General features: G+C 33.1%; 3 protein-coding genes, 1 long non-coding RNA gene and 1 pseudogene across 5 annotated transcripts; 2 read left to right on the forward strand and 3 right to left on the reverse strand.

Moving 5' to 3' along the window:
- Positions 1–7,052: 7,052 nt before the first annotated feature.
- VND1 (vascular related NAC-domain protein 1) lies at positions 7,053–10,704 on the reverse strand. Of its 2 annotated transcripts, none has more exons than XM_039025468.2 (4): positions 10,599–10,704; positions 9,202–9,407; positions 8,826–9,097; positions 7,053–7,868 (listed from the first exon to the last, which is right to left on the reverse strand). In XM_039025468.2, exons 2-4 carry the CDS (start codon positions 9,368–9,370, stop codon positions 7,206–7,208), a joined length of 1,104 nt encoding a protein of 367 aa, XP_038881396.1. In that variant the 5' UTR covers positions 9,371–9,407; positions 10,599–10,704; the 3' UTR covers positions 7,053–7,205. The 2 variants fall into 2 exon arrangements, with proteins under 2 accessions (XP_038881396.1, XP_090168228.1); XM_090312102.1 differs by having other exon boundaries at positions 9,202–9,472; positions 10,599–10,692.
- A 24,228-nt stretch (positions 10,705–34,932) lies between these two features.
- Positions 34,933–39,336, reverse strand: LOC120073467 (beta-1,2-xylosyltransferase-like; annotated as a pseudogene).
- An 11,151-nt stretch (positions 39,337–50,487) lies between these two features.
- On the forward strand, positions 50,488–50,931 carry LOC150037084 (uncharacterized). The gene has a single exon (XM_090311872.1). It carries the CDS (start codon positions 50,488–50,490, stop codon positions 50,929–50,931), a length of 444 nt encoding a protein of 147 aa, XP_090167998.1.
- A 387-nt stretch (positions 50,932–51,318) lies between these two features.
- On the forward strand, positions 51,319–52,942 carry LOC120074426 (uncharacterized). The gene is made up of 2 exons (XR_016528652.1): positions 51,319–51,990; positions 52,687–52,942. It is a non-coding gene; the product is annotated as an uncharacterized LOC120074426 (long non-coding RNA).
- Positions 52,943–63,974: 11,032 nt separating this feature from the next.
- On the reverse strand, positions 63,975–68,466 carry LOC120074276 (Leucine-rich receptor-like protein kinase family protein). The gene has a single exon (XM_039027349.2). The coding sequence runs from the start codon at positions 67,563–67,565 to the stop codon at positions 64,170–64,172; it is 3,396 nt and encodes a 1,131-aa protein (XP_038883277.1). The 5' UTR covers positions 67,566–68,466; the 3' UTR covers positions 63,975–64,169.
- Between the last annotated feature and the right edge of the window lie 3,623 nt (positions 68,467–72,089).

A 72,089-nucleotide genomic window follows, 5' to 3' on the forward strand; every position in this document is an offset into this window, starting at 1 on the left:
CAACCCGTGCACGCATCTCCAGCGCCCAACGCCTATGTCCGCACAACTTGAGACTATCGCATGCTTTGCTACATCTCAAGACAGCTGCCGCATGCTCATCTCCGCATAGCCTTTCCCCTCGACCATACCTCAGCCTCTTTCAACGCCCAAATAACCTCTCAAATGTTCATGGCCAGCGCATGACACCACACCAACGCTTAGCACAAGGCCAACACATTGTTTAATACTTAGCTATTTTTTCTTGGCTTCCAATGCATGGTTATACTTAACCAAATTTTCATCAATTAAAGATTATTTCAAAGTTACTTAACAAATCTAGTTAAACACTTAGAATTTTCCTTCTCTTTAACATAAGATTTAACTTTCACTTGTTTAACTCCCTTAATCACCTTCTTAAGTAGAGAAAATAGAAATCTAGGTTTCACAAGAAAAGTCCAGGTTGCGGCAAGTGGTCAAGGTCTGCCACAATTTAGATCGTTACGAGAATAAATTTTGTAGTCGGGATGGGACTATTGTTGTAAAAATTATTTGAAATGTGTAAATTGGTTTCCTAAATAAGTTGCATTTCCAGTTGTTTTCTTTAAGTTTTTCGCTGCAAAATCTATTGTTTTAAAGAAAACTAGCAAGAGTGGACAATAGATGTCATGAAAGAGTGATATTTGTTGTCTTCACGCCTCCTTTTGTGTAAGAGGTAAATCTGAGAAGGGGGTGTAACACTAGGAGAGTACAATCCTATTCTCTAAGAATTCTTGAGGTAGATTTTGTTTGTGCAAACTAATTCTGATTAGGATTGGAGTAGGAGAATTTGAGAGGGATTTTTTTTTTTTTACAATACTATTCTATATGCAATCTCTTTCCTGTGATAAAAAAACACAGTGCTTTTTTATCAACAGACAGAGGAACGTGGGATCACCCACATTTTAGATAATTTCTCTACGTGGGAGTTATTTTTTAATTAATTAAAATAATTAAATTGATAATTAATTAAATCTTAATTAATTAAGTATTTCATTTGAATCATATTTAAACGAAACATCTCTCACATAACCTATAATTTTAATTCAATTAATTTAATTAAATCAAATAAAATAATTATTTAATTATCCAATTAAATAATTACCAAATTAAATATCAAATATTTAATTTAGCCTACATTTGAATCATATTCAATTGCATTTCTCTCATAACTTATAGTTATAAAGTACGTCAAATACACATTAATTTTTAACCTATAATTTTAATATGAATCTAATTCATATTAAATTAATATTTGAACTCTTTCAAATATCTAATTCACCCAAAAATTAATTTTGAATTTTCAAAATTTATATTATAAAGTTTAATTAAAACATAAAATTTATATTAAATATATCATTATATATTATATTATTTCCCTGAGTGAATTTGAACATTTAAAATTCAAGACATTGTTACTTTAATTCCCTTTATGAGCTAGGAAGGGGACCTCATGGACCTATAGGTCAGAAACTCCAATGATATGAGATTAATTGACTAAACTCATTGACCAAATTAATTAATATTCATTAATAGTGGGTACACTTCACTAAAAACTCACAATTGCACTCTTCTCACTATAGATATATTTCTATGTCCACGATATAGACCAATAATAAAAGGTTAGTCCTTCACGAGTGTTCGTAACACTAGTTGTATCAAATTATCGTTTTATCTTTGGGTTACCTCTATATCCTTAAGTACTAGTGTTCCTCTAATGAATAACTTATTTATGGTCCAACCATTAAACAGAAACTCCTTTTGGGCCAGTGAGAGGGTAAAGGCCTTTATTTAGGTTTTGGATACACCAATTAAGGGAACACTCATCTATTACCCTAAATTCGAGAAAAAGTGAAATCCATCTTTATAACTGTGTTCCCAACTTCCCAATCAGAAGAATCCCTAAAATAGTAGGCATATTGAGTCAATGAATCTAGTCACTCTCACTCATGGAGATCAAAGGTACAACCTCATAGACATGAGTTCACAACTTACTTAGGATTAAGATCAAGTCACCTATGTCATCCTGGTGAAATGTAAGTCTCTTCTAGCAATGGTGTTATAAAGAGAGACTATTCATTTCGTGGTCCGGTCTTATACAAACTCTTTGTATAGGATACTCTCACTCATATGTCTCCACATGAATGATCAGGATCAGATCAGTTGTACCACTTTACAATAATTGTAATAACTACAAAGCGGGTTGAACCCATAATGCTATCAGGATAAGGTACCCAACCTTACCCTCTATTACAGACCGTTCAGGTTATTTCTTAATCATGATCCACTTGTATGTCTCAACATACATGTTTAAGTTATATCCAATAACCTTGGATCTTAGTTTATTGGTTTTGGCTAAATGTCAAATAAAGTAACACTTATTTTATTAAATATATAATGTGTTCGTACAAATACAATTTTACAAACTACAAGACCACAAGATTTAAGGCGTCAACCCCAACAAACTTTATATTTGGTTTCACTTAAAAGCTCCTATGCTAAGACGATTAATCATCCCTTATATATATACTCATTATGTCCCTACATCTAGTTAACATGAGACTTTGGTCGTACTCTCTACAAAACCCTTACATTGTGTGGTATGGTTTGTTTTGATTGATTTGTTTATTGTTAGAATTCCGCGTTCCTAAACCTAAGTTGTATTCTCAATTATGTTATTTACATTACTTACGATTTTGGCTCTAAGGTTTAGAGAAGTCCCTACAATAGCACATAGTCACACTCTCTCTTAATCTATAATATGATATTTTCTCTCTAATAATAAACTTCTCTCTCATTTTACTCGTAGACATAGCTAACACATTGTTGATGAACAACATAAATTTATACGTGGAATCTCTATTGTTTATGTTTAATGGTCCATTCCATAACATTCATGTATAATAAATATGAGAAATAATAAAAATAGAAAGGTGATAAAAGTGAGGTGACATGTACTATTTGTGGGTATGAAATGTTGGTCAAAATGAAAAATATTTTATGGTAAGTTGTAGTAAGAAAGAAAGGCTGAAACTGCAAGCATAAGTGATTTTGCATGAAAAGGGTTACAAAGTTAAAAAAGAGAAGTGTGGCGTTGCGTGCCATCAACCGAATTATTGTTCTTCACAAACATTCTCCTAAAGCTCTCGTTTTTGTCAACTTTCATACTCATTGCTTCGTTTCCTTTCTTGTTTTCTTTCCATTTTTAATTTTCAGTCACCAAAAGCCAGACCTTCACCACTTTCTACACCACACACACACCGATTCTACCTTTTTTTGTAATTTTCTATCTCACAATCATCTCTCCTAACCCCCAAAAGCCTACTCATCGGAATATATTACCTATAACCTCATACAAATAATAGTGCTGTAGAACATACCATGTTTTCTTTCTCGCACTCCGTCGTTATGTTTGGAACGAAACTCGTCTCATTCTAACTATTGCACGTTGTGAATATGTATATTTGCTGGTTGTGCATACTCATCTCTTTGCGTTGAACGAAATGACCACACTTTCAAGAAGATTACTAGCAACGAATTGGAGAATCTTAGAAGAAGTTAGTAATCTTACTTGTGGTCTTTGGTCATCCAAATCAAAGCTATTTAAATTATAACTTTTACTCTTAGTATTTATGCTTTCTTGTAACTCGTTTTTGCCGTATGTTTCTACATACTAGTTTTGTTAATGAATTATCTTTTTTTTCTTAGAAAAAGAGTTTAGAATGAGGTTACATCTCAAAACTAAATTGACAATAGGAAAAATAGTCTGTATATCTTTTAAAGATTATGAGGTTTCCATATCTTCTAATCAAATTTGCATCGTGTATTCGAATTATGATTTGGATTTTATCTCAAACAAATAGAATGAAACTCTAGAGGTATTGGTTAAACCGAAGCATAATAATAGTAAATTGATATTAATAATAGGACTCTTGTTGATTGTTTAAGAAGAAAGTTTAATGTAGTAGGGTGAATGAAAGACATGCAAACAAAAATGAAGATATATTGAAATGAAATATGCTTAAAGCAAAAGAAATAATGTTAAAAGAAAAGGATAAAAGAAAGAATGTAAACGTTTGTCTTTTTTTTTTTTTTTTTTTTTTTTTTTTTTTTTTGTAGATAATTGTGTTTTGGAAGAGGGAAAAAGGGTAAGAAGAAGAAATAGCCAATGGGGAGGGACGGACCATTCTGAGAGCCCACTAAAAAGAATGGAAAAAGACAACGTAAGACATGCGTTTTTGTCCATTCAGGAACCGGGCTCCGACACAAACTGCACACAACCTCAAATTTAACTGCTCGTACCCAAAGAAAAAAAGAAAAGAGAAAAAAGTTGTCTTTGTTTCTTTTTCAGACACACAAAACCATGCAGTCAGCCACCAACTAGCCTCTCTCTCTCTCTCATAATATAACTTATCAATATATATTGTTATGATATACCAAACGTAACTAGTAGAGATCAAGTACAGAGATCTACGTGGCTTACTAATAGTGTGTTAGCTACCTTCACAATCAGAAGTATTGAACAGTTTTATTATTAAAGAAAAATATCAAATAATATAACTTCAAAAGTGCCAATAAAATTAGAATGCTTATAAATCGAATATCTCTAAAATCGTAAATAACATATAATGTGTATTCAATTTAGGTTTTGGAGTTATTGTCGTTGAGCCTCCACCAGTGAGATCAATGTGTTTGGTCATTTGAAGCACCGACTAACAAAGTCACGGTATTCTAGCTAACATATATATAAACAACGATGAAATTCCTATGTATCGTATAAAGATTGTGAGGTCTCTTCGTTATCACTTGACATGAAATCGATTGCGAAGTTGAATTTAGGGTGTTTTAGATGAGTTGGTTGTTTGAAAATTGGTTATGGGTATGATTTGATAAAGTTGGATTTTGAAGGGGAAAAGGGGAGAGAGGAGGAAGCATGGTTGTGAAAGGGATACGGTATATTAAGCAAAGAGCACGCTAGACAAGCAATTGGCCCACCAAAAACACATACACACACCGCCAAATCCATATATCCATTTCAATCATCTACGCCTCTTCCTCTCTTTAAAGTCATAGCCTTTTTACACATTATTCTCCTTTTCCCTCCTCCTTCCAACAGAAAAATGCATGGTCTTTGACTTCCACAATTAAAAAAAAGAACCAACAAGACAAGATAGGGTTTTGCGTCCATGGCAAATGTGTTTGTAAACTTAAAGAAATGGTAGCTATTGGAGAGAATATGAACAAAGATTTTTGTGTGAAGGGAGGATGAATGTAGCTTTCATTATCACCCAAATATATTTAACTAGGGTGGGAAGATAGAAAACATACTAGTAAAACTTTTTTTTTTCCAAGTGTAACGTAACTCGAGGGTTTTTTAATACAACAAATGTGGGTTGGGGTGGTATTCTAAACCCTCTCCAGTTTAAGATAAGAGTAGATGTCTTAAACACATCACTAACTATATTTTAAAACAATTAGTATGTTTAATATTAATAGTAAACATAATATTTTGATGAGGGTAGTAAGTGTAAACCTAATTGAGATATCTTGGTACACCTCTTAATTCCACTATCTTTAGTATCTTGTTAAAAAAAACATCAATAGTAACATAACAATGTAAAACAAATACTATTCTAAGTGTTTTAATCTTGGTCTTCCTTTCTTCCTAAGAAAGTAAAATTTTTCATGTGACGGTTCTTCATCAAGACTTCAATACTGCTGAGAAAGTTTGACTACATAATTTCACTGTTTATTTGAAATCCAATTGGTGTGTACTTTGCTAGAATTCGAATGTAATATTGACTCATTTTCTTCCGCAATGCTCATCTACTAAAGCTATTTGGGCTAATTATTTGATATCTCTCATCAATAATGCAACCTTTGTTTTCTTTCTTCTTTTTTTTAACAAGACACTAGAGATCGCTGCATCCCAAATATATTAAATAGGTTGATACATTCATAGTCATCTCATCATATCTTGGAATAAAAAAGATTGCAACCTTTTGTGTTTTTCATCCTCTACTTGGATGAGCTTTTGAGCTTCTTGTCCTTGTTGCGCAAGAAATCTAAACATGTTCTATGCGGTAATATCATATATTGGTGTGACTGTTTGGTTCATTTGGTTGGAATGCAACAATCAGACTTCTAAATAATTTTATAAAGATCACCAACTTTAATGGGAGGATCTAATCACCACAACAACTAATTTTTGGAGTACCAAATTTAAGGTTTTTTTGTAATTATTACACTTCTACTATATATCTCCCTCAATTAGAAGATTTTCTTCTAGTCTCTCTTTAGATCTTACTAGCTCATTGTAATTACTCTCTTTGTTTACTCATCAATCAATTAAGCTTTTATAGAGTATCATTTTAAAAAAAAAAAATAAGAAGAATAAAGTACATATCTTTAATTAGCCATTTGAGTTATGTTGTTGACTGGATTAATATTGCGTTACTCTCTTAAATTCAAAATGTATTATGCATTTTGATTTGGGTATCTCGAAGACGCTAAGGATGTGTCAATCAAGTTGAGATGTCCTGGTGTGTCTCTTGATCCTATTTACCTCGAGCACTTTATTTTCAAAAAAAAAAAAAAAAAAGTTATAGGACATGCACTAACTAAATAAACTTTGAGCGGTTAAGTATTAGTTAATATTAAATGCTTACGAACTTTTAATCTAACTGTTCAACAAAAGTACACCAACTCAAAACATAAATAGAATTCACTCCTAACTATTTTAGATTCGAAGTAAAAAGTTACTGTTTTGCGTTTCTATGTTTATGTAGGATTATAATTTCATGTCTTTTATGTTTTTTTTTCTTTGGTAAAAAATTATTAATTTGCTAAGAAGAGTATAGCTCAATTGGATAGTGTTCGTACTATCAAACTTGAGGTCAGAGGTTTGATTCTCCCACCCCACACGTTAATTATTGTATTTTTACAAAAAAAAAAAAAAAAAAAAAAAATCTCAGAAATATATGAAGCATCAATATTTGTATATCCTTATTTGGTTTTTGAGTAGAGAGATAAGGAAAGAGAGAGAAAAGAGAGTTTTTATCTTCACTCATTCACAACCATATCTTACAAAAGTACATTATAGAGATATGATCCCAAGATCCATATAATAACTCTCGTAATAACACATATTAAAAATATTATCCAAATAATCATCCCTCAATATGATCTCTTCATTTCTCAAATATGCAAATTCCAAATTCAGACTCTGAGTTTGAACTTAAGAACCCTTTATACAGGTTCTCTTCATCTTCCCCTCTATTCTGCATCAATAAAATCGCCATGTCTGCTGAATTTATATGATTACTATTATTATTATTGTTATTAATAATAATATTATTGTTATTATTATTATTACTATTTTGTGCTCCAAATCTTGAATCTCCTTCTCCTTCAAATGCATCTCCTTGACTCAATTGAGAAGCCACAAACTTGTCAAGTGCCCTCCAATCCGTCACCTTTGAGTTGATATTATTATTATTATAGTACCTTCTTTTTGTTGGCGGATCTTCTTCTTCATTGCATTCGGACACCAAAGAAATGGAGCTTGATCTCTTCACTAATGGGAGAGATGGGCTCTCAAGCTGTGGAAGTTGTACAAATGGATCGTTATATTGTATGAACTTCACATTCTCAGCTTGTTCCATCTCTTGCTTACACATGATATTATTATGCTCTAACAACCCTTGTGGCGGTGGTGCTTGCCTTGAGATGAACTCGAGCGGACCACTCGGTTCGTCGTAGAAATAGCTCGAATCCCACCGATCGACAACTGACATCTTTGATTGTCCCGTGGTTCGCTTCTTGAATGCCCTACAGACCACCCATCCTTCTTCCTGAAAAAATTCAACCAAATAAGCAAAATCCCTAATAAGATTTTATTTCTTTTTTTTTTTTTTTTTTTTTGACAAGTTTATGATATAGGGAAAAGAAGAGATTTTGTGGGAATAAAAGAAAGAAGAAAGATGGGAAGTAAACAGTGGTAAGAAGATGAGCGGTTCCAGAAGGGTAAAATAAAGTAAAGGTTTAGACTTTTTTATATTAACTTTTGGTGAGGCTCTTTTATGGGTGTTTGGTAAAGTGATGAAAGTATGGGGGGGGGGGGGATGGGGGGAAGTCAAAAGATGATAAAACTAGGAAAAGGGATTGGGAGAAATTGTCTTTTATTGACAAACAGGAAGGATTAAAATGGCATTGAAAAGAATATAAGTTCAAACACAAAACAATTATATGTATTTGTAAGTATTAGCTTTTGACTTGGAGTTTTGGTGGGGGATTATCTTTATGGAAAATAGTCTTCTTGTTAAAACTGTACATTTAGCTAGTGGACTAATTATGAAAAGCAAAAGTTGTCCCAATTCCTTATTCTTTTTTTTGTCATCTTTCAACATAAATTAAAGCAGTGAAAGTCATAAGTTCTTCATGTTCATGAAGATCAACTGATCATGAGGTTAATTAATTTGACATATTGATCATATTGTCCACATAAAGTTAAAATGATGTGCAAAAGATAATTTTTACTACTGATCAAAATTGCATTTCCAATCCCTTTTTTCCATCTTACAAAAAGAAAAAGAGAGAGAGGGGCAAAGACTCATTGAAGTCTACTTAGCATGAATGATTGGAAAATATAGACGGAAAAAAAAAAAAAAAAAGCTTTCTTTTTGTTTTCAATACTGTACTTATATAAACATCATGATTGTAATTGTATGTAAGAAAAATTTGTCATCTTATTACTCTATATTGATCTTTGGGTAATAAACTTCTTAATTAGGTTTAGTAGAAGAGCTTGCCTGGGGAGGGTTATTCTCATCAGATTCTAATCGGTACTCATGCATGATCCAATCTGTCTTTTGACCGTTCGGGGCTCGTCCTCGATAGAAGACGAGGGTTTTTCTCATTCCGATGAGCTTATTCTTGTCGTAAACCGCTTTATCTCTTCCAGTTGCCTTCCAGAATCCGGCCAACGTAGCTCGATTCGTCCTCGTCCCAGTCGGATATTTCTTGTCCTTATGACTAAAGAAGTACCACTCATTTTGCTCTTCATAACCGATCCAACATTTCTCTGCCCCATCACAAACGTAATTCTTAGATAAAGAGAGATCTAGGGTTTCTTAAAAAGGAAACCCTAATAACAAAAAGGTGGAAACTTTGATTAGTAAATGTTACCTTGAAGATCCCATGGCTCAATCCTGTAAAGATCTATATCTTTGATGACATCAAGATCAATCTTTTGTGAAGCTACCTTCTTCCTTAGATAATATCCGACGAGCTCTTCGTCGGTCGGATGAAACCGAAACCCCGGCGGAACACACGACGACTCCATAGACTCCATCATCTCTACTACTATAACTGTTTCTTTGTGTGGGTAATTACTGCATCAAATTCATCCCCATAAACAAACATTAATGCTCTCCGCATGCTGTAACCTCAATCATCTCTACACTATTACCAAAACCACCTTATGATTATAAATTAATCAAAGGACCAAAAAAAACATAAAAAATGGATCGAAGAAAACAAGTAGAGAGACAAAGGTTCAAACGACTTATGTGTGTATATATATGTGTGTAGGGGTTGATATGGAAATTTTGAAAAACAAGGAAGTTGACGAATGAGGTGAGGACACGTGGAATGAAGGATAATGATAAGTTCATTTGGTGGTGAGCAGCGAGACACCCCACCATTTTAATCTCTTAGAGGAAAATAAACCGCGTGTTATAAACAAAACCCATTATATCAGAGACAATGATTTTTTTTTCTTGGGGGGGAAAAAGGAAAAAAAGAAAATTGTGGGGAAGATGGTGAAAAAAAAAAGTGGATGAAGAAATGATGAGGGATGGGGTATTTTTGGGAAATTTTCAACTATTACATCCTTCCATTCACTAAATATTAAATAAATTTGTAAAATTATAGAAATAAAATAATATATCATAGATTAAAAGAAGTACGAATGAAAAAACATAAAACGGAGAATGAAAAGGGTTTTCTTTGATGTTAATGATGTTGTCTTGTGTTGGGGAATGGTGGGAATGATAACTCGAGAACGGGGTCTCATCCATTGCTATACCCATAAACAAAATCAAAATTCAAATTAATTTTTTTTTTTTAATTTATTTCCACTCTCTCTCATGAAAAGTAGAGTCATTGGAGTCTGGAATTAATTAATAATGTAATGAAAGGCATTAATTGTATTTTAGAACTTAAAAAAGGAAAAAGAAAAAAAAACAAACTAGGTGTAAGGATGACGTGATCAGTAATCACATATTAGCACGCGGTTCTCGAAAGTGAAAAGGCAAAAAAAGGGGGGAAAAAAAAAAAAAAGAACAAGGGTTTGTGTCTGACTCGAAAATGGGTAATGTCTAGTTGTCGAGAATTTTGAAGGCACAACCTGTGATCAGAAACCTCGAAAAAACCAAACCCTAATTTAAACCTAATTGTCTCAAATTCCTCTCCATGTCTTTGTTTCTGCCACTTCTATCATTAACTATAACATGCTCTCAAATCAAGAAAGGGTAAAAACATTTAAAAATTCATATATATATATGTATAAATTTGTTATATACCTGTGAGGAGAAAAAAATACAGCCGGAGATGGTGGTGGTGGTGACGGTGGCGGTGGCGGTGGCGGCAGGAGGAGGAATTGAGGAAAGTGAAGAGAAGAAGGGGAGGGATTGTAATTAGGAAATGGGGAAAGAAAGAGAATATAAAAGGAGAGGTATAGGGTAGTGTGTAGGGTCAGTGTCTTGCGCATGGCTTGATGGCTGTCCCCAGTTCGATGACGTCTTCTTTTTTTTTTTTTTTTGGCTTTTTTTACAGTTTTATTATTTAACTTTACTTTATTATTATTATTATTATTATTATTTTATGTTATGTTGTTTTGTTTTTTGGTGGTAAAAATGTGAAAGGAAGCCCAACCGTTTTGAAGTTTCTTTTTGTTGTTAAGTACGTTTTTTTTTATTATTATTATTTTTGTTACTATTGTCGTTTACGATATGACTATAAGGTTTCGTTTTCCCCCAACTCTCTTTTCTCAACAAATTTATGGTCTTCAAAGTTGTTTCATGACGTTTACATTTCATCTCCGTTTTATGATTACGAATTTTGTCTAATTCTTTACTTCAAATTATTCATTCTTCCATCAATGATCACTACTTCATGTATTAATTGTGTCTACGATGACCAAAACGAACATAACTCAATTAACATATGAATGTGTTAGTAACTAAAAAGTGTATGGTTCAAAATTTTCTATACCCCGTTATACTCAAAACAAGTACTCTCCATTATGCTAGAAAAGAAAAATTAAAAAATAAAGGTAACATGTGTATCAAAAGAAAAAATGGTACAATAAATCTATTATCAATTTTCTTTACTATATGTATATTACCCTTTTATCTTTTACAGCCATTTCAAAATTTAAAATTATCTTTGGAGTAGAGATCCCACTAAAATATTAGATAAAAAATTAGGACTTGGAACAAAAATTAGAACTTAGAAGGATGTCCTAATGACCTAACATGAAAATTAAGACTTAGACAATGTCTTACTCATTCTAGGTCCTAATTTTGTTCCAACATTCTAATAAATATCTAGTCCAAGGTAATTATTTTGAAATTTCTAAGACCAGTCAAATGTGATATTCCAGCTTTGGAGAAATAGAGATCTTTTATAAAAAAAAAAAAATTAAGGGTATTTTCTTTATAAATATAATTAGGAGAATTTTGTTTTTGGAAATGTATATAGTTGTATAAGTTGCATGAGTTTAAAGTATGTCATTTTGATGTTGGATAATTGTTGGTTCGTTGATGTGCTCCTTTACTAAAAAGTATGCCTAGAGAAACTAACATTCTTCGGTTCTTGTTTTTCTCTTTGTATTGATGATTACTTTCCGTCCTCATTATTTTGGTTGTCACACAAATCTTCTTGGTTTTTCAACTATTTTTCAAAGAATTTTTTTTTTTTTTTTAAAAAAAGGTGGTGCCAATTTAAATGCTACTTTTTATCCATCACAATTATTCCTTTATAATTACAAATAAATAAATGGAAATTACTCTTTAGTTTTCGATAATGTGTTGTATTCCACTTGATATTGTTTTCCAAATAGGTTATTTGGTATATTTTAAAAATTATTTAATTACATATCATTGTTTTGATTATTTAAGCTATTTTTAGCCGTAGAAATTATCAATTTAATTAATAGTTGGTATTCTTTAATTTTTTTGAGAATGTACTCTTTAAATACAAAAAATAAAAAATAAAAAATACTATCATATCATATTTTATTCTATTCCTATGGTTTAGTGATCTGTCGAATATTTCTATAATTCTTCTATAATTATCAATTGTTGTTTTTATAAGGAAAATGTTAAATTATTTTCACATATATAAAAATTCTGAAAAAAAATCAATTTAAACCTTGAATTAATAATTGTAAATGTATTAATGTTTACTCCATCCTTCAGATTGCATAAATAAAACATCATGTGAGACTTATTATTTCAATTAAAATATTAAATTTTCATAAGTGAATCAATTTATACTATTTAATTTGATTACTTTTAAAAATCGTACATGCATCATTTTTAACATGTATATAGATTTCTTCAAACGTTAGATTAGTTAACAAACTACACTATTAGATTTAATGCATGGGAGATTTTTGAAAGAAATCCAAAATTAAGTCTAGATTGACTTGTTTTAATTGATTCACTTATAAATCTTATCCAAATAAAATTTAATGAAGAATATAGATTGAAATCTATAAAAGTTTAAGGTTAAAATTGATACAAACAAAAAACTAAAGATATTAATGCATGCTCACTTGATCAACTAAGCTTAGGTTTGCTAAGAAAAATCAGAATAATTTATTTAGAATCGTTATATTTAAGAATAGATTTGGACAAAAATTATAGAAAATTAAACAAAAAACAAATATTTTGTTTGTTTTGACTACTGAGAAATATTTGGACCCAAACAGTCACTAATGTTAATTATATCTTTTTCATATAAAAAATTGTTTAAATTAATATAAAAATAAAATATCTTTCGAAACAACCTTTAAGACTAAGAAAAACAAGAAGCTTTTTTTGAGGAAAAAAGTTCAAATAAATTTCAGAACACATGTGAACCCCCTATATATAAATATATTTATATATAATCCCCTTGTGGTGATATACCACTGTGATGATTAGAATTTAAAAAGTACACATCAATTTTCTATAAAAAAAAAATCTATTCCAATTTTATTTCCCCAGAATTTAAATAAAATACCATTTGTTTGAGTCAATAAATTTAGATAATCGCGATAAATCAATATACAAAAATAATTAATATCCATACATCAAAATTTTGAAGAAAAAAGAAAGAAAAAAAACCAACAACGTTGGCATAAAACGAATGCCACGTAATACCGCCAATAGCCGACCGTCCACGCTGGACGCTGACTGGCGGTGACTAACGGCTGACATGGCTTTTTGGAGTTTGATGTAGACAGACATCGTCACTCGAACGGTTGTGGATGTAACGTACAAAGCAGTAGTCAATGGAATCGCGCCGAGGGTATTTTGGTAAATTGAAGGGTGGTAGAATTCCGGCCAGCAAATGATTTCTCGACAAGTATTTTGGAGAAGAAAGAAACATTTGTCTAATAAGGAAAAGAAATAAATGGGAAAAAAAAAAAGTTAAACGAGTACGTTGAGGAGTGTAGTGAGGGCAACGTGTCAGTCAATGGTTGGTGGAACGGGTTTTTACTTTACGTAGCACATAAACAAAGCAAACGAAAAGGAAAAAATCGAAAAAATAAAAAAAAAATTGGGTCAATATATATTTATTTCATTTGGCCAATCGGAACCCCACGGACGGGAATCAGTCCTGTCTGTCCGCTCTATTTTTGTTGTGTAATTATTCCTTTATTTTAGGCTAATCTAATCCTTTTTTTTTAATTTAATTTCTTGTTTCTATTTTGTAGGAAAGAGATTCAATTAAAATTTTAAGAAATATAAAAATTCCGATTATATTTTTTTTCCTCTTCTGTTTCTAATATTTGGCAGATAAAATTTTTAAATTTTTGGTTCATAAATTATATATAAAAATAACAAATTAAAAGTGACATGGAATTTATGACTTTTTACTTTTTGTAACTTTTGTTCGAAAATTATAAATCCTTCTTTTCTATTAAAAAAAAAAATTAAAGGACAAAAGTTCATAATCATCATTTAAATTTTCATGTCTCTTCAATAAAAGAAGAGAATTTATGAATGATAAATTGTTATGAGATACCTTATTTTATAGTTATCTTCATGAAAAATAAAAATATTAATATAAAAGAATTATAAATGATTAAACTTCTTAGAAATATCAATGTCAAAAGTAAAAAATAAAAATAAAAATTTAGTTAAAATATTTATTCATTTTATCTTTATAAGTTATATGGATCTTTACTTTTTGAAACAATGTTCTCAAAGAAATGGTATCTTTTTCAATATCTCCATCACTATTAGTTGGTCTATATGGATCAAAAGAAATAACCAAACCTTTAATGATCGCTCATGCAATATCATTCAAATATGGAAGAACACACGTCTACTAATTGGTCTCTAGACTTACAAATCAAAGTTCTTCAAAAACTACACTCCAAATACTATTGCTCTCAATGTCTATGCTTTCTTGTAATATTTCATTATTGTTCTTCCTTTTGTTTTGGGCTTCTCTCCTAACCCTCTATCTTATGAGCTTTATTCGGGCACCTCTTATTTATACTTTTGATTTTGATAAGTATTATTGATTCAGAACATGATGAGGATGTTAAGAATGTGTCAATTAGTTAAGACATTCTGATGTATCTACTAATCTCTTGGTTTTTTTAGTATTTTTCTAAGAAAACAAAGAATTTCTTATTGACCATTTGAACATAGTCCAATTAGTTAAGACACGTGTCACTTAGAGATCGAACATTCAAATCTTCTAAACTCTAAAAGAAAAAAATATCCACGTTTCTTTAATACATGACTTCATTACTTTTTTGAACAAGATACTAAGATAGTGAGATTAATAGAGGCACCCAGGCATCTTAATTAGGTTGATACACCTATAGCGTCCTCATCATACCCCTCATCTAAAAGTGCTTCATTGATCAAAAGTGGAAAATACAAAGAACATCAAAGCTGGATTAAGGTTGATATCAAAGAAACAAATAGGGAAAGGCTATAAGAAAACCTTCCAATTGAGCGCGATAATAGATAAATCATAATCTTTATAAAGAGAGGATTTAGTGCTCCATAAAACAACCAAATATATAATATCCTCCCACAAATATATAGGGACTTTGTAAGCATCTTGGAATGTCCTTATTTCTTTCAAGCTAGAAACTCGAAAGGCCTATGTCAATAAGATATACTTTTAAAATTAATTAAACTATTGGCTATTCAACTCAAAATGGATGTAAAAACCATAAATAATACAAAATTTTGGCTTCCCAAGAGTGAACACACACCAAAATCTCTCTTCCTAATGGGTAAATCAAAATCCCTAAACAAAGTAAATACATTTTGAATATTAAAACGATGATATTATAAAATTCATCTAGTTGGAGAGATTTGTTAGGAGATTTTGTTGTGTGTAGGAACAGTGTAGAGCAATTGTCCCGTAAGTAATACCCTTGAATTAAGGGCAGTGGTCCTTTGCGTGGGTTAAAGAAATAAAAAACATTTTTATTCTAATTTTTATGAGCAAAGAGATTAAAAGAAAAGGGCAGTGGGGAATATCCGACATGTCGTTTTATGATCTGATTATAAATAATGCTAAGTTATCAACGTCAGTTGCTATCAGGACAAGGATTTATCAAGGGGTCGGCATGGTCATGCTCTCTCTCTCTCTCTCTCTCTCTCTCTCTCTCTCTCTATATATATATATATATATATATATATATATTATATTTATTGGATTTATATCTAATTGAAGAAATATAACTTTATTAAAAAAAAAAAAAAAACTTAATTTGTTCACTATATGCCTTTCCGCCAAAGAATTGACTCTTTCTCCCACCATTAAAATCATCATTTTTCATCACTTTGTTAATTAACCAACTATGCCTTTTCAAGTGTGACAACCGTCTTACCAATCAATTTCTTCTATTTCTCTCTACACAATAATTTTTTCAAATGGAAGAGGATTATTATTATAATTAATCCGATTTCTTCATCAATTATCTTTTATATTTTGTCTTTCTTTGCCAATTGAGTAGTTTCATTTTCAAACTTTTGGGTTTGTTTAAATATATATTACCCTTCCTAGGTATGTTTATGGATTGAAATAATGGATTACAAGAATGTATATTATTTCCACATTAAGAAATACTTACTGGCACCTACATTTTAATTTAATACGAGTGTGACAAATTCATAATAAAGAAATCTAATGCTAAGATTTATGGAAGTTTAACTTAAATCCTTAATAAGATTACCATGTCCAATCATAATTTTAACAAATTTAAAATTAGTTCATATATATGCCCACTTCGTAATTGAATGTCAACTTTTCATTGGGTGTCCAATGAGATCAAAGTCGAACCTAACCATTGAATCCGAGGGTTGTATATATACCCCACTCGGTATATAAGTTTATGGTTAATTTTTTTTTTAAGAAAAATTATATCTATTAGTTTTCTCTCCATAAACTAAAATGTTTATATTATTAAATTTGATAAAGTTTAACTTCAAACTAACAATAAAGACTATGTTTAAAATTTATTGTCAAAACGAACGTAGTTTAGTTAACATACAATATGTGTTAGCAATCAAGATGTTTATATTTCGTATCACTCACTCTATTGTACGCTTAAAAAAATGTAAAATTTATTAAGATAAATACTAACTTTAGATATGAGTCTCAAATTATATAAATTAAAATAGTATTTTTCACCTTAAAAAGCAAAAATTTGGGTCAATTAATCACATTTTAAAATGCTTTTGTACAAATATGAACTTCTATGGATTGAGCTTCCATTGAAATGTTTTTTTTTAAGAATGTTACCTTTTTGGTTCTTAGGTTTTGGCTCTAGTTTCTATTGGTCCCTATGTTTTAAAATATTACACATTTAGTGTTTGAATTTTGAGTTTTGTTTCAATTTAGTCCCTAAGTTTCAAAATATTACAATTTTACCTTTTACATTTGAGTTTTGTTTTGATTTGATCTATGGATTTCAAGATTTTACATTTTTAACCTCCATTTTTTATTAAATACTTACTTTCAAGGGGTCTTTCTAAATATAAAAAATATATATATATTTAAAAACAGCACTTTTGGAATTTTTTACTATAAAGTGTTTTCTTTAGATTTTTCCATTTATAAGAATTTCCCTATTTTCTTTCTGTGCTATGTCAATTTTTATTAATTAATTAAAAATTATTAGAAGTGAAATTTTAAATTTAATTTTAAAATGATAAAAACAGTGAAAATATAATTAATTATAATTCTTTTAATGATTATTAATTTATTAAGATAAACTAACTCCAAAAGACGAAAAATGAGTACTTAGTAAAAAAAATTGAGATTAAAAGTATAAACCTCGAGACATAGAGACCAAATTAAAGCAAAACTCAAATGTGAATGGTAAAATTGTAGCATTTTGAAATCTAAGAACTAAATTAAAACCCAACTCAAACCTTAAAGAATTAAATATGTACATTTTGATACCTAGAAACTAAATAGAAACTAAATCCAAAATCTATGGATCAAAAAGGTATTTTATTTTTTTTAAAATAAATGGTCAAGAAACCCAACTCATTAATTAACCTTAGTAGTAAATTTTCAAAAACTTAAAAGAGAAAAAAAAAATAGTATGGAGATATTTATGTGATAAATATATTTTATTTATGACGCAGTGAAGTGAATTCTGTAAACTAATTTGTAATTTGAAGGTCGAATAGGGAAATAAAGGAGAAAACTTGGAGCTGAAATTAAGGCGATAAAGTTGGAAATGGTGGTCGGAGCACTAAAACGAGGAATATTTGGTTGAGTCGGCCGCCGGGTGAAGAAAATGAGCTGAATTGGTGGAAACGCCGCCCACCTCAGCCGTGAGGAGCGGTGCCGCCGGTGATAATAGATTGGGTTTTGTCCACGTAGGACGGCGGTGGTGGTGGTCGGCTGCGGATCCAATCATGCGGCGGACCGCATCATTAAACCCTTCTCCCTCAGACCCCACAACGACCAAAATGGGTTCCTACCAAAAACTCAACCTCTAAAATTCCATTTTCTTCTCTAAATTTCTTCTCAATGAATAAAAATAAAATAAATAAAAACGGAAATAAAATAAAAGTGGAGAAATAAATAGAGTTTGCGTAAGGATCAAAAGGAGAGATCCATATCCATGGGGGACCTATTCAAGGATCTTAATTACCCCTTTTTGACATCGACAACCTTCCAAACTTCTCTCCCCCCCTCCAAAAATTACACTTTAACCCCTTTTAAGTTTATTCATTGTCCCTCTCTCTAAACTATCCCATATTATTAATCTTTTTAAATTTTATGTCTAATAATTTTTCTTCAATTTTAGTCAACATGAGCATAGTTTAATTAACATAATGTTTATACTATCAACTCAAAGTCAGATGTTCAATTTTTTCACCTAACATATTACCAAAAATGAATATTAGCATAGCTCAATTGACGAAAGTTTGAATATCCTATTCAATCTTATAATTGTACTATAAAAATTTAATTTTGAAAATTTCTTATAGTTTTGTTGAAACGCCTTGAATCTGTTTACTGGCGCTTCGAACAACCAAGTACGGGGGTCTCGCCGTTTTTTTTTTTTTTTTTGAAAACTTTCACCCTAGAGGCGCCATTTTTTTATGTATTTTCTGAAAACATTCTCTTTAATAATATTGTTCTCCCTCTGCCTGTGGACGTAGCTAACATACTATTAGTGAACCACGTATATCTGTGTGTCGATCTTCTCTATCTCTACGTTCCTTTTTGTGTTATTTAATTGTCGATTTCGTAACAAGTTTCAAATTTTTAATTTTTTTTAAAAAAAGGATACTTATGGAAAAAAAGGATCAATAGGTACACTCGAATATTTTAACTAGGTTTATCAAAATTAACTTATCTATTAAAAAAAAATTGAATTATATATCTTGTATGGCCCTAATAGGTCAATTTATTTTTAAAAATATCTAATATAGATACAAGTCAAGAGCATATTATTATATATATAATTATAGATTGAAAACTTATGCAACCAAAAAATGAAAGCACAAATTTTTTAGATGTATTAGATATAAAATTAGAAGTTGTTATTAGATTCTTTTCGAAAATTTTAGGGATGAAATTAACACAAATCAAGGATCATATTTATAATTTTACCATTACGATTGATAAATGAGACCCCTTGGAGAAAAGAAAAGAGGAAGAAAAAAGATTGAAGCCATCAATTTGAGAAATATATATTCTCAACCCAAACCCTTCAACTTCACTCTCTTTGCTCCAACTTTCTTTTATATTGTGAGGTGTGAAATGGAAGACTCTTTGGAGAGACATCAACTATGATTGCCTTCCATGTTGGTGTGTACTAAAAATCTCTAACCATTATTTTATTTTTCCCATTTAAAAAAAGAAAAAAGAAAAAAAAAAAAGAAAACATTACTACTCTTTCTCCTCTCTTTTCTAATTTTTCTTCCCTAGGCCCCTAGCATTTCTTTTATTTCAAAAAATGACACACATGATCCACAAAAGACACAACACAACAACATTGTTTTGACCCATTTGATGATGTTTTATTTTCAACTTGGTACCAGCTGCATACCTTTTCCCGTAGATATATTAGTGAAAATAATCTTTTTATAATTATTTTTAATTGTACTATTAAGTTTTTTCATTTCATTTCTATGAGGTGATGATTAATCATCATGTTATTAGCCGTCTCTAATATATATTTATATACAACACAAAATTTCAAAGATCAGAAGACCAAGCAGTGATGGATCCCAATAAATCATGTAAATCAATAGTTTTTTCAAACATTTTTGATATTATGGTTATTATTGATGATTGTTTCAAATGATAAATTATTCGAATATTTGGACGCATGTGAGAATGGGGAAATTTTTCTTAATTATTTGTCTAATAATATTTTTCTCATTGAATACAGCTACCTTCAAATATAGAGACCACCAAAGAATTTTTTCCATTTTTTTTTAAAAAAATATTTGGAAGACAACCAAAGGGAAAGGAAAATGAAAGGGGAACAGTACAAAGCATGAATAAGACATAATTCCTACAATGTCCTAAGTTGGACTAAGTTGGATACAATATTGGCTACTTTCCTATAGGATGGTCTTTTAGCACCCACAAAATTGTTAGAAAACATTCATTTGAATTCATAACCAAAATTCTAAAAATAAAAACTAATTAACAAAAACAGTTATTAGACGAAGCATAAAAATTACTACCTAACTTCTCTTCAACTACTTCATTGTCATTTGTTGATCCATTTGATTAGAAAAGAACAATCGCACCTTCAACAATTCATCAATCAGTACAATCAAAATTTGGGAAAGCATTTGCTATTTAGCCGAATATTGATCTCATCGATCAAAGCTTTTCAAAAGATTACAGCCCAACCACCTTCTCTCTTAGGATGTATTTAGAATACATTTTCAAGTGTTTAAATTAAAAAATAAATCATTTTAGAAAAAATTAGAGTGTTTGACAACCACTCAAAATAATTTTTCAAGTGTATTTTAATCCATTTTCATCAAAGGTGTTTAAATAAAAATGAATTTTTTGAAAAACATTTTTTTCTCAAATCAATCCAAACGGACCCTTAATCTATTGGTTTTTATGTAATCTTTGCTTTCCTTTTTTATTATGACGAGCTTCTCTCTAGCCCCCTATCTGTTTTGTTTTAACATTAATTTTGTCCTATGTACTTAATGGATATTAATGAGAATGGGATTGTAAAATGATGAGGGTGCTAAGGATGTGATAATTTAGTTGAAATATTTCGGTGTACTTATTAATCTACATTTGTATATTTTTCAGAAAAAAAAAATTACTGACTTCAAAGACAATAATATTAGATTTTATATTAATTGAGCTATACTCCACAGCTTAAAGCTTCATTTAAAAAAAAAAAAATCTAAAACTCATAGTTGTGAGAGGAGGGGGTATTATAATGGATGGTGGTGATGGGGACAAGAGTGATCTTGGAGAAGCTTCTACCACACAGATTCATATAATAATACAAACAAAGATTTGAGTTTTTGTGGTTTAATTGAAAATGGAGGACTTGAATTTGTTTTGTTTGTTTCTGCTCCAATTTTTAGGCTCATTTTCTTGGAAGTCCTTCTTTTGTTTTTTGTTTTTTTTATTTTATTTTAATTTTTTTGTGAAAGTGGAGGGTCATATTCAAATTGATGACAACCGCGTTTGTTCCTATTGACTTTGTTATTTGTTATTTGGTCATCCAAATTAAAAGGAAAAAATGTATATTCCCTGTTGGTTGTCTTGCACACAGACATGTTCCTATGTTCTTGATTTTAATTATGTGACAAATTGTGATGGGTACAATGATCATAAGGAGAATAAATTCAAATGTCAAATAATATATACATTTTTTGTGTGTATTAAAAGACAAACTTTGTATTTCGGACATTATTTTGTGAGTGGCTTCTTATTGTTTGTGTTGGATTATGTTCGGTCAACTGTGGCATTATTGTCTTTGCGTTGTTTATACCTCTTTTTTCAGACTCTTTTACACGGACACATTTCATTTTATGCCTTAAAAAAATTAGTTACAATTTCAATTGATCAATTTCCAATATTTTACCATTTTATATTTGCATGATTAAGAGAAGTTTATTTTTCTACAAGTATCATAAACTTTAGATAATGAATCCGAAACTTCCATTGTCCAATTTTTTATGCCCCCCTCTTTTTTTTCTGTATATTCCTTGCGTACGTATTTTTTCAATTAATGAAATATTTTTTTAAAACAATGCAAAAAGATCATTAAACACGTGTCATGTAAATTTTTATCATCCATTATTTTTAACATTCACCCAAGTAAATAAGAATAAAAAATATAAATTATATACTTTTTTTCTAAACTCTATATTTACTCTCTAAACTCTAAAGTTTCATTTTCATATTCAACTTTTCAAAGAAAATTGAATAAGCCCAACAAAAATAAAAGGTTGCTTTGTAATAAGAGAGTAGGGCGAATATAGCCTTTGGGGTTACAATTTTTTTTTTTTTTTTTAATGATATTCATAAGGTAAGAAGGATCACAGAGTGCACCGAATAATTAATCAAATTATAATGATTGAGTTTTATTGCTATAATTTTATAAATTTTCTGAAGTAAATTATTCAAAATTAAGATATTCAAAGACTTTCCCTCAAAAAGAAAAAAAAATATTCAAAGATTGCAATAGCAACCCAAAACTCCAACTTTACATTCTTACCCATATGTAATAATAAAACCTTGAATTATTTATTGTTTGAGAAAGAAATATTAAGTAGCATACAATGAAGGTATATAGTGGTTTTTTTTAATTAAAAAAACATCAACAATGAGCGGAATAGAGGAATTAGAACCTTTAACTTCTAATCGATAAATTATGCTCATATTAGCAGATAAAAAAGATATTATAAAATAAGAAAGATTAAAATAATTGAGAGCGAGACAAAATAAATTAAAAAAAAAGGGATAGATAGAAAACCACATGTTAAATATTAATAAGGCCATTTGGAATGTTTTGGGTCACATTCATTTACCTCATTACCACTCTTAAAAAGTACAATTTCTTAAATTAATTGCATTTAATCATAACTACTGACCCATCATCAAGATTATTGGATCTAGTCTTTAAATAATATGATATAGACCAATTAACAAAATTCTACCCCACCAGTCAATTGTCAACAACATAATTTTATTTTAAAAAAAAAATAAAAAAAAAAATAAACTTTTATTGTTTGCTTTTAATTAAAAGACTTTATATAATATAGTTAAGTAACACCATAAAAATTACTGTCTTATAGAATGTTATTGGTTTAAGTATATGAAATTGACTTTCATACTAATTATTAGGACAATTATTATATTATTAGCTGTAAGGAAATTATACAGTCACAAATACTATGAGAGTGATTATGAAAACAAATATTTTTAAAAAGAAGAGGAAAAGATAAGAATTATACATTTTATTTAATTTTATTTGGTACAATAAAAATTGAAAAGTTTAAACACTATAAATCTCTGAGGTGGCTTTGGACACTATACAAATTTTTAAATGGGCTGCATTTTGGTTTTGCCTTTGCTATTTTAAACTTTATATAAGTTTAAATGTTAAAACTTTAATAGTTATCAAAATTTGTGTTGTTTTTCTAAGTATTCTCTACCATCCCTTCTAGATTACCATCTTAATTTAAAAAGAGATGTAAAGATGTTAAACATCACCTTCTTTAGTAATATTTAACATCCTTTCTCTATCTCTGTATTTAAATCTAGACACTTTCTCCAAAGCATGGACCATAATGACCTGCCACACTCCGCATACCAAGTTCTCTTATCAACTCCTACTAAAACACCACTAGGTGATATAACCTGTGATTGTAAACCTCTTGCGGACTTTGATGGTCGTCTTGAACTATTAAAAGATTGGAATCCTCATTTTCTGCTAGATCTAATGTTGGAAGAACCACTATATCTTGGTTTAAAACTTCCTTTGTTCAAAACCCTAGGAATATACCTTTTACCGGATCTATCATGCAGTTGGCTCAAAGAGGTAGCTGCACAAACGTTTCTTACAACTTCTTTCTTTGTCTTCTCAGATAGACTTTTCTCAACCCTTAAGGCAGTTTCAACTAATTTGGCAAAATCATTCCATTTAGCACCAGCAGTACTTGGCGTACAAATCTCCTCCTTCAAACCATCTTCAAATCTTTTGCACCTGTCCCTCTCATCTTCAATTGCTGAGATTGCATATTTGGATAGTTTTGTATACTTTTTCTCATATTCCGCCACTGTCATCGCTCCCTATAAAAGTGATGTTTAGCATCTTCACATCTCTTTTTAGGTTAAGAGGATAACCTGGATAGGGTGTGACATATTATTTCTTTAAAAAAAAAAAAATCTAAATTTGTGATGAAATTTAACGAAATAAAAAGTGATACAGCCTAACAAGTTTTGTGAAATCTATCTTTCCTCCAAAAACAAACCATTCGTTCCAACTCACGCTGCAGCCTAATGTGGAACACATCGATTCAAGTTCACTTTCAAGCTACATATAATGTCTATTTTGCATTGTTCATGCCTTGGTTAAATTAGGACTAAAAACATGTTTTGTGAGTTATTTTTTAAATGTTTCAAGTCACATTGATAATTATGTTTAAAATTACACTAGAATATGCTTAAGTTAATCTTTCAAAATTAACTTCATAATCTATTTCATACTTCTAGACGACATTTCTCATTCCATAAAATCAATTCTAAATATTTAAAAGTACATCTATGAGTGGTTTTAAACATAATAGAAATGATTTGGATCATTTCAAAATAAACCTCTAATATGCAATAGGTTTTCAATCCACGTTTGAAATTGATTTTGAAAGGTTTAAAAGCATTTATATTAAGTTTGTCAAAATATCAATCCAAAATATATTTTTAACAATTCGAAATAAATTTTATTGGTATGAAAATTAAACATTAAATAATGATTTTAAATGGTTAAAAACATATTTTTGAAGTAATTCGGACTATAAAGGGAAAAAAAAAAGTGATTTAAAACATTTAAAAAATCACTCCCCAATATAAGTCTTATACCAATATAAATAAAATGTTTACTCATAAATTCATGATTATTTCAATTTAATCAATGTAAAACTTTAAATGCAACTAACAAAAAGACCCCACATTGGTTCTTTTTTGTTAAACAAGCTAGATTTGCCACAATAGAGCCTTTCTCAAAATTAACCTTTTTTTTTTTGGCAAATAAAGAAGAAATCCTCAATTCTCTATTATAACAAAACTAGAGACGAACCAACCATAGTTAAACAACCAATAAGTTAAAGAAGATAAATGGATCGATAGAATATTATTTTTAAAAAAATAATAATAATAAAATAGAATGATGAAAGCAAATTAAAGCATGGTTGGAATTTGGAGATGAGGAACATTTTTTTTTTAAAAAATGTTAATCAAAATGAATTAGAAGCGAAGCATATTTCCACCTTCACATCACACCTCATCAACCTCCTCATAATTGGATAATGGATATAATATTTTACACATTTAAATTCCTTCTTTTATTTATTTTTTTATATATATATAGTGAAACTTACAAGAGTTAAGAAAAAAAGGTTAATGGTACTTTAATTTGTTTGTTTGGATAATGGAAAGAAAGTTAAAAAGGCCTCAAAGTACTCTTAAATCTTTCTTAAAGTCCGTTCTCCACTTTCATTATCTCCCTTTTTTCCCCTCTTTTTCCAGACAGCTTCAACTTCAAGAGAAACCCAAAGCACCAAAAAATCTATTAATGGAGAGAAAGAAAAGGGGTCTTTTGGATGCTTAGTTTGAAATCATTTTTCAAATATATTTTATTTGTTTTCATTTTTTTTTTTTTATTCTTCTTGGGGGAAAAGGAAAGCCTAATTTATGTGTGTTTTTTTTCTTTCTTTTATTTATAATGCATTTTCATGCAATCAAATCAAATTACTCAAAATAGAGGGCTCAAAGAGTAGAAGTTGTGGGCATGTAGATATGAGCCCAATTTTGCCTTCTATCATTTTAATTGGGCCGCCCAAATGAAAGCCCAAAAGTTCCAGTTGTGTAGTTCTGATATATGTGGAAGGGATTTTTACCTAAAACATCCTGCTTAGGCCTTATATTAAAAAATGTCTTTAAATTTGAGTTTTTTAAATAAAGGCTTTTAATATTATTTTTGGATAAATTTACCCTTTTTTGTTATTTTTATTCCTGATTTTTATATATATTTCCCTATTTACGAAGCTTTCGTAATGATAGAAACTATATTTAGTATGAAGAGAGAAAATTCGTTTATTTGTTGAGATTTTTCCCTTTATTTAATTTAATTGGAGAGAGAAAATATATTTAATGAAATTTTATTTTCTATTTTCGTTGGTTTCACATTTTGTTTTTTTCCGGATTCATGATTATTTAAAATATACCTCAGAACATTTTGTTAAGTATTTGATAATATTCTAACAAATATATGAAATATACCACAGTATATGAATTAGAGATTGATTAAATTCTTGACATAAATCATCGTTATACTGGTAAATATATTTGATATCTACTCAAATATTCATGATTATTTTTAAATATACCCTAGAATATAAATTTCAAAACATATATATAAGTGTGTATATATCATATATCATAAATTCAAAGTAGTCGAAAATCAACAAAAATATCTACAAGAGTATATAAATCACAGATGGACTTGATGTTCAACATATAACATATATATAAGTGTATATATCACAAAGCAAGAAATCTAAATACAAAAACCATCAGCGTTTATATTAAATAAACGACTATATATATCACAGTATATATTATATACACATTTATTCTTGTTTTGTATGTCCAACAACTCTCATCATCTTCATCTCTTCTTCTCCCCATCTTCATCTCCTCCAAAACCCCGCCTTCGACTGGATCTGCTCGCGTCCGGTGCCAGAAACTTCGCCACATCATCTCACATCGTCCGTTTCTCGAGCCCACGCCGCCTTGGACTAGATCTGCCCAAGTTCGTGCTAGATTTGCTCGTGCCCGGTGCCGGAAGCTTCACCCCGCACCATGCTGTCTCATGCCATCTGTTTGCTACCACGTCGTCATCTGCTTGAGCCCGCGCCAGATTTGCTTATACCTGACGCCAGAAGTTTTGCCTTGCGCGAGGTCGTCCTAGCCGTCTGTTTGTAACCACACTATCAGGAAGAAGAAAAAAAGAGGGAGGAGGAAGAAGAAAGAATAGGTAGGAGGGAGGAGGAGGAAGAAAGAATAGGGATGGGGGAGGAGGAAGAAGATTCCAACATATTTTTCTTTTTCAAAAAGTAATATCAATGGGTGTGAAGCCCTAAAATTGTGCATGGGGAAGAGAGAATCAAATATATATATTTTGCTTTGTAAAAATACATGGATGAGCCTTAAATGGTAAATATACACTAACTTTAGTGAAAATTTGTATTCTATTGGCCTATTTTTTAAATAAATTAAATGTTAAAGATAAAAGTGTAGTATGGGTCTAGAATTAAGGCTATATATATAGAAACCCCTATGTGGAATGATAAAAGGGTCGGCTGGATAAATGGTTAAAATAGGATGATGTTTTAAAAAATGACCAGAACTATTTTAGTTTGGGAAAATGGCCAAATGACTAAATCAACTACTTTTTAAAATCTACAAATTGACAATTTATCAACTCCCTATGATTATAGTGTATTTTAAAAAAAAACTAAAAAACTAAAAATAATATCTAATAAAATTTAAACTACTTAGACCAAAAACCTAGGAAACACACCTAAGACTAGTTTTAAAAACTAAAAAAAATAATATTTTCAGGAAAAAATAAATGGAAAGGTTCATGTTAAACCTCCAAAGAAAATACATAATATAAAGATGCAACAACCAAGTGAAAATCAATTCCTAGTCTCTCTCCTTTAAAAACCTTCGTATTGATTGAACTGCTAATACTAGAAAAAGAAATATAGAGTGAGTTGGGGTAAAGAAAACAGAGTCTAAAGAGAAAACAGAATGAGTTATAGACCTATAGATTGAAGATCCAATGGTACTTGGTTAATTAATTAAACTCTTTAATTAAATTATCCAACTTCATTAACTATTGGTCACTCCACTAAAGACCGACAACTACACTCTTTACACTACATATATATTTCTATGTCCATTAGATATAACCAATCAACGGTACAATGACCCTTTAAAAATTGCTCGTAAGTACAACTGGGTCAAAATTACCATTTTGCCCATGTCTATATCTAACTCCTTAAGTACTACTGATCCCTCTAATGTACAATAAGTCATAGTTCAACTATGACCAAACCCCTCTCGGGTCAGGAGAGGATGTGACGCCATATTATTCAAGTCCCGGAATCAATCCTTAAGTAAGCAATTTTTCTACTTACTCTAACTATAGAGAATGAGTGAATTCCTTCTTGTGTAGTTGCGTTCCCAGCTCCCCAATCAAACGAATCCTCAAAATGGTAGACATATGAGGCGACACTGATCACTCTCACCCATGCAAATCAAAGAACCGACTTCATAGGCAAAAGTTCACAACTCAATTAGGATTCAAGTCAAATTCAGGTCAAGTCAACTATAGTCATCATGGTGAAATGTAAGTGTCTTCTATCAACAGTGTTATATAGTGAGACTAGTCATTTCATGGTCCGATCTTATACAAACTATTTGTATAGAATACCCTCGCTCACATGATCATTTGTAGCACTTTACAACAATTGTAACATCTACAAAGTGGGTCGTATTCGTAGTGTCACTGACAGTCGGTTTTTTGGGGTGTCGTTTAATCCCAAGAGCCTAAGGGTCAAAAGAAAATGTGTATACCGAACTATTCCTATAACTACTAAAACATAGTAACAGTGGTAAGTTCGAGTCGATCCACAGGGAAGCGCGATTTGTTTTGTTAAGCCAATTTTCTAACTAGAGCAGTAAATGGAGGGTTTTGGTATGGATGAGATAAATGCGAGAAATTGAAATAAAAGGGTAAATGTAATCAAGGATAGGGGCCTATCTAATTTCTTGAGCAAGAGAGAGTTTCCTATACAATTTCTATCATGGAAATCAATAATTAAACAAACATTCTATTCTATGCACGCACGACTACTAAATCGATTCGACTTAATTAATCTCTATAAAGACCGACAATTAATTAAATAAAAATCAATCAAGTACCCTAATTATTAATTAAGGTTGGAAAGACCATACCCTAATTAAACTATATGTTCTTAATTCTACTGGGTTCTTAGCGATCATATAAAATTAAAAATCATATGCATTAAGAATGAGGATTAATCGTGTTGATTAAACGTCAAGAAAATCCTTTTTCAATTAACCAATTTATTCTTCAAATCTAGATTAAACATGAAATACTAAAATCCAATATCAGCCTATAAATCTAATCATTCACATTTAATCTTTTGTTATCGGGGTAAATTCAAGCATAAACGAACTCAAGGAAACGTGCAAGCTTGAAATTAACTAGCAGAGACATGCAATATGATAGGGTCGTCAGTCCAACGCACAAATGCAAATCTAATTACACCAAGATTCAAAGAAAAATATAGAATTGAAGAACATCAAATTTAATCACAGAATTCTTAAGAAATTAGACATAAGATTCTTGCTCAAAGAAATTAGATATAAATTACCTCTTAATTCACAGACAAATCCAAGACAAACAACCGATCCATTGATTACAACCCAAAATAAAAAGGAAAAACACTAACCTAAAGATACTAAAAATTGAAGGGAAAAGAAGAAGAATGAAGATCAACCTTGGCCTCCATCAATTCAGCCCCAAAAGTTAGCATTTTTTTTACCTAAAGACGAAGAGAGGTATTTATAAAAATATCATAGTGTTTGCAAACTTTGGAGCGTTGCAACACAACACATTCTGCCTTATAGCATTGGACTAGCGTCGGACGAGCATTGTAATGCTGGCATTGGGCAAGCGTTGCAACTCTGTGACAGTGGAATTTTTGTAATTTCCTCTCATTTGAAGCCTGAATGCTGAAATCAACTCCAGATTGCTTCAAATTAACCCCATTCTTCACTAAATCGCCAATCCAACCTCATGGTTGCTCAGAACCTACAAAATAAGACAATAAACACGTAAAATCCAGCTCAAATTAAACAAGAAAATATAGCTCTTTTTTAGAGCTATCAGACACCAGGATAAGATACCTAGCTTTATCCATCTACTACAGACCGTTTAGGTTATCTATTAAACATGATCCACCTATATGTCTCCACATACATGTTTAAGTTACAGAAGACAATAGTGGATTTGAGTTTATTGGTTTTATGGGTTAATGCTACTAAGTGTTAAATAAAATACTAATTATTTTATTAAAGAAATAAATTGTTTGTATATTACAATTACAAACTCCAATACCCACGAGATTTAGGGCATCAACTCCAATAATATAAGCATGGCATATAAAAGAAAATATCTTATAAACTATTTCATAAAGTTTAATACAATCAATATAATATGACAATCCAATAACAATCTGAAAATAATCAATATAAGATAATGATGTAGTAATAAAATAGAAACCACATAGTAACCTGATGGCAATCACTATAAGACAACGATGTAGTAATCAAACATAAATCAAATAGTAATTACTTACAGTGAAACTTCATGATTCTATTGGAGTTAATGTCCTAAATCGAGTGTATCTTGTAGTTTGTAAAGATAATTTATATATCTAATAAAATAAGAGGTATTTTATTAATGTTTAGATTTTATTAAATCAATCCAATAAATTAAGATCCAAGGTTATTTTATGAAACTTAAACATGTATATCACATACAGTTGGATCACGTTTAAGTGATAACCTAAACGGTCTGTAGTAGATGGATAAGACTAGATACCTTATCGTGGTGACACTACGAATATGGTCTGCTTTGTAGATGTTACAATTGTTGTAAAGTGCTACAAATGATTTGATCCTGATCGTTCATGTGGAGTCATGCACGCAGTGGTATTCTATGCAAAGAGTTAGTATCAGACCAGACTGTGAAATTAATAGTCTCTTTATATAACACCGTTGCTAGAAGAAACTTATATTTTACTAGGATAACCATAGATGACTTGATCTTGATCCTGAGTGAGTTGTCAACTTCTGTCTATGAGGGAAATCCTTTGATTTGTGTGAGAGTGGTTATTAGTCGACTCAACAAGTTTACCATTTTGGGGACTTGTTCGAATAGGAAGTTGGGAACACAACTACACAAGATGGAATTCACTCTTTTCCCCACCTTATGGAAAGTAGATAAATTAATCCCTTAATAGTTGATTTCGGGTCTTGAATATTGAGGTCTCAACCTCTCACTGGCTCAAGAGATGGTAGTTTATAGTTGGACTATAAACTGTTTGTTCATTAGAGGGATCAATGGTATTTAAAGAGATAGATGTAGACCACACATCCAAGGGTAAAAAGGTATTTTGACTCAACTATAGTTATGAGCAATTTGTGAAGGGTCGACTCACTATTAATTGGTTATATCCATGGACACAGAAATAAAGCTACAATACGAAGAGTGCACTTATCGGTCTTTAATGGAGTGACTAGTAGTTAATGAAAATTGATTAATTTAATTAAAGAGTTCAATTAATTGATCTTATATCATTGGAGCTTCTAATCCGTAGGTCAATAAGATCACTTTGTTAGCTCACTAAAGGATATATAAGAGAAATGATTTAAATTTTTAAATCAATTGCATATTAATGAGATTAATATAATATGGTTAATTGTAGATGCGTTCTATAATTAAGAGAGAAAAATATTTGAATAAGATTCAAATATTATAGAGATGTATACATATAAATATGTGGTGATTATATGTTGATTAATTTTATATTAAATATGATTTAATATAGTTGTTTAATTGATAAATTAATGGTTAATTAATTAATTTTTTAGAAGTAGAGATAAATAAACATGTGATGTTTATTTATTTATTTATTAATTATATATATTAAATTGGATTTAATATATATGGTTGTTTAATTATTGGACTAATTAAATAAAAGTTATTTAATTAAATCATAATTAGAATAGGAATAGGAAAGACTAGGAGAAGGGGGTCAATCTTCTCTCTATAGGTCTTCATGACCCATGTTTATGACACGGTTGAATTAGGAATTCTGAATCCTAGTCTCCTACTACTTTTCTCAAAATCTCTTTTCTCTTCTCTATTACTTCTTCTTCCTTTTCCAAGTCTTGGAGACCACACATCCATATTTTGGATCTTAGAGAATAACAAGGTTTCACTTATGGTGGTGTCCTTTGATCAATTCTTGGGATCCTAGAGAATAACAAGGTTTCACTTACAGTGGTGTCCTTTGATCATTGAAGAGACGTCATGGAGAAGACGCAGAGGGAATCGTGAAGAATTTAGGAATCTACAAAGGTAAGGTTTAGCTCTACCATCTTTTCTTCTCTTAAAAGCATGCTAATTTTGATTGTTTATCCATTATGTTATTATTTTTATATTGTATTTTGTTTATGTAAAATCGAAAGTAAAACTGTAAGGCGATCACACGCTTTCGCTTAGGATTTGATCCCTTCAGATTCATCAGCTGGATTTCTCATCACTCCTTTAGTCCAACTAGTCAAAATACTCTTCAAAGAGAGTGTTGATTTACTTCTATAATAAAACTACTATTGAAGTAACTCTCAGATTGCATCAAGCAGTGAAGCTATGGGTAAATTTTTACCATTTTTTAACACTGAATTTAAACTCTCGGAAATATTAGTTGTTACCATTTGATATCTTCTTTGCTTATAGTACACACAAGCTCATCTCTCATACCCAACATTCCTAATATGTTCTCTAGTAGATGGGTATATTAATTCTATCCATCTCATATACAACTTAAAATCATCTATTATATATGATTTTGCACACTGCAAAATTTCTATTATAGAATCTTTGAATAAAAACTTTATATTGTTCAAGAAACGTTCCATACAAACACAATACTGAGCCAATGGAAACATACTTAAAACAAAATTTGAAATGTTTATCCACATATTGGAAACAATAAATGATTCCTCCCAATCTCCAAAAAAAAAACCTTTAACTTCTCCAAAAACCACATCCAAGAGGCATCATTTTCTGAAATTACTATATTGTGAATCTGCTATAATGAAAGCAAAAGGCACTAGAAGAAATTTGGGCTTTAATGTCGGTTTTAAACCGACATTAAAGATAGTGTTATTAAAGCCCTTTAATGTCAGTTTTAACTTGATATTAAAGGGCTTCAATAATACCAATAATACAGCCTTAAATGCCAATTGCAACCGACATTAAAGGTCTTGACATTGAAGATCTTTAATGTCGGTTGCAACCGACATTAAAGGTCTTTAGTGAGTAAAGGTCTTTAATGTCTGTTGCAACCGACATTAAAGCCTGTTTTTTTTAATTCATAACCAACATTGAAGCTCGAATCTGTCCTTTTTTAAAAAAAAAAATCGTTGTCGAATCCATTTTTTTGGTCAAATAAGTTAAAAATGACATTATATGTCTCGTGTTGGGTCAGGAAATGTCTGTGTTTTATATTAAAAGTATAAAAAAATTTGCATGGCGAGCGCATCAATATTTGTCTTCCACCTATGAATTTATCCACAAACAAGATTCAATATTCCCAATCCATTACATATACTCATCAATATTTGTCTTCCACCTATGAATTTATCCACCAAAATTTGCAAAACAATACCAGAACCAGACTTTCATAGAATACAGCTTACATCAAAGCCATCATTTCTCTCATTCACAAATATCAATTAGTACTAATTCCATGAATAAACAAGAATCACAATACCATGAATACAATTTTCAATAATAAACAGATCATGTCTTCCACCTATGAATTTATCCATAAACAAGAATCACAATACCAGAACCAGACTTTCATAGAATACTTACACCAAGCCATCATTTCTCTCTTTCACAAATATCATATTAGTACTAATTCCATTCACAAAGATCATGGTTAAATAAATTTGCGTTCATTCTAAGCTAGCATTTACATTCTATTGAGACAAAAAAACAAGAATTACATCCTTACACAAATCGGCCAACAAAACTTACCCATTGGGTCTGAATTACGTCGATCTCTCCTTACGTATATGCATCTTTTGTATTGAACTACAAAAAAGAAAAAAAAAAGATAAATTCAACTTAAGTTTACGTCCATTTATTAAATTAAAGCTAGTACTATATAAAAAAATAAATAATTTACGTACGAGGCTAGCATATTCAACTAAAAAGTTTTACATTATCTATATAACTAAAAAGTAAAAAACCCCCTAAAGCAACACCAAAACTTCAAGCATCTAAAAAGCACACCAATGGATACAAGACTTCAATCAAATGAAACCACAAAAAACATCTCCAACTAAAAGATGCTATCGAGGGTCAATCCTAGATAATGAAGAATTTGATTCAAATTGACGAAGAAGCACAATAAATGGTTAAACAAGAGGTAACAAAAGATTCGACAATGATAATGAAGAATTAACCTAACCCACAATGCATGAATAACCCACAAACTACCATAGTGCAACCGGATTCATTTAGACAAATAATGCTTAAATATAAACTATCAAAGGATGCCTAAGAAGTTTTACTACCATAAACCAACCAAACCATAAACTACCAAAGGATGCCTAAGAATCTATTACAAAACTTTAGAACAAATAGACTTTTAAGATAAGCATCTTATAAATATTACCTTGTACTTGTTATTAATATTGTTATGAAGTCCTTTTTGTGTTTGGTGCATCTTCTCCACTTGTCAACCTTCTTAAAACATGTCCAATGCAATCTTCCTATCTTCCTTCCAAATCCTTTAGAATCAAAATTTAGCCTTACACATCAAACTTGAACCTAACAAAATGAAAAACTTCACTCAAAGTCATTTCATTATTACTCAAATGAGTTAGCTCCCAAATTCTAATTCGACTAGTTTTCAAAAGAATCTTACTCTGAAATAGTTTCGTATTTACTCGCAAAGGCTAAGAAGAGACTATTTTGAAAAAAAATAATCGCCTTGTCAAGAGAGAAGAAAAAAAGAAGATAAGAAAACAAGTAACTTATCTTCTATATGGTTCAATCACCATAATATTGCTCATTTCTCTTGTATATCCTGTTCAAATGAAAAAAAAGTATAACAACAATTAGTAACCTATCTACTATCAAGATAATTTTGATCATAAACAGAATTGATCCTCATAGATTTAGCTAGTTTATCTAGTTGCAGTTTAACGCTCAAAGCATAAGAATATTATATTTTTCACAAAGGGACTTGAGTAAACAACAAAGTACCTTCTTGAGTTGGTTTTAGTAACTCACTTCTTTTCCAACCCCAGAAGAATAACAATTGTAAGCATAAAAAAATACCTTTTTGAACTGAGACATCTGCATCCCATGTGTTGCAGCACACTGACTCTCTCATGATTGTGTTCCATGCTTGATTATGACATCCCGTTCTTCCTCAAGTATATTGAAAAGTGTTAAAACAGTAACTATTTAAAGTGAAACTGATATTTTATCTTACTTTTATCTCTCAACAAAATTGTAAACATCCTATATATAAAATATCTAAAAGAGAAATCAATGAGTTAGACGAATTTATCTCTAATATTTTTCCCTTTCTACTTCTCAAGAAATCTCAGCTCTTCTCGTGGACGTAGGCACCTCTTGCAAAACCATGTTAAAATCTTGTTGTCTACTTCTCATCCCTCACCTTGCATGCGTAAATCTGCATTATAAGTCTTTTGATCTTAAAAAAATCGCCATTATTGCTTAGCATTAAGAGCTCACAAAAATTGTACTTCAAGAACACATACATCAATAAGTAAATTTAGCTTACAATGTACTTCAAATCTCAAAAGTTATCACAAAAACTGCCATAGTGCATGAATAACCCACAAACTATCATAGTGCAACCCACAAACTCAAGCACCTTGAATCAAATCTAAACTACAAATAAATAGTACACATGAGTCATAAATGGGTGTTATATTCTAATCCAATATGGTCAAAAGAGAAATAAGCACACTAGAACTTCTCAAACAGGAATTTCCATATCATTAGAATCACTTGAAAACACTTAGAAGCTAAGCTTAAAACTGCAAGCATTCAAAAATACACTTACCAGGAACAATTTTTACGTGAATCCCTTGTTGTTGTAAGAAATCCATCTCCTCCACACCCCTTCCAAACACCTAAAAAACATACAAACAAATAAATAAAAGAAAATGAGGTGGTTGTAAGATGGTTACCATGAACTTGAAAGAAAGTGGTAGAAAGATACAAAGATGTTGGATCAAAACTCATTCTTGAAGAACAAACAACCTGATATCTTATTACCCATTTTTATAGTTTTATTCAAATTTTAATTAAAGTTGGTTTTAGTCATGTGCGAAGTTACCAACCTAGCCAGAGATTATCAATTAAAAGCATAAGCTTCAAAAAACTAGTAAATAAAATGAGCAACCTGCTTAAGTATTACTTACTTACAGTAGAAACATTTCTCTAGGCATCATTGCATCTTCAGGAGTATGGCCAATGCCTTCCAACTTAATCACTTCTAGAAACCAAGGACAGGAAAACGTACTTGGTATTATTAACTGCAAGAAAGAGGCCAATGGCCTTAAGAGATATAATTCATTGCAATATGTTTACTTACCTCTTCATTGAAAGCGTGGTTGTAGCGCTTCGGCGGAGACACGCAGATTTGATAGAGACAAGCGAATGACGATGGAACGAGCAGCAGGTCTGGTGGAGACACGCAAACGATGACGGAACGAGCAGTAGATCCAGCAGAGACACGCGAACGACGACAAAACGAACAGCAGATCGCGTGGTGAAAACAAACCGATCCGCTGAAATTTTTTGCATATCTTAGACTTGAAAACAATGCCTTCCATGTCTCTTCCAAAGGTGTCTTAAATATTGAAGAAGAAACAACAAAATATGACATTATTTTCATAATCTTTCTTTCTCAGTTCATACACAAGAAGAAAAAATAGGAAATAACCAATTTAAACATATTCGTCCAAGAAAAACAGATAGATCTCAAGAGTTGATATCAATAGATATAGTCAATTACATATCTCCAGCTCTTCTAACTCCATATAAACCATCTTTCTTAGTTTTATACTTTGTAATAACTTGAGATTCTCACTTCTTTCCAAATATATTCTCCTCAATAAACCAAATACAAACAACAACCTCCATTCTAAAAGAAAGGAAAGAAAGCAAAGCGATCCCGAGACGTACCTTACAATACCCGTCGACAAAAACCAGATGAGGTCGATTAGGCAACCCAACGACTCTCAAAGCCAGATAAGCACTATACCAATCTATAATAGTGTGAAAAAGAATTGCATACTCAAACCTCATCATCAAAAGCACAGGCTCCCCGATCCACTGTAAATGGAGCCTTTGATTCAGAAACCATTTAGAATAATTTTAATGAAGAAAAAGACAATAATGTTCACTCAAACTCAGGATAAAGAAGATCAGGTCCAAATGAAATTAGATTACTTAAAAACTGATTATTCAAAACATATTATATATTATTAATGTCAGTCCAGATTAGAGAACGAAAAGACAGAGTCAAGCCAAAATGTTTGTTATAGTTACTAAATTTGCACTCTCTTACTAAGAAATCTCTATTTAGACTCATTATCCATGTGCTGAGAAAATACTAATTAATTCCACCTTCCTAAAATGTTGATTATGAACCCAGTTATATATATATATATATATCCCAAATCACAAAAACCCATAAAATTTAATATTCTTGAACCAAACATGGAAATTCAATAGCTAATACTCTAATCTGAAAATTGGACTTCCATCAGTTTTCAAATTAAAAAATTGCAGAAATGGAAGAACGGCAGTTCCAAAATCCAACACAAAAAATATATGTTGATTATGAAGTTAGTAAATGAAATCTCAAATCACAAAAACCCATAAAACTCCATATTCTTTAGTTTAAATATGGATAATAAAAAAAAACTAATACTCTAATCTGAAAATGGGACCTTCAAAAAATAACAAAAATGGAAGAACAAATGCTCCAAAACCCAACATAACAAACAAAAGTTGATTCTGAGGTCAATAACAAAATCCCATGAAATTTTATATTCAAATGCATAAATGGAAGAACAAAAAGCTCCAGAAACCCATAAAAACTTGTATTCTACTTCTTTGCATTCAAAATTACTCCCAGAAACAACTCGAAACGATCCAAACAATGCGTGCATAATGTGCCTCTGAACTTCCCCTTCCGACACGAACCGATCAAGAAGCTCTCGAGACGATCAACAACTCGAAACGATCCAAAAGCACCGCTATGAAATTCTGACAACTCCATCTCTTCCTTTCTTCCGATCAACTCTTCAATCTGCTCGCCTCCTCTGGACATGTAAATCCTCTCCGGCCACATTCGCACTCCCCCCCCCCCCCCCCGTATGAAGCTCTCGAGAGTTTCACTATACTAGCACCGGAACCATCCGACGAGTTTTCTGGCGAGTTTAGGTTTGAAAAGATCTACACGGTGGGTGAAGCCATTGCCGAAATAGGTCTCACAGGAATGGGGAGGGATAGGGGAGTGAGACCAAGGGAGATAAGAAGGTAAGATGGGTCAGGGCTTAGAAGAATGTGGGTTTTCCGAGAAGGGGAAGCGTTTTTCAAAAGTGTGATTTTAATGAGGGGAAGTAGGAGAGGAGGTTTTGGAGTGAGAAGTGAAGTAAATGCAGAGAGTTAGAGTGTTGAAAGCGAAGAGAATGAATGAGATCTTGAGTAATAAAGCTTGGGTTTTGGCGTTCAGAGAGGGAAATGTAAAAAATGTGGGGGAGGGGGGGGAATAGAAAGTTAGAGGAAAAAGTGAAGCGGGTCTTTAATGTTGGTTTAAAACCGACATTAAAGGTACCCCTACAATGTCGGTTTAAAACCAACATTAAAGATCCGCTTTTTGAAAGAAAAAAAAAAACCGATATTATACATCTGATTTCACTTTTTCCAACCAACATTAAAGCCCAAAATTCTTGTAGTGAGGAAAAATATCATTATTAATGTCCATCGTTAAGGCAGTCAATAACATTCCAGCAAATTTACACTTTAAAAATATCCTATCAACAAAAATATTTGGTCTATAGTATGTTCAACATTCAATTGATGACCCCATAGCCGTGAAACAATATTTGAAATGATCTTTCGAATCTAATTCATATTCAGTAAATGACTCTACGGAAAAAAAAATAAAGTAGAAAAAATAAAGAACTTAATATATAGGTGCATGCATAAGCTCTACATTGATATACTAAGTAATAGGCTAATAGGTATATTAATCAACTGATTACTATAAAACTGATCAATGACATACCAAAGTAAATAAAAGAAACCAAATATGGATTCATTTCTTTTAACTTCAAAAAGAACTTGGGAATCAAGGTATAAGAATCACCAACATCTCCTTTCAACATCTTGATAATTGATTATTTTGCCCTCCAAGCTTTATAATAACTAACAACAACCCAATAATTCATTTGCATGTGATGTATTATACCTTTTGGTGTTGAATATTTATACTATATCTAAAATTTTCAACCATATAATGACTAATAAATTGTGAAGATGCCTGCCTGTGAGAAGCACAAACCATCAAAGAGCAATTATGTTCACCAATGTACTTTCAATTCATCAACAATTCACCACTCTTATATTGTGATGCTCTGACAAACCATTGGCAACCATCTTGAGTACATTTCAACTCAACATATTATAAACTCAAAACTATTCTTTACAGCTATGAACTGAAATGACTTCAACAAAATTTCTTTACTAGCAAACAAGCCTTCTTCTTCAAAGACAATCTAGAAGACATATTGTTAATACGAAAATCTATAATATATATATATATATATATATATATATATATATATATATATATATATATATATATTTCAAAATTATTCTCAATTACAGAAGAAGGAGAAACAACTGAAACCTCTAAAAGCATATTCACAGCATGAGCAACTAAAGGATATTCCATAAATTCATCCTTAACCACAATAATATGCATTGTTATCTTCAACAATCTTAGCAACATGTTAAACTTCAGTACTACCTAAGTTTAATAAAACTGAAAGTTCAATACATGACTGAAGTTTAAGTTCCTTCCATATGAAGTTAACAAAATATTCAAAAAACATCGCTTCCTCAACTAAAACTCAAATAATTTTGTAACCTACATAGGATTGTCAAACATCCCGTTGACCATTATGGAAAACGGTTGTTGAAAGTTTAACCATAGCTACAAAATGCTGCAAAAAAAAAAAAAAAAACTAATAATAATAATAAGATATAACTCAAAATGGTAATTTGATAGAAATAAGATATCATTCCATTGTATTATTTGATTGCCATCAGAAAGTAATCACATGAAAATCAAATATAAATCAGATAACAAACACAATGATATAACTTATATTGATATATTCGTAAATAATACAAAAGATAGTCATCACATGACTATTAAATAACAATCAAATAGAAATCACTAACTACTAAGTAGTAAATAAAAACCAGATGCTAATAAAAAAAAATACAAACTATGTATTATCAAATAGAAATCAGATAGCAATCATAGAATAAGATATAATGATATTCTTCTCTGCTTTTGAAAAAAAAAAAAAAAAAAAAACATCACAAACATAGAAGGTAGAATAAACTTCTTGTGCTTCAAGAAATCGTAAAAAAAATATATTAAAAAAACTGAAACAATCCTATAAAACAAAAATAACTAAGAATTAATCAAATTAAAGGTTGGAGTTCATCTAACGAAGCTCAGAATTCCACAAAAACAAAATAACAGCTAACAGAATAGTGATGATATAGAAAAAAAATAAGAAAGTAAAGAATCCACAAATTTGAGATATTGAGAAATTTGAAAACAAACCATCCACAAATTCGAATTTCTTGAGTTTGTTTTCGAGAAAAAAAAACTTCCACAAATGGATTGAGAAATTAGAAATAAAAACCTTAGAAATTCAAAATCAAAACGTAATCGAAATCTGAGAAATTCGAAAACGAACCTAAAAAATTCGGAATCAAAACGTAATCAAAATCAATTGAGTACGATTTTTAGGGTTGGTTGTTGCAGAAACCATCCATAAATTCGAATTTTTCGAGTTTATTTTTTAAAAAAAAAAACTCCACAAATCGACTGAGAAATTAGAAATCAAAACCCCGGAGAAAGTTGAATGCGAAATTCAAAAAAACGGGAGAAAGTTGAATGCGAAATTCAAAATCGGCTGAGAAATTGAATGCGATTTTTAGAACTGATTGTTGCAGAAGTTGAATGTTGATGAAGGAGGGAAAATGCGGGAGGAGAGAATTTCACCCAATTAGGATTTGAAAAATATAGTTTGTGAGGGTACTTTTGGAATAAAGAAAAAAGTCACACAAGAAAACGCAATCTGAATATTTTGTTTATATTTTTATTTTTTTTGTTATATTTGTAATTTTTTTTTAAAAAAAAATGATGATATGAATACTAAGGTATATGTTAAAAAGCTACCTTATGCAATTTTTTTTCTTTCATTAATAAAAGGAATTATTATTATATTTATAATTTTATACGATAAAGTATATCATTAATTCATGGGTTTTTGCATGTGTCATATTATATTATGTAGCAGCGTGTACTATTATTTAGGTTAAATAAAATATGATTTCAAAAGCCTCTTTAATATAGTTTTTAAAAAGTTGAATTCAAAATCTTAGTCTGTGAAGCTCTCTCTAATTTTTTACCTAAATTATGTAAATGTTGCCTCTAGTGAAACAAAATTGGTCCTTAAACTTATTGACTCATAGGATTTTCCACTTCGAATGGACAATAGCAGCATCAAATTTAGTTTCTCATATAAGTAATATACTATGATAAGATTGTTTAGTTTAGAAATTTGTCAACATGCTTTATTGATGGTTGAATATTGAAATGTTTATCCATGTGAATATATCACATTTATACAATGTGATATATTAGTGTTTCAAAATTTTTAAATTCTTAAGAAACAGTTTTAAGAAAGTATTACGTTCACATTGAAATAACATGAATTAACTAACTTTCAATTTGTTTAAATATTTATTACAAATTCAATTGTATCTAAATATATTTTTTCATTATTTTATACATATTGTTATAAAATTAATTTGATATATTTTTTTTTATATTCTCAATGTTTTCAAATTTTCATATAGAAATACATAAAAATAGCTTGTTATACTTAAAATAAGTTAACAAACACCCTGATTTATTTTGTAATTAAGCTTTAATTTATTTTGTAATTAAGCTTTAATTTATGTTAGACTATTTGGATAAATTGAAATATGAGATTTATGTATTTGGCTAAGTTAAAATCTAATTTAATTATTTAGAATTAATTAAGTTTTATTTTGGCTTGCATTTTGAGATTTGATTATCTATGGTGATAATTCAATTTGTTTGATGGAGGTTTTAAAAGAAAATATATTTGGAAGAAGAATGGAGAATTTGGAATTTAAAAAGGAAAAGGAAAGGGGTTTTAAGTATATTTATATTTACATGTGGGAAAGAAAAAAGAAAAAAAAAAAAAAAAAAAAGAGAAAAGGAATTAGAATTTTTTTTTCCTCTCTCTCTCCAGCCGTGTGACCCACCCAGCAGTTCGCGCACAACTGCCTAGCCTAAGCAGCCACTCATTCAATCGTCGTTCCGGTCGGCCACCGTTGAGTTCGCAGACCACCACTGCCTATTCTTACAAAATCTTGAGTTTGGGTAAGAGTTGGTTTATTTTGGGCAAGAATTGGGTTTTTCAGGATTTTTGGGGTGTCACTTTGTGTTGGAAGCAATTTTGGTTAATACCCATTGTGTGGACTTCCAGTATTAGGATTTTGGAAGATTTTAGGGCGTTGCATTCTTTTTGACGAAAAATCTTTGGAGTTAGGTAAGTTTTGTTATTGGTTGGTTATCCTTTGGACTTAAACCCCAGGGAAATATTTAATCTTGAACTCACTTTCTAGACCATAGTTGCTAAACTAAACTTGTGGTTAATGTCATAGGATTGATTTGAGTTTTATCCAAGGGTTATTAAGGAGTTATTTGCGCTAACTTTTGAGATCAAGTTGAGGTAAGTGGTACTATTATGAGTATTATGAGCATGTTTGAATTTCTAATCAGTACTGAAATTATGCATGTGATGCATGAATAGACCAATAGGGCAATTTACCGTCTCGCCTTGACGCCTGTTTTATTTCAGAGGACCGACGAGTCTAGTTTAATGTTTGGCGGTGTGCCTACGGGCCACTAGACATACGTGAGTCGACAGGTTTACGTTCATGTTATTTTTCATGTTTGACGGTGTGCTTACAGGCCGCTAGACATGCGTGAGTCGACAGGTTCACGCTCATGTTATTTTTCATGTTTAACGGTATACTTATGGGCCGCTAGACATACGTGAGTTGACAGGTTCACGTTCATGTTATTTTCATGTTTGACAGTATGCCTACGGGCCGCTAGACATGCGTGAATCGACAGGTTCACATTCATGTTATTTTTCATGTTTGACGGTGTGCCTACGGGCCGCTAGACATGCGTGTCAAGGCAAGACAATACGCCTTTTGGTTTCTTTTCATCATCTAAAACCGATGTAGTTGTTTGAGCCACGGGCCATCATTCTCTGCTCGTGGATGCATAGCCTAATCCAGGTAATGGGATCACTTACTGAGTATTTTATACTTAACCTTTATCTTTATGGCAAGGTTACTCGGGCGACTGACAAGAGGAATCCATGACAGTGCCAAAGGAACTAGAATCGCTTCCGCATTTGAACCTTTATGTTTTCTCACGTTTTATCTTGTTATATTTATTATTTTTCTTTATTATTTACTTCATGTTAAAGGGTACCCGGGTCGAACGATTTAAGATCTTGAAATAATGGCAGAATAGTTTCTTATACACTTAAGCAGTCCAAAATCAGGATATTTTATTTTATTGTCCTCAATGTGAATATTTATGCATGCATGCAGTAACGATTCCCTTCTTAGTAGTCCTAGGAAGTGGGGGTGTTACAGCTGGTATCAAATCCTGAGTTTTGGGTTCTATAGACTAACTTATTATATAAGTCTAGGTTGTTCCTTTTGGCCTATAACGGATTCTTTGCCGTTGTCAGATATGTCCCTTATGAAAAATATCTAGAATAATATGCACCCGAGTATATAGCATTTATGATTGCATTTGATGTGTTTTGCTGGTAAGGAAAGTAGCTAGGGGTGGTTGTGAACAACTGTCAGGAAATGATTCATGTTAGGGGAAGAGGCAGTCATAGGGTTACCGGAAGGGGGCGCATTCCCGAAGAGCAGAATCCGACAGTTCAGGATCAAGATCCTCATGATGAGGATCCACAAATTCAAGATGCACAAGTTCAGGACCCTTCGATACCAGAGGATTCCTTGTCGTCGAGAGACCCCCCAGGGTCAGGTTGGTAGCGAACTGTAACTGGCATAAGCTAAACAATGATGCAAGCATGGATAGAATGCAATGATGCCATACAATGCTTAAGATGCGGTGATTCTAAATAGGCTTATGGATTGTGATGAATGATGGATCATTCAAGCTCATGTTACCATAAACTCAATGACTTGGAATGGGAATGGAATGTGGATGTTGTGTTATGCTTATTCAGACACACTTTATTTATGCGATACTACTTCTAGATATGCATTATTTATGAGAATATTGTAGTATACTATGTGTTGTCACAAGTTTCCTTGCGTTGAAACCAAGTATAATTCCACCGCAAGTTTCTCGGTGTGATCCGAGGTCGAACACAGGGATTGTTTTAGGTTAAATGTGTTATATTTGTGATATATGCGACCGAGGGTTTTTCAAATTAATAAAAGTTGTGTGTACAAGTATTTAAAAATGTGATAAAGTAAATTGTGCAGAAAAGTAAAGATAAGCAAGAAAAATGCAATAATAAAATAAATTGCGATAAAAGTAAAGTGCGATAAAATAAACCTAAGCTATGATGATACAAGATACACAGGTTACATGATACAAGATACCGAGGTTGAGACTGACTGTGAAGAATATACAAAGATCGTGTTATGTGGTGGAAAGGCTTATGTGCAAAGCAGAAAGAGAAAGGATAATTAATATAAATATCGCAAGTTCCTTAATTGCATTAAAGACATAAGTACGGTTCCGCTTTCCCTTGGCGTATACCTTTCGATGATCGGCCGCATTCCTACATCTCTGTGGTGAAATAGGGACGAACGTAATGAACGCAAGGTTGCTTCCATCTCTGGAAGTACTTCTTGCTTTAGTTAACGCATTCTTCTAACCTTCTCTCGACAGATCAGAATAACATCTTCACTTCTACTCTCACAGGTGAAGATGTCGTCTAGCATGCTTTAGCTAAACATCTTTATTTCTTGGCACAGATTAAGTTACTTGTTTAATTCATATTAATCACCAAGGGATTAAGAAAACGTCGTGGAGAAAGCGATTAATGAAGGAACGGAAATAGACAAAAATGTGGAAATGAGAATGATCATGACAATTAACTATAAATTCAAGCGTCCGATACATGGTTGTGAATGATTTAGACTAAAAAGATGAAGTACAATTGATGAATAAGAGTTAGAAACAAATACAGAAGAGTGTCAACGTCTTGACACCGATCTAGATGGAGAGGTTGCTTGCCGGCGTAGATGGATTGAACGGAAGGATGAGCTTCCTTCTCAGGCTTGCTCAACTAGTAGAGTTGATCTAGGTACAGAGCTTCACGGCGGGGATTTGGAATGATTCGCCCTGAGACTCACCTCTCGGTCTTGTCTTTTTTCTTCCTGGATCTTCTCCGATCAGCACTTAAATCAGCCTCTCTCTCAATAGGCTCGTATCAATTATCCCCCGTATCAAGTATATCTTTCGTGAATTCTTTGAGGGTATTTATAGATGAAAGCTTTAACTCTCTGACTTGTGGTCCCCACTTTATTATTATGGAAATTCTGAAAATGGTGGAATAAATATTCCTTCTGTTATGCAATCAGTCCGTTGAAAATACACAACGGTTAGTTGTACACGTGTCAAAATCCTCCGCGATTGCATTGCTCATTTGCATCTTTCGATCGTGTGCTCACATGTGGTGTTGTTTTTTATTACTGCATAAGGTTGAGAAGTTCAGCTCTGGATCGATTGTCGCATGCGCCGTTATTGCATTGATCGTCTATTCATTCTTGAATGATGGGCGCAATGCAACATAGATGCGTTAATCTTTTTCTCTTGAGCCATGAACGCACAGGTGACCAGATTTCCTGCAAAACATACTTGAAATATTCTTTTCTACCATCTTGATGGTGTCAGTAGGTGTATTGACGGCAATTTATAATTATTGTATTTCTTAGCTAATTTTCATACAATCGACGCATATTTTCTCTCTTTTGGCCGTAATATTTGAATAAGGCAGCATAAATAACTTGTATTTCTACAAGCTATCACGAACCCAGACACGAAGTAGAGCCCAGCACACGGTCACGCCACCACAGACGCAGGCCACCCCAGTCATTCCATTAGAGTTTACCGATTGGGCAACCACTATTGGGGAAGCAGTTACATCAACTGTGTTGAGTAAAGTAAAGGACATGCTAGATGAACGGCTGGGCCAATTTGCCCAATTCCAACAAACACCAGATGAACGGCTGGGCCAATTTGCCCAATTCCAACAAACACCACCACCACAAGATCAGATGCTACAAGTCTAGACTTAGAACATGGTCCAAAACCAAAGATGTTAGGCCTTTCGTGGAGGCCAAGCATTTGCGAGATTTCAGGAAGTACAACCCCAGCACCTTCAGTGGGTCACTAAAGAACCCTACCAATGCAGAGTTATGAATATCCACGATTGAAACGATCTTTCATTATATGAAATGCTCAGAAGATCAGAAAGTGCAATGTGTCATTTTCATACTTACCGACAAAGCACAAATTTGGTGGCAGTCGGCAGAAAGAATGTTGGGTGTGGGAGGGGAACCGGTGACATGGGAGCAGTTCAAGAAGTGCTTTTACGCGAAGTACTTCTCTGCCAACTTGAGGTACAATAAGCAGAAGAAGTTCTTGGTGTTGAGGTAGGGACACAGATCAGGGGAGGAGTATGATCAGGAGTTTGACACCCTGTCCCGTTTCGCCCCTGAGTTGGTCACCACGGAAGCTATGAGGGCAGAAAGGTTCGTTCAAGGCCTAAAGAACTGTATACGAAGTATTTTGCGAGCCTTCAAACCAACCACTCATGTTGAGGCACTTCGCTTGGCAGTTGAGGTGGACCCACAGTTAGGAGATGAGCATTCACTGGCATTTGGGGCAGGACCTTGCTCAGATCAAAAGAGGAAGGCAGATCAGAAGGCTTTCGAGCCTCACCCCCATCAGAAGATTCAAAGCTCAGACAGACCGCTTCGACACTTTAAGTAGCAAGCTACCGAGGTAGGAATGGTAGAAAGAAATCGGCTGGTGTGTAGCTCGTGTGGAAGATGCCACTGGGGACGATGTTTGGCAGGCACCGGGGTTTGTTTTCATTGCAAGCAGGAGAGGCACTCGATAGATAGATGCCCTATTAGAAGCACGTTCGTTACAAGAATCAGTTTGTAGGCCATGAACAGAGGAGTTCGGGTAGGCCTTAGCATCAACAAGGTCGTGTTTACTCAACCACCCGGTAAGAGGCCGAGAAAGCAGGCACTATTGTGACAAGTACGCTCTCAATCTTGGGACACTTTGCGCTGGTATTGTTTGATTCTAGTTCATCCCATTCGTTTATATCATCGTTATTTGTTAAGCATGCCATGTTAGAATTAGAGCCCTTTCACTATATGTTGTTGGTATCCACTTCGTCTGGAGAAATTATGTTAGCAAAAGAGAAGATAAAAGCATGTCAGATTGAAGTAGCGAGTCATACACTGGATGTGACTTTAATAGTATTAGACATGTGAGATTTTGATGTGATTTTGGGCATGGATTGGCTTGCTGATAATCATGCTAGTATAGACTGCTCTTGCAAGGAGGTGATTTTTAACCCTCCCACGGGAGCCAGCTTTAAATTTAAAGGGGTGGGGACCATGGTCCTGCCCAAAGTGATTTCTGACATGAAAGCCCAGATGTTGCTTAACCAAGGTATCTGAAGTATCTTGGCTAGTGTCATTGACACTATAGAGCCTGAGGTCTCCTTGACTTCAGAGTCAGTGGTACGAGACTACCCATATGTCTTTCCAGAGGATCTCCCAGGTCTGCCACCGCATCGGTAGATAGACATTGCTATCGAGTTAGAGCTAAGCATGACTTCTATCTCGAAAGCTTCGTACAGAATGGCTCCAGCAGAACTGAAGGAGCTTAAGGTTCAGTTGCAAGAATTGTTGGATAAGGGTTTCATACGCCCTAGTGTGTCCCCTTGGGGTGCGCACTTTTTGTGAAAAAGAAAGATGAGTCATTACGGCTTTGCATTGACTACAGGGAATTAAATAAGGTGACTATAAAAAACAAGTATCCGGTTCCTAGGATTGACGACTTGTTTGACCAGTTGCAGGGTGCTACAGTATTTTCTAAGATTGATCTTCGGTCAGGATATCATCAGTTGAGGATAAAGGACAGTGATATTCCTAAGACAACTTTTCGTTCGAGGTATAGGCATTATGAGTTCATCGTGATATCATTTGGGTTGAATGCTCCTGCAGTATTCATAGACCTGATGAATAGGGTGTTTAAGGAATTTCTTGACACCTTTATGATAGCCTTCATAGATGACATTTTGGTTTATTCCAAGACAGAGGCGAAATACAAGGAGCATTTACGAAAGGTTTTAGAGACCTTAAGGGCGCAAAAGTTACATGCTAAGTTTTCCAAGTGCGAGTTTTGGCTAAAACATGTGTCCTTTCTAAGGCATGTGGTATCTAGGGAAGGTGTATCTGTTGACCCCGCAAAGATCGAGACAGTCACGAGTTGGCCTCTCCAACCACAGTCGAAGAGGTACGCAGTTTCTTGGGGTTAGAGGGCTATTATCATCGTTTGGTGAATGACTTTTCCCGTATAGCCACCCCTCTGACCCAGTTGAGCAGAAAATGAGCTTCCTTTATTTGGAGTAAGGCTTGTGAGGATAGTTTTCAGGATCTCAAGCAAAGATTTGTTACTGCTTCAGTTCTCACTGTACCGGATGAAACAGGAGGTTTTGTTATTTATAGTGACGCCTCCAAGAGAGGTTTAGGGTGCATATTGATGTAGCAAGGTAAGGTAGTTGTTTATGCCTCTCGTCAGTTAAAGAACCATGAACTGAACTATCCCACACATGATTTGGAATTGGCAGCCGTGGTTTTTGCTTTAAAAATATGGAGGCACCACTTGTATGGCAAGAAGATACAGATACTTCTTCACTCGGAAGGATTTAAACATGAGGCAGCATAGGTGGTTGGAGCTAGTGAAGAACTATGATTGTGAGATTCTGTACCACCCAGGGAAGGAAAATGTAGTGGCAGATGCTCTAAGTAGAAAGGTAGCCCATTCAGCAGCCCTTATCACCAGATAGATCCGGTTATGTAAGGATCTTAAGCAGATCGAGATAGCAGTGGTGGTAGGGGAGATCTCTGCGCAGTTAGCACAATTATCGGTACAACTAAATTTGAGTTAGATAATCATTGATGCTCAATGCAGTGATCCTTATTTGGTTGAGGTAGCACAACAGGTGAAGGCAGGGCAGGGTGGTGAGTTCTCCTTATCCGCAGATAATGGTCTTACTTTTCGGAGACGCTTATGTATACTAATAGACGGTGACCTCAAGAACGATCTGTTATGGGAGGCTCATAACTCCTCATTTTCGATACATCCTAGCAGTACCAAAATGTACCAGGACCTAAACGTTGTTACTGGTGGAATAACATGAAAGTGGAGATAGCAGAGTTTGTCAGTAAGTGCTTGGTGTGTCAGCAAGTAAAGGCCCCAAGACAAAAGCCAGCAGGCTTGTTGCAACCTTTGAGCGTACCAGAATGGAAGTGAGATAATGTCTCGATGGACTTCATTGTGGGTTTGCCGCGAACTGCGAAGGGTTTTACAATAATTTGGGTTATAGTGGACAGACTCACCAAGTTGGCATATTTCATTCCAAGGAAGCCTACATATTCAGTGAATAGGTGGGCACAGTTGTATATGGAAGAAGTGGTAAGATTTCACGAGGTACCAGTGTCCATCGTGTTTGATAGGGACCCTCGATTTACCTTCAGCTTTTGGAAGAGCCTTCAGGCAGCATTGGGTACTCGTTTGGGTTTCAGTACGGATTTTCACCCACAAATTGACGGTCAAACTGAGCGTTTAAACTAGACTGGAGGATATGTTACGTGCTTGTGCGTTAGAGTTTGCAGGAAGTTAGGACTCTCACCTGCATTTGATATAGTTTACCTATAATAATAGTTATCAGGTAACCATTGTCATGACGCCATTTGAGGCCTTTTATAGGAAGAGTTGTAGGTCACCCTTATGCTGGGATGAGGTTGGTGAATGAAAATTACTAGGACCTGAGTTAGTACAAACCACAAACGGTGCAATACAGAAGATTAGGGCCCGAATGTTGACGGGTCAAAGTAGGCAGAAGAGTTACGCTAATGTTAGGCGTAAAGATCTGGAGTTTAAGGTAGGTGAAAAGGTATTTCTGAAAGTGGCACCTATGAAGGGGGTGTTGAGATTTGGCAGGAAGGGTAAGTTGAACCCTCGGTTCATCAGGCCATTTAAGATCCTAGAACGGGTTGGTTCTATAGCTTACCGGTTGGCCTTGCCCCCATCCCTTTCTACGGTTCACAATGTTTTTCATGTTTCCATGTTGAGGAAGTACATAACAAACTCATCTCATGTTGTGGATTATGAGCCTTTGCATTTGAATGAGAACCTGAGCTACGAAGAGGAGCCCACTCAAATCTTGGCTAGGGAAGTGAAAGTTTTGCGCAACAAGGAGATAGCTTTGGTAAAGGTCATCAGTTCGAGGAAGCAACGTGGGAGCGCGAGGACGACGTGAGGGCGCATTATCCCGAGCTTTTTCAGGATTAAAACTTTCAAGGACGAAAGTTTCTTAAGGGAGGTAGAATGTAACACTCCGATTTATTTTTTAATTAAGCTTTAATTTATTTTGTAATTAAATTTTAATTTATGTTGGACTACTTGATAAATTGGAATATGAGATTTATATATTTGGCTAAGCTAAAATATAATATAATTATTTGGAACTAATTAAGTTTTATTTTGACTTGCATTTGGAGATTCGATTATCTATGGAGATAATTCAATTTATTTGATGGAGGTTTTAAAAGAAAAATATATTTTGGAAGAGGAATGGAGAATCTGGAATTTAAAAAGGAAAAGGAAAGGGGTTTTAAGTATATTTATATTTACATATGGGAAAGGAAAAAAAAAAAGAATTAGAATATTTTTTTCTTCTCTCTCTCCTCGGTCGTGCGCCCCCCTTCATTTTTCGTTTTCGTTTTTCTTTTTCTTCAAGAACTGTGGCCCTAGCCGCCACCTAGCTTCACCATCACCGCCAGCCCAGTCGAGCATCTCCACGGTTGTGCGTTGCCAGTTGCCGTCGCCGTCCTCTAGCTGCACCTCGCCGCTAGAGTCTTCGCCGAACGCCGCTGCCATTCCGCCACCGTGAGCTTCGACGATTCCAACCGATTTCGAGTCACCGTGAACCGAAGTCGCTAGCCACGCGATATGTCCTTCACGCGGTTTAGAGTCAAGTCGTTCCCCGCCGATAGCCTCTCGCCAGCAGTTCGCGCACGGTCACCCTAACCTCCGATCGAAGCAGTCGCTCGTTTCAGTCGGCGCTGGACTGAGTTCCGTCGTCGTTCCGTTCAGCCACCGTTGAGTTCGTCGACCGCCACTGCCTATTCTTGCAAAATCTTAGAGTTTGAGTATGAGTTGGTTTATTTTGGGCAAGAATTGGGTTTTTCAAGATTTTTGGGGTGTCACTTTGTGTTAGAAGCAATTTTGGTTAATACTCATTGTGTGGAATTTGAGGATTAGGATTTTGGAAGATTTTGGGGCTTTGCTATCAAGGAAGAGACCATTATTTTCAACTGTAAGTTTTTGGAGTTGAGTAAGTTTTGTGTAGGTTGATTGGTTATCCTTTGGACTTAGACCGGATTTATTTAATCTTGGATTCACTTTCTAGGCCATAGTTACTAAACTAAACGGTTAATGTCACAGGATTGATTTGAGTTTTATCCAAGGATTGATTTGAGTTTTATCCAAGGATTATTAAGGTATTATTTGTGCGGACTTTTGAGATCAACCTAGATTAGATTTATAAAGTTAATTAATGGACTTTAGAAGCATGATTTTATCATTGTGATATACTTGTTGCATGACAATTATGAGTATTATGAGCATGTTTGAATTTCTAATCAGTATTGAAATTATGTATGTGATACATAAATAGACTAATAAGGCAGTTAACCATCTCGCCTCTTTTATTTTAGAGGACCGCGGGTCTAGTTTCATGTTTGACGGTGTGCCTACAGACCGTTAGACATATGTGAGTCGACATGTTCACGTTCATGTTATTTTTCATGTTTGACGGTATGTCTACGGGCCGCTAGACATGCGTGTCAAGACAAGACAGAACGTCTTTTGGTTTCTTTTCATCATCTAAAATCGATGTAGTTATTTGAGCCACGGGTCATCATTCTCTGTTCATGGATGCATAGCTTGATCCCGATAATGGGATCATTTACTGAGTATTTTATACTTAACCTTTATCTTTATTTTTTTTCAGGTAAGGGCAAGGATACTCGTGCGACTGACAAAAGAAATGTCAGCTAAAGGAACTAGAATAGCTTCCGCATTTGAATCTTTATATTTTCTCACGTTTTATCTTGTTATATTTTATTTTATTTTATTTTATTGTCCTCAATGTGAATATTTATGCATGCAGTAACAATTCCCTTCTTAGTAGTCTTAGGAAGTGTGCTTGTTACAAAAAAAAACTCTAAATCTCATCTTATTCATCTTCTTCACTTAGCCAACTTTTTTCACATGTTTCCTGCTTTTGTTTCTACTTTAAACATGATTTTCAACAATAATATTTTGAGATTGATTGTGTTTAAAGTTAGCTTTCAAGATTCTATGAACAAAATGGTCACATGGAATGAAGATGATGAAACTCTATACAACTGGTTTGGTGTCAAACACAATCATATTTCTAATAGTCGCATCGTTATGAAGTTGCAATTCCTTTAAACACTAACTTGCTAACTATTTGACCGGTACAATCAACTTTGCTCTTTCTCACCTTGAAGGACATTCATAAGAGACCTCCATCGCCTGATCGTCGTCTTCCCTTTCATACATGCATTCTATAGGTAGCCAGTTAAATATCACACATAATGATTTTTAATTTTTGCTTCTAGCATGTTTAGATATTGTGCATTTATGGTTCTAGAATGTTTAGGTAGAGTGTATTTGTGGTTTTAGAATATTTAGACAGAGTGTATTTGGTATTTGAATTATTTTTTAAGCAGTGTATCTTTGCATTCTCATTTATACTTAATTTTATTATTTTAGGGTAATTTTGTCATTTATTGATTAGTATTTTCCATTATATAAATTTTTTTTTGCTATTTTTATAATTTTAAATTTATTTTTTCTATTTTTCTAAATAAAATTTTAAAATTTGTTATTTCTCTTGTCAGTCCGTAGATCAAATTCCTCAAAATAGAGGGCCAAAGAAGTAGAAGTTGATGGGCAAGTGGATGCGAGCCCAATTTTGCCTTTCATCGTTAATTGGGCCGCCCAAATGAATGCCCAAAAGTCCCAATTGTGTAGTTCTGATATATGTGGAATGATTAATATCATTTTATAAATTTTTTTTTATCATCAATAAAAAAAAATTATCTGTATTTGTAAATTTTATACTATAAAGTATATCATCACTAATTCATGGCTTTTTGCATGTGTCATATTTTATTATGTGGCAGTGTGCTATTATTTAGGTTAAATAAAATATTATTTCAAAAGCCTCTTTAACATAGATTTTAAAAAAGTTTAATTTAAAATCTTAGTTTGTGAAGCTTTCTCTAATTTGCTACCTAAATTATGTAAGTCTTGTTCAATTTAGAAATATGCTGTTAACAAAATATGCTTTATTGATGGTTGAATTTGGAATGTTTGTATATGCGAATATGTAACATTTATATAATGTGTTATTATTGATTTAAGTTTTAGAACTCTTTTAAGAAGGTGTTATGCTCAAATTGAAATAACATGAATTAATGATTATCTTGTAACAAACCTACAAAACTTAAGAAAAGATTAGCATAACAATAAAAAGATACATAAAACTAATTAATATCATAGTTGAACTCATCGAGAGTAAACCATAAAATATAAAGGGGCCCGTTTGAATTAAGTTAAGAAAAAAAATATTTTTCAAAAAACTCATTTTTATTAAAATATTTTTGACAAAAATTGTTGAAAATATACTTTACAAGTTATTTTGAATGATGGTTAAAAACTTTAAGTTTTTCTAAAAGAACTTATTTTTTAAATTAAACACCTGAGAGAAAACATACCCAAAATTTCACAAAAATGTTTTAAATTTATTATTAAAGGTAGGTAAAAGATGCGCGTGAAATTAAAATAGACAAGAAAAGATGATGATTGGATTTGACAAAGAGGCCCAAGTTGGGGAGCATTTGGACAGACAAGAGTCGAGCCCAATTACCATACCCATAAATGGGCCGAGGCCCAAACAAGATTAGTGGAGCCGACATGTAGCCAGTATGAAGGAGCGCAACACCGGTTTCCGACAAGACGACTGGGAAATAGAGTAGTACAGTGAGGACTGAACACCTGGTCAGAAAAGGGTGTGTTATGAAAGATTTAGGGAATCTCTTTGTGGGACCCCCTCAGAATTTTTAGGGTAATGTTTTCTAAATGAAACTTGTTATTCATAGTTGTTTATTGGGAAATGTTTTCTTCCAATAATTTGAAGAAGTGCTTTTGAGTCTTTGACTACTAAACAGTTTTTAATTCAAGTGTGTGATGGAAAAATAAGTGTTTTCTTGATATAACAACTTAAATAGGTTTAGATCTATGCACGAGCTAGAGGCATGTGTCCTCGAACTTGGAAAAAAAAAAAGAGAGAGAGAGACAGACTTTGGTTCATAATTAATGAACTTATTCTATGAAATTTATTTTTAGTAATTTTATATATGAAACGTATTTTCTTTTCAAAATTTAACTATCATGCATTGTTTATAGAATTTTTCAAAATGATTGTAAAAGTTGGGATATTGAGAATACAAATAAATCTAGTTATGCTTGACAAGGTCGACTTAGCTTGAACTAGAGATGTTCAAATAATCTGATAATCTGAATAATCCGGACTACCCAATCCAAAATATAAGGGTTTGGTCAGTTTTGTTCTTGAATTGGATTAAGCTTTTTCTATTTTTGTTGAGTTGGGTTGGGTCGAGCGTTGCTAAAAAAAAATATTGGACCCAACCCAACCCAATCCGAATTTTATATATATATTAATAATAAATATTTATATTTGTTTAAAATTTGATTACTTTATATTGATTAATTTGTGAATTTTTAATACTTTTTAAAAAATTGTTATGATATTTGTCTTTGTTGAAAATTTATAATAAATATCATAAATATTTGGTATTTAGCATTTGAATTTTATGAGATTTTAATTATTAGTTATGTGTTATATATAAATTTACATATTTTTATTTTTTTAAAAAAATTATTACCCGATAACCCAATCCAATCCGACAATTCGAGTTGGGTTGGGTTGGATACTTTATTTGGATTATTTGGGTTGTCAACCCAATCAATCCAAATTTTCGGATTGATCATAAAATCATCCTCAACTCAACTCAACCCAACCCATATACACTCCTAACTTGAGCCAGACCAATCCCAAATCAAACTCCATGGCTCATTATTGGGCTGGTTGGCCTTACGAGTAGTCAATCATGGCCTAATTTTATTAATTACTTTGTAAAAAAAATTAGTGCTTTTACAACAAACTAATAGCCTCCCCAACGGTTTGCTATAGTTTGGTAATAAACATTAGTTTTTTAAAATATTTTATAACGATAAATTTAAAATTATTTTGATATAGATATGAACTTTTTAATATATAATTTTGGATCAATCACTACAGTTAAAAGAGCTATTATTTATTTTGTATTACTTCATTAAATATTACATCTCAAATACAAAGTGACAATTCAAACGTACAACTCTTTATAAGAAGTGGAGGTACATTAACCATTAAACTATTCTGAGATTTGTATTTTGTGGTAATTTTAAATGCATATAGAATGTTTAAATTTATCAACTAAAGGATATTGTCATTACAAGACTGAATCCATTCTTTTCAACTAAAAAAACATATGTAGATTTAGAGGCCCTAAATGTTGAAGTGATTGTGGTGGTAGATGTGGATGATGTGGCAGATTATGTGCTCCTACCTTGTCTACTCAAATGGTAGACAATACACAGCATGTCCAATCTCACCCATGCTAACCCCCAACATAAACAATCTGTTCTTCAAACATACAACATAACTACTGCAATTTCCTGTTCCTTGTCAATCATCTCACTAATTATGTGCTTCAGATGACATACAACTTGACATTCACCATTCAATTGGTCATTTTTAATTCGTTTTAATGTATGATTCCTACTCTTATATGTAGTTTTCAGTTTTAATTTAACTCTCTAATCTAATCATGTGAAGTATCAAACATAAGTTCAAAGGGGAAAATGCCATTTAAATCGTCAAAGTTATTGGTTGGTTGAATTAAGGCCAGAGGCTTATTTATCATGGTTGACGAAGTTTGAGAGACAGAATTCTATGAAGTTTGGAAACAGAAACTGAGATGATGAAGAAGCTGAAGGTCTATGCCTTTTATAAGCACAAAGGGTCAACAGATGCTGACGTAGAGAACAGGCAGCCGATGAACGTGCAACTGGGCAGCTTGCGCAGATCCACTCAATGTGCAGGCACGCAAAGGACTTGGACCGACTCACAAGCGACACGTGTTGGTTCGGCTTCGGTTGAAAGATTAAAAAGAAAAAAATAATTATTAAAATAATATAAAATTAAAATTAAAAAATAGTAATAATAATTTTATTATTATTATTATTAAAAATAATTACACACGTGCGCCACGCCGGTCGGACGGGCGGCGACACACATGGGATGTGCACTGTACCCACATTGGTCTATCTCCTTTCTCCCTCTAAAATATGGGTACCCTTAGGGCCCAAACTCAAAGTCCAAGATGGGAGTACAAGAAGGAGACCCCCTCTAAAGAATGATCATTGTGGGATTCTAAACCAAAAGTTTTTTTTTCCTTTTCTTATAAAACTTAAATTTTCACCCAACAAACCCCCACTTGAAAATTTAAAACATAAAAAAAGCATTTTTTTAATCGAGCAATATCAGTCTATACAACACTATGCATAGGCAAAGGTATCTTACAACTTGAACCTTTACGTAGTGTAGATGATTCAGAATCTACTAGAGTAACCCTTAGTTTTGAACTCTATCTCTAACAACATCTCACACGCAGTATCATTAGGGTGTAGTTCGAAAGCCTGTGATTTAAGGCCTAGAGTGTGTATCTCGATTTAATGAACGTTCTAGAGAGTTTGCCTAAAAACTTAATAGGAAGCGGCCCCCAATTCCACATTCACATAGGTGAGTCTATCAAGAGTACTCTAGTAGCTAGGTACCCCACTTGGAGTCAAATATAGATCTCATTAAGAACGAAGTTCAACCTTTCTTATGCTTCAGGATATCATGCTCAGACTCTAGGTCATAGGAAAGGGACTCTATGTTAATTTTAGCATGATTCAATTTGTATCACTTGTGATCAGTTATTACCTGTTGAACCTGTTTCTTGGGATCTCCAGTCTACAGGTTGAGTACCTGAGTTTTCCTCACAGTGATTCATCCTTCTATAGGCAAGAGTCCCATCATTTTTAAGGTTTTGAAAACCTTCTCTCTGGCTAGTCCTTTCGTCAAAGGATCTGCCAAGTTTTCATCAGTCTTTATATGATTCACTCTAACTGCACCAGTGGTGAGGAACTCTCTAATGGTATTGTGCTTACAACATATTTGTCGTCTTTTTTCGTTGTAATAACAATTCTGAACTTTTGCGAGTGCTGGAGTACTATAGCAATTGATCAATATAGTTGGTATTGACTTTTTCCATAGGAGAATCTTTGATAGTAGACTTCTAAGTCAACCTGTTTCTTCACTAATTGTCGCTAGTGCTATCATTTCTGACTTCATCACAGATTGGGCTAAAATAGTTTGTTTCTTGGACTTCCAAGAGATAGCTATGCTTGTTATATTAAAGATATAGCCATTTGTAGTCTTTGAATCATCCGGGAGGGAGTTTCAGTCAGCATCGTTGAATCCTTCCAGGACAGTGGGAAACTTCTGATAATGTAATCCTAGGTTTTGGGTTTTCTTCAAGTACCTCATAACCTTTTCTATAGTATTCCAGTGCTCTATACTAGGTCTGCTTGTAAAACTGCTTATGATGCTCATATACTCAGATTGATTAACACTTTCACCAGACCTAGTCACTTTTATGCCTAAGATTACACTTGCTTCTCCTAAGTCTTTCATATTGAAGTTTGCACTCAATGTAGATTTCACATCATTAATGACGTGCATGTTTGACCCAAAGATTAATAAATAATCTACATACAGACACTGGATAATGCATAGATTATTTTCAAGCTTATAGTAGATGTATTTGTCACTTTCATTAATCTTGAAACCTTTAGATAGGATTAGGTTATCAAACTTTTCGTGCCATTGCTTAGGAGCTTGTTTTAATCCATATAGAGATTTATCTAGCTTACAAACCTTATTTTCTTAACCATAGACTATAAAGCCCAAAAGTTGTTCCATGTAGACCTCTTCTTCAAGTTCACCATTTAAGAAATCGATCTTTACATCCATCTGATGTACTACGAGGTCATAAAGGGCAGCGAGAGAGAGAAAAACAAGAATTGAGATAATTCTAGTGGCAGGGGAAAAGGTGTCAAAGAAGTCTATGTTTTATCTTTGTCTAAATCCATTTGCCACTAAACTAGCTTTAAACTTGTCAAATGTTCCATCAAGTCTAAGTTTCTTCCTTAAGATCCATTTGCACCCTATTGCCTTACAATCTGGGAGTAGGTCTATTAAGTGCTAAGTCTTATTTGACTCAAAAGAATCCATCTCATCAAGTTGGCATTTATAGGGGACAAAGGGCGGCTTTTAGGATTTTAGGATCTTCTTCTACATTATACGTCTGGAAGTCATTCCCAAAATCCTTAGCGGTTCTAGTTCTTTTGCTTCTTCTAGGTTCTGGGTCGGCTTCCTCTATACGGATAAGATTTCTAACTACAGTTAGACTATTGGATCCCGAGCCCCCACTATTTCTCGATTTAAAAGAAAATCTATCCTCAAAGAAGTCGGCATCGTTAGACTCAATGATCACTTGGTTTACTAGGTCATAGAACCTATAGACTTTATTTTTTATGACATAAATTCTAAAGACACACTTATAGGCTTTACTAGCTAGCTTTCTCTTTTAGGGTCTGGAATTCTTACAAAGGCTAGACATCTCCATGTTCTAAAGTATGACAAGTTTAGTTTCTTGTTCTTAAGGACTTCGTAAGGTGAAGTTGTGTTTTTTGACTTTGGTATTCTATTTAGGACATATCACACAGTAAGGATGATTTCACTCCACCAATAAGACGGGCCTCCTGAACTAAGTAAAATAACAACTACTAGCTCAGTTAAAGTTCTATTTTTCTTTTCGGCTTTCTGTTTCATTTCAGAAGAGTAAGATACAGTTTTTTCGTGTATTATTTCATGTGAGTTAAAGAACTCATTAAAGTTGTCCGAGTCATACTCAGTTCCTCTATCACTACGAAGTCTTTTAACCTTCTATTAAATTAATTTTCTACTTCAGTTACAAACAATTTGAAAGCATTAGATGCATCACTTTTGTTTTTCAATAAATATACAAAAAAAAAAAAGATCAGAGCAATCATCAATAAAAGTAATCAAATATCTTTTATTGTTCCTAATCGAGAAGCCATCAAATTCATATAAGTCAAAATGAATTAATACTAGAGGCTTAGATATCCTAAGTACAAATTTATGCGGAGTTTTAGTTATTTTAGCCTAACTACAGTACTCCATTTATCAAAATCATTCATGGATAACTTAGGTATCATTTCTAGCCTAATCATGTTACTAATTAATTTCTTATTCACATGACAAAGTCTAACATGCTAAACATTCAGAGAACACAACATATACATTAAAGATTTCATTTTATTAATGTCTAAATTTAATATGAACATTCTCTCAATTGCATACTCCTTCCCTACGAATACATTATTCTTAGTAAGAGTATATAAATCTGCTCCTATGGTTTGAGTAAATCCGACCTTGTTGAAGAGATAGCCCGAGACCAAGTTCTTTCTTAGCTCCAAAGTGTGCAGAACATCCTTCAATGTGAGGGTATTCCCGAAGGTAAACTTTAGCTCCACCTCGCTGGTTCTAGCAATTTTCGTTAAGTGGCGATCCCCAACATAATATTCTTTCTTATCCTTAGTTTCAATATAAGTTTTAAAGAGACTAAGGTCGTGATAGACATGGCACATAGTGCCAGTGTCTATTCACCACCTCTCAGAACCACCGATCACATTTACTTTTGTGATCATGATAACTAACGGTTCCTCTGTCAGGTTTTCCTGATCAGCAGGACGATGCTTGTTCCTACAATTCCTAGCCATGTGTCCAGGTTTATTACAGTTAAAGCAAAAGAACTGTATCGTTTCTCCCGATGGGGGTTTCTACTTCTTCTGTTGGTTCTGGTTGTTGGAACCACGATTCTGACTTTTCCTCTTTGTCCCCTTGGACTTCTGGTTAGGCTTTATCATGGCAGAGTTAAATCTCCTAGGTACAGTGTTCACCTCCTTCCTTTGGTCTTACTTCCGGACTTCCTCTTCAATATTTACCTAGGTGATAAGACTCTCAAAGGAAAACTCCTTGGTCTTATGCCTTAAGGTGTTCTTAAAATCCTTCCACAATAGGGGGCAGTTTGTCAATAATAACAACAATTTGAAATTGTTCGTCTAAGGGTATAACTTCAGTTATTATTTCATGGGTTATCTTCTGCAGTTCATGGGATTAGGCCTCCACAAATTTTTCATCTGTCATCTGGAACTTGAGGTAATGACTGATAGGATATTTTTTCAACCCGACCTCCTCAATATCGTACTTCTTTTGCAAGGCGTCCCATACTTCCTTTGTCATCTTCATAGTGTTGTAATAATCATACAGATCATCAGTCAAACCATTTAAAATGAAATTTTTACATAAAAAGTCTTTTTCTTCCCAATCAACGGCTGTTTTTATTTGTTGTTCAATCAGATTTTTGTTCGGAATGGTTGGCTTATCTGTGGTATAAGCATCGACAACTTTCTGAACGGTAAGGAAAAACAACATCTTCTACTTCTACCATTTGAAGTTCGCTCATTCAAACTGGAATGGATGGTTAAGGTCGGATGTCATGATGTGGTTATTACTTATGAAGGCCATCGCAGCAGAAGCAGATGGAACCGTCTTAAAACTATTGGAACTAGCTACCCTCCGACGGTGAAACTTGACAGTAGCTAATAGTCACGAACAGTCACAAACGGCAGTCATCAGAATGTAGAACCTGCAAAACAGAAGCTCGTTACAGGTTGAATCGCGAATCTCGCTCTCTTTAAGACGTTTCGCGACTCTGCCCAAGTGTGCAAGCAGGTCAACAGTATTGTCATGTCGTCCCCAAGATAAAACAGCCCAAAAATGTCTCAATAAAAAATGCATCATATTCTATTCGATTGAATAACTCATACTCTTCAGACTAATTTGCTTGCAAAACCAAAACATAAAAAGAAAAGGGTCTAAGAGAGAATTCTATGAAGTTTTGAAACGGAAACTAAGATGATGAAGAAGCTAAAGGCCTTCGCCTTTTATAAGCGCAAAGGGCTAACAAACATTGACGTAGAGAACGGGTAGCCACTGAACGTGCAACTGTTCAACTTGTGCAGAGCCACTAAATATGCAGGCGCATAGGACTTGGACCGGCTCGCGAGCGACACGTGTTGGTTCGATTTCGATTTAAAATTAAAAATAGTAACGATCATTTTTATTATTATTGTTAAAAATAAAAATAATCACACCCATGTGTCGTCCGTCCAACGGCGGAACGCGATGTCCATTGTACCCACATTGGTTTATCTCCTCACTCCCTCTAAAATATGGGTATCACTTGAGGCCCAAACCCAAAGTCCAAGATGGAAGTATAAGAATGAGACTCCCCTCTAAAAAATAATCAATGTGAGATTCTCAACCAAAAGTTTTTTTTTTCCTTTTCTTCTAAAACTTGAATTTTCACCCAATAGGTTATATGCATGAATACAATGAAGAAGAAGAAAAGTCGTAGTAAAAAGATATGCTATTGGGGCATTTGTATTTTATGTGCAAATCCAAATCGGGTAGATCCTTGCTCAAACTCATATAGTATCACTCTAATCAACTCAACACCAATTAGATTTGTTGCTAACTTAAGTTATGAGTGTGTTGCGTCAAGCACCACAATAGTATTAAAAGATTCCATCTTGCAAGTACATGGGTAGCATGAGACACTTATTATCAAAATCACACATCAATAGATAGACTCAAATGTATAAATTGATAGGATATTGTAGATATAATATTAGCCTCAAACACTTACTAATTTATATAGTTATTTGATTTAACAAAAGCAACTTTGCATTTTGATTAAACTTGATGTTCATCCCCTGAATCAATTTCTAGAAATTAGATTGGTTGGAAGCGAAAAGCACGACAGAATAACAGTTGAATCGAATGACATTTGAATTAATTTCATGCGTAGACCAACAACGACTACCAACAAAATTATTGTACTTTCATTATTATCGACAAGTTTTCCCATTTTTTAATATTAAAAAGAATTGTATTATTTTGAGACAGATTTATCGAGAACTTAAACCGCAAATAAATGCCATATTCCAACTTGGAATACTTAACGGTCACTGCTTCCTCCTTGGACTCATACGCCCAATAACTTTTAAAACACAACAAAATTCCAACTTGATGTTTTTATACTCATATTCTTAACTTTTTGTGCACCTAATTCGACAAAAAAATTATTGATCCAATTAAAAAAATGTACAAAACAAAAATTTTAAAAGAAAAAAAAAGAGGGAAATAACAAAAGCCTATCTATAAAAAAAATTAAAAATTAAATAGTATATAGTATAGGGTCAGTATCAGTACAAGTACCACCACAAAACCACGATGTTATACTGAAAACTTCAGATTAGATTCAGACAGGCTGTACCAAAAAGAACAGTACTCAAAATAAATTTTTTTTTTTAAAAAAAATTATCAAATTTTCAATAAAGGGTCCCGCAAAAAGTGTTAAGAAAAATGGAAAAGGTTTGGATGGGAGCATTTTGAGGCGCAGTTCACTCCAAATTTCACTGGGTTTTTAGCAGTAAAAAGAAGAAATTCACAAGGGGCCACTGCCCAATAGGGAGGATTTATGAGAGAAAATGAAAGAGTTGTAATAAAAATGAAATCTTGGAAGTTGGGTTTTTGGCAGTTTCAAAGCTCTAGCTGATAAACGAAGAGATTAACGGCTACAATGGTGAACAGTGAAATCTGGAAGCCACGTGACACAACACACAGAAACAGAACCAAACCCAGACATTGGTTTTTGCTTTTGTCGAGTTTTGTAAGTAAAAAGACCCTTTTAGTCTTTCAACACAAAAAGATGAAAAACATCAGCTTTCGTCCAAAACTGATACGATTAAGATACTACTTGCTCTCTCCCTGGGCCTGTCCAAATCATTGACTGTTTGTTTTTTGGTTTTTAGAGTTTATTTTGTTTCTTTTTCTTTCGAGTAATTCACTACCTTGCTTTTACTCACTTTTCTCCCAAGGCCACGAGAATCAATCATAAGAACACGTTAATGATGGAAGCCCAAAAAAGGAACGGATAAGAACATTTTTTCAACAAGGGGGGAAAATAAAAATAAAAAGGAGAAATTACATTCAAATCAGTTACGGTTAAAAAAATTCCAACTTGGGAGAATGTTGAGAAATGGAATGGATGAATAGGGTTGATGATTTGGTTTTATGGGTTACGCTGGTGACGGTTGGGACGTGGGATCGGTGGAGGAAGGGATGTTGGGTCCGACACGGCAACCTTCAAGCATGAAAACAATATCGGACATAGTTGGCCGATCACGAGGATCCGGTGCAGTGCAAAGCAATCCAACTTTCACACCCAACAAGAACTCTTCCCATTCAGACGATTCAGGATCCAGCTCAAGCAAACCTGGTTCTAAAAGCTCAGTAATTTGGCCTCTTTGTAATTGCTTTTTCACCCACTTGACAATGTCTTCATCTTCGGTGAACATCACTGGTTTCTTCCCTGTTAGAATCTCGAGCAACACAATGCCAAAGCTATAGACATCAGATTCCTTTGTGGCTTCCCCTGTCAACACTGCCTCAGGGGCAATGTAGCCTAATGTGCCCACCAAAGTAGACGTGGATGCTTCGGTGGAGGCTGCAATGGTTAGTCGGTCTAGGCCAAAATCCGACAAATGAGCTTCGAAATCAGCGTCGAATAGAACGCTTTGTGGCTTGACATCTCCATGGATAATGGAAGACGAATGAAGAAAGGCTAAGCCACGGGCGATTCCAAGAGCAATGAGATGCCGCATTGGCCAATTCAGAACATGACCATCTTGATGGGATGCTTCCTGAAGGAGAGTGGCAAGGTTCCCATTAGGCATGTAATCGTATACTAACAGCCGCATATCAGGCGGACCAGCATAGTAGCCACGAAGAACAGTTAGATTGCGGTGCCTAACTTTTCCCAGTGATTCAGCTTCTTTTCTGAACATGTTTTCGTCCAATGAACCGTTTGAGAGGCGGCGGATCGAGAGCACCATGCCATCGTTGTAGCAAGCTTTGAAAACCAACCCATAACGGGTTCTGCTTAGAACATTCTCTTCGTCGAATTGTCTTGTTGCCTCGATTGTTTCCGCTAGAGTAATCTTGTTGTTGAACATCACAAGCTTGGGCCCTCCATTTTCTGAGCTTCCACGGCCGCCACTTGCTGCAGAGCTAACCCTTGCTGGGCTTGTTTTCTTCTCTCCAGATGCTCTCTCTTTGAGCCTCTTCCGCCATCTCAACAAGCTGAAAATGTAGAAGCAGCAACACAAAGTTAAGAGGCAAGCTCCACTGGCGGCTACTGCAATGAATAGAATCAATCTCTTCATTTTATCCTTTTTCTCTGTATCCTTGCAATGCCGAGCAAGTGGTTTCCCACATAAATTAGAGTTATTAGCAAACACAGATGAGCTGTTGAATCTTGAGCCTAAAGAGGATGGAATTTCGCCTTCTAGATTATTACTCGAAACGTTTAAGCTCACCAATCCAGTAATGTAACTAAGATTAGCGGGGATAACACCACTCAAATTGTTGGATGAGAGGTCCAGGGTGGTTAAGTTTAAGAGCTCTGACAACGACTCCGGTATTGGACCAGAAAGATGATTCGAGTTCAGACGGAGTGATTCTAAAGACGAGCAACTAGAGATCTCTTCTGGGATTTCGCCAGTCAAATTATTCCTTCCCAAATCCAGCTCTTGCAGATGAGATAGACGAGAAAGATCCGCCGGAATATGGCCTGAAAGAACATTTGAACGGACCTCCAAACTTTCTAGATCAGAGCAGTTACCAAGCTCTGAAGGGATCGACCCGGAAATGTGATTGTCTGATAACGATAGAGAAACAAGCGATCGAAGAAACCCATAATTTGAAGGGATTTGACCGGAAAATCTGTTTGAACTAAGATTTAAATAGCGCAAACCCACCAAACTACTGAATCCTTCAGGAACATTCCCAGATAGTTTGTTTTCCTGTAGAGCAATTACCTGCAAATTAGGCAAACCAGAGAGCTCAAATGGCAACTCCCCAGAAAGATTCTGTTTGCTCAAGTCCAGAGTGGTTAGCTTGAAGAGACTGCCAAGACTGGACGGAATCATCCCAGAAAGACTGTTAGCACTGAGATTCAAAATTTCAAGACGACTGAGGTTGCCAATACCAGTCGGAACCTCACCGGAAAATTCGTTTCCACCGAGTTCCATTACTGTTAAATTCCCAAGCCCCATTAGCTCCGGCGGAAGGGTTCCGTTCAAGCCATTGTCCTCTAAATTCAAGATTTCAAGCTGCAAAAGATTTCCCAAACTGGCCGGAATAGCGCCGGAAAAACGATTTCCACCGAGAGACAACCGTTTCAAACCTCTCATATAGCCCAAAAACGACGGAATCTCCCCGGTTAAGCGATTCCCGTCAAAATCAATGACAGAAATCGATGCGCAGTGCTTGATTTCTAATGGAATCGCGCCGTGAAACGAATTATTCGCCATTCTGAGCTCTTGTAATCCCGAAAGATTCCCAATCCCAGGAGGAATCTGGCCGGAGAAATGATTGACAGAAAAATCCAAGACTGTCAAAGTGGAAACGCTCGTTAACCACAAAGGGAACTCTCCCCTTATCTGGTTGTGTTGGATATCGAGGACCTGTAAAGCACTAAAACACGTCACTGTCTGAGGTTTGACAATGTCCGTGAACGCATTAAATCCAAGTTGAACGATCCGAAGCGACGGCGCATGCGACGAGACATTGCAAAACATGGAGTAAGGAACCGAACCAGAGAGACCATTCTGCGCGAAGGAAATAACTTGAAGGTTCGGAAGAGCTCCAATGGCAGCCGGGATTACGCCTTGGAGCGCATTTCCCTCAACGCTCAAATGAACAAGCGAAGAACAATTCGTAAGAGCCGACGGCAACGTCCCTTCTAAAACATTGTGGTCTAGCCAGAGATGTTGAAGCTCTTGAAGCTCACCAAACCCCGCCGGAATCTCCCCGCCGAACCTATTGAAAGAGAGATTAACAACCTGAAGGTTCGTCATATTCACAATACTCCTCGGAATCTGCCCGGAGAATGCATTCGATGAAAGATCGAGATATTTCAGACCACCCGGAAGGTCGCTGGAGATCACGCCGGAGAGGCGATTCTCCGCCACGTTTAGTATGTGTAGATTAGTCAAGTTCGCAAACTCCGCCGGAAGACCACCGGAAAACAAATTGTACTGCAAGAAAACAGAACGCAGCAATGCACATTTGGACAAAGAAGAGGGAATCGTACCATTGAAGAAATTAGAACGGATACTGAACTTCCGCAGCATCCGCAAATTAGCCAACTGATCGGTCAAACGGCCGGAGAGTTGAAGACGAGGCAAACGTAGCTCAGTGACTCGATTATTAGTACAAAGAACACCCCGCCAGTCACATGGCGCCAATGGGGTGGAAGAATCCCAAGCAGTCAATGCACCAAGAGGATCATGTAGATTAAGTTTAAAGGACATCAATGCCTGAATCTCCAGAAGGGTTTGGGCGCTGGTGTCCGCGGAGGAGGAAAAGAAAGCACAGGAGAGCAGAGCAAAAAATAACGGAAGAGGCTTCATAACTAGGAAGAAAAAGTGAAACCCACGAAGATTAACACGAGAATGGAGCCATCAAGAGATCATATCATTATCCGTCAAAAAGGAAAAAAACAGAGTGAATGGAAGAGAGAGACGTTGAGGGAGGAGAATGGGGAAATGGGTGCGGCGGAGAGCGTATAATGTGGGATGGGAAGGGGCCCAGAGAGGGGACAGAGAAGGAACAGTGACGCACAAGATGCAACAGAGAGATTCAGAGAAGAGATGCAGAGGAGAAAATGGGGTTTGAAAGTTTGAAGAAAGAAAAGGATCGCAAAAGGGCAAATGAGGAATATTGAAAATTGATGGACATGGGCTGGGCCTCACGTTTTACTCTCTTCTCATGTGATTGTGGGTTTCCCTATCATTATTACGCCCTCTCTTCTCTTTTTCCCCTCTCCTCTTTTATTTCCCTTCCTTTTCCTTGTTAATAATTCTCTTTTGATGTGTCGCTATTCAATTTATCGTTTCATATTTATTTCCTTTCCTTCCTTTTTAAACTTCCCTAATCAATTCTTTTCACATCTTATTAATTAAGAAATATCTCATTCTAATACATCAAAAGACCCTAAAACTACGTAAGAAAGTTCATTTCTACTTGTACAACTTCTCCTCGACTAATATTTGAGTTTCGTTTTGCATGTTGATACCAATTGTCGTTCAAGTTAGACAAAAACTTGTATTAATCGCCATAGTTACTCCTTAAACTCATCAACTCCAACCCACTTTGTCATTCATTAGATTACAGTCGGATCAATATTTAATTTGCCACTAATATTGTGTGATGGATATTATGTGATATTATCATATAAACATTTTTTTTCTAATTCAAATAATAAAATACATATTTTGAAAGTTTTAGGACTAAAAATGTGATTTTAAAAAAATATATCGGAATTAAAATTAAAAAAAAAAATTATAAAACTCTAAGCGTCGGAATAAATTTGAACTTTTTTCTTTTTTGACGGATAATAAAATTAGAAGATCTAGGAGACTAAAATGGAGAATAAAGGTATATTTATTTATTTGAAAAGGAGCTATATTTATTTATTTAAACATTCTTTTTCTTATATATATATATGATCAATTCCCTAGCCGACAAGCATACACAATCATATTAAGTTTATTGGACAATCTTTTCCATTATACTTTAAAAAATACGAAAGGATAATGATGTTGATGAGTGAGTGAATGAATTCATGATTTGGTTGTATGGACATTTTCCGCTTAATATTCAATTAATAAAATGTATGCCTTTAATTTTACTATTTAATCTTTCATATAATTTATTGGCTGACTAAAGTATGAGTTCAAACACCTTGACTATGACCGGACTCTTGATAACAACTTTTTTTAAGGGAAAAAGAAGGTGAAGATTTAAATGATTCATAAGGTATGATTCAATTGATAATGGAGGGAGACAAACAAGAAATATCACAAATTTGTTTTGAAAGTGAAATATAAGGTTAAAAATAATCGTCCACTTATAATTCTTCAGACATGATAATCGATCCCTCTGGATTAAAAATGTAATTTAATCATTCAACATTTAATAATTTAGTTCTTATATTTTAACATTTCTAATTTTGTAGTCTTTATTGTAGAAATCGGTGTTAGGATTTAATAAGATTTCTTGCGTAAATATATTGATAAGCTAATTAAAGACTCAATATTTTTATAAAATACAAAGTCTATATTATAAAAAACAACATCAAATTTTGATAAATTTTTTTTACATTGAAAACTAAATTGTTACAAATTTGAAAGTACGAGTACTAAATTATTACATACTAAAGTTCATAGACTAAATTGTTACAAAACTAAAAATACAAAGACTAAATCGCTACAAACCAAAATTTAGGGACTAAATTCTTATTTTCATGAAAGATTAGGGATCAAAAGTGTTTTTTAACCTTTAATTTTGTTAACAAAAGTAACCTTGAGTGATTGTTACATACAATATTATTTTTCCTTTTTTGAGAAAACAATTCTAATACAAATTAAGCAGAATCAGCCCAACTTAAAAAAAAAAAAAACTCTATAGTGAAGGACCTGAAGCTTGACCCCACACAAGCTAATGTATATTTCTCATAAGGTAATTAATGAATGGAAGGAGAATATGATATGAGCCTAAATAAATTTTAACTTAGCTTTTATTATTATATTACTTTGAGCTGTCATTGAAAAGGGAAAAAGAGGACTCTATTATATTTATATAATTCACATGGTAAATGGTCAATATCTCCCTATAAGAGTGAACCATAAGTATGTAGGGACTTTTTGAGCAAAGTAAAAGTCATGGCAAACCCTCTTAGAAATTTGTTGAAATTCTTTGCACTTAAGACTGCCTTTTTTGCCATAGACACCTCTTCCTCCTTTACACCTTTATATTTCCATATCCTTGTTTGACAAAATAGTTTTATGAATTTGTGAATTATAGTAACATATGGTATAAAAGTTATATTATTTTATTCTTCTACCTTTCAAAAAAGAAAAAGAACAAAAATTATCCTTGTTGTTATTCTCAAATCTATTCTTTTTTTGGAAGCATATTTGGACTTATTATTAAAGACGTGGATTATGATAATAAGGTAGAGAAAAAAAAAAAAACATCTTTCCAAATATGTTTTATTAGTATTTTTGTAAGGTTATTTCGATATATAAAAAAATGAACCAAAATATTTACAAATGTAGCTAGAATGTTATTCTGATAGATACAAATAGATGTCTATCAGTGTCTATTATGACACTTTGCTATATTTGAAAACATTTTCAACCGCTTTATATACAATTTTCTTATTTGTGTGTGTATATATATATATATATATATATATATGTATATATTGAAAAGTTTTATTTAATATTTGTTATTTAGATATAATAGTTTTTTCTCCATATTCAATGCAGACAATTTGGACAAAAGTAAGCTACACATTTTAGGCTTTGAATTAGACTTTTAAAGCATAGCATGTCTATAATTAACCTGACAATATATTGTCTATGTCACAATTATAAGCTATAACATGCCATTTACGCTTGAAATGTGTTCTATTTTCAATTTCATCCCATGTTTTTTATATATATATTTTTAATCAAATTCCTATATTACATTGTTAAAATTGAATAATGGAATAATATGACAGTTATTTTAGGCACAATAATATGACAGTTAAAAATGCTATTTTATGTAAATAGGTTTTTTAGCATTAAAAATCATTCTCACCTATGCTTTAAAAATATGCCATACCATGTAATGTTATCACATGACAGTTGTTTCACTCCATCAAAAGAAAAATCAACACTGTCATTTATAGAGTATTATTATATAAATTTTTAAATGTTTTATAATCATTTTATCCTTCAATAAAAAAAAAATCATCTCAAATAAAAAATAGAAATTAAATTAAAAAATTTTCATTAGATTTGTATTTAGTAGGTATTTGTTATTAATTTTTGTATTTAATAGATATTTGATTTTCTTTTCTTTTTTTTTTTAACTAAAAATCATTAGTCTATTATAAATAAATCTGATCTCTATATCTAATAGAATCCGAAGCGAATTATATGTCTAATAAAACCCTAAGCTTTTACCTTTGTATGTAATACATGCAGTCTCTTTTAAAAATATTAAATAGGTTAAAGAAAATTAAAAATTGAAGAATATAAAAATATATTAAAAGTATTCAGGGAGTAGACATAAACTTAAAAGATTTAAAAATTCAACTCCTAAATTTGAAAATCACCCCATTCCCCATGAAGCATGTATGTTTGATTTAGAATTTTATTTATTTATTTTCCATAACACTTTAAAATTTAAAAACAATAAGAATAAACCAAACACTCGTCAAATCAAATAACTCCAACAACCTGTCTCCCCCACAAGATCAATACGGTCATATTCCAGAAAGAAAGGGCAAGGAGGAATACCAGAAGAACTAATCGGGAGGGCAAAGCCCGAAAAACCTTCAAATAATGTGAAGCCTTCGAGAACCTTGATAGACCACCTGCACTCCACCTTAGCACACCTAGCAAAAACCAAAGACCCAACAACAAGTCACGAATGACTCAACTCATCCCACCCGATTTGAGCCGATCATATCAAGACGCATAAAAATATTTAACCCACGAAACACGACTCAATTGGTTCTCTAATCTTGACAAGGGAGGAGAATTGACTACTCTGATCTCCAACTCCTCGAGGTAAAGTACAATCTAAGTCTCAAACGAGACGAGAAGCCGCATTTTAAAACATATTCTTAACCCTCCAAAATAATTTCTTATAATATAAAACTATGAAAAGAAACCATTATACACAACAAATTTAAATGATTAAAGAAATGTCTTCGAATAATTTAAAACCTAAGAAAATTCAGTTCCCACCTTTGCTTTAATTTAGCGGATGGAAAAAAAAGTAGTTAGCAGTGGGTTTAAACTTGAGAAGGGAAAGCAGGCATCATTGCTTACCATAATAGGACAGGCCGAATATCGCAGTCAGCTGCTATGTGTGAC

The sequence above is a fragment of the Benincasa hispida genome, chromosome 3, assembly GCF_027475165.1.
Source record: "Benincasa hispida cultivar pf3 chromosome 3, pf3_genome.v1.1, whole genome shotgun sequence".
In the NCBI taxonomy this organism is placed as follows: Eukaryota; Viridiplantae; Streptophyta; class Magnoliopsida; order Cucurbitales; family Cucurbitaceae; genus Benincasa; species Benincasa hispida.

What these genes read in the sequence shown, in the direction of transcription:
- LOC150037084 (XM_090311872.1), top strand. Translation starts at nt 50,488, where the DNA reads ATGTTGACGGGTCAAAGTAGGCAGAAGAGTTACGCTAATGTTAGGCGT.
- VND1 (XM_039025468.2), bottom strand. Translation starts at nt 9,370, where the DNA reads ATGATGGAGTCTATGGAGTCGTCGTGTGTTCCGCCGGGGTTTCGGTTT. An exon ending in TGAGCCATGGGATCTTCAAG is followed by an intron (nt 9,098 to 9,201) that starts GTAACATTTACT and finishes GTGATGGGGCAG; the next exon opens with AGAAATGTTGGATCGGTTAT. An exon ending in ATGAGAATAACCCTCCCCAG is followed by an intron (nt 7,869 to 8,825) that starts GCAAGCTCTTCT and finishes GAATTTTTTCAG; the next exon opens with GAAGAAGGATGGGTGGTCTG.
- LOC120074276 (XM_039027349.2), bottom strand. Translation starts at nt 67,565, where the DNA reads ATGAAGCCTCTTCCGTTATTTTTTGCTCTGCTCTCCTGTGCTTTCTTT.